The sequence below is a fragment of the Schistocerca gregaria genome, chromosome 5, assembly GCF_023897955.1.
Source record: "Schistocerca gregaria isolate iqSchGreg1 chromosome 5, iqSchGreg1.2, whole genome shotgun sequence".
NCBI classification, from domain to species: Eukaryota; Metazoa; Arthropoda; class Insecta; order Orthoptera; family Acrididae; genus Schistocerca; species Schistocerca gregaria.
This window is the reverse complement of record NC_064924.1, coordinates 388,014,260-388,086,348: the sequence shown is the minus strand read 5'-3', so window position 1 is coordinate 388,086,348 and position 72,089 is coordinate 388,014,260.

The window sequence follows — 72,089 nt, the reverse complement described above, 5'->3', positions numbered from 1 at the left end:
AGCCGACAAATTATTCTCAATTTTCTCTTAATAAGGCCTGCAGCCATCAACATAACTTGTTACAGTTATTAAGATTGTTAAAAGGGTTTTTGGTATTTTTGCATGTAATTGTCCACGTTATTGGTAATTCAGGCCTTCAGCCATTGCGTATTTTCGAAATTGCTTCTGGCCTTCAGACGACGAATAATTTCGAACTTCTTAATCAGGCCTTCAGCTGTTGATTGTGTGTAACATTGCTTGTGGCCTTCGGCCGACAATAACTTGCAATTCTTCTAATAAGGCTTTCAGCCGCCAGTGTAGTAAAATATTTTAAATATTATTATTGAAAGTCTGTCTTTTTTAAATAATAAGGTGTATGTGTTTTCTGCGGAACCAACGGTAACTGATTAGGCCCCATCCACACCTTTCCTGCTTTCCCCAAGTCCCACGTTTCAATGATTTCAGTTGCTTCACTGCACCGATAATGCCTACTTCTAGGTTTCTCATGTTGCAAGCTGCTAGAGCTGTGAATTGTGGAATATTTACTTCGTCTTCTTCGGTGAAGGAATTTCGGAAGGCTGTTTTAGTAACTCTGCTTTAACGGCAGTGTCATCAATAGTATGCTGAAGCGAAAGAAAGTGCAAGAGCAGCTCTTCGTATACACGAAAACTGTTCCCTAACAGAAGACACCTAGACCACAATATCTTTCTGCAATTCATGGACGATTACGAGAAACTGGGAGTTTGCATCCTCAGCAAGTTGGTGGTGGTAGCTTGACGTGAGGACACTAGAAATGGAAGGTGAAGTGATCCGCAGATTCAGCTATGAATGGTCACACATCACGCATACCATAGCCCATGCTATGGGGACAGGTTACAAATCTGTTTGTAGAGTATTTCAGGAGTACAACCTATACCACATACCTTCATCTGATGGTAGAGATTTTAGGACCAGCTGAATACACACGTCGTGTGCAGTTTGCGCAGTGGTTCGCGCACCAAATAGTGAATGATGTTGCTTTCCACACTAATGTTTTATGTACACATGAGGCCTTCTTTCAACGTGATGTTTCAACAGCAGGAACAATGTGGAACCGTGCGAACCTGCATTTTGTTGCTGTTGGATCACACGAACTAAGATTCTCCATAAACATGTGGTTAGGAATTGTGGATAATCACCTTCCTGGACGTGTAACACTGCCACTTTGATTACCTGTAGCATCCTACAGTCCCTGACTGCTGGACCTTCTACCGCTTGCTGTGAGCAAGAGGCCTCTAGTTCCAGCATGGTGGAGCCCCACACACTTCAGCTTTGATGCGTGAGCACAGCTAACTATCGATTTTTGGAACATTTGATAAGGCAGGGAGGACCTGTTGCCCTGCCAGAATGTTCATCCGACTTTCTGGGGGGACATGTCAAGAGTGTCGTCAGCGTTACCCCAATTGCAACTGGAACTGATTCATTATCTGACTCAATAATGCATTCTACCTAACCCTACAGAATCTCCAGAGTTGCATGGGAATTGATACGAAACAAGTCTAATAACAATAAACGGAAGATCTGCACAATTGTAGTAACTCATTATTATAACCTTAGGGATGCGTTCAAGACTATATGCTCCTTAATAACAAAAAAAAGATGCCTTGGTGTGACTTTTCATTCCTTAAAATTTGTCAGTAAAGTCCTGAAACATCCTGTACAGGCGAGAGATTGAGTCCGATATTCGAAGAACAGTCTGGGACTTCACTGTATGCCCCAAAACCAGGAGGAGTCACCGGCACGCCACTTTCCCTCATCTCCGGATAGCATCAGTTGATTTAGCTCCTACATGTCGCTTATTTGGAGTCAGCAGCAACCTCTACATCTGCATCCAATTCACTGTGATGTGTATGCCATAGCACCACTTATTAGGGTTTCTTCCAGCGGCAAGAATGACTAGTTCACTGCCTCTGTGCATGGTGCGATTATGCTAATCTTGTATACTCAGTCAGTACGGGAGTGATTCGTAGGAGGCTGCAGTATATTCCTAGATTCCTCATTTCATACTGGTTCTTGAAACTTTCGCGTCATAATTAACAACCATACGCATGCACCTGCCAGTTCAGCTTTTTCAGCACTTCCATGATGCTCTTTAGCATGTCAAACCAACCTGCGACCATTCGTGGTGCTTTTCTTCTTCATATACGTTCAATATCTCTTGTTAGTCCTATTTACTATTGATTGTACACACTAGAGCAATACTCTATGATGGGCCGCACGTGGATTTTGTAACTAGTCTCCTTTGTAACAATATGCTACCAACAAAGCAAAGCCTGCCACCAGATCTACCTACGACTGAGCCTATTTCATCATTCTATTTCATATCCCCACCAGCTGTTATATTTGGGTACTTCTGTGGGGTGACTGAGTGCCAATTACGTGAAGTCTACAATTTTAAAGTTCTGAACACTGCCAGTCTTATGAAGGTCTGACTGAATATAAGCGCACAGATAATTTTAACACAGTTCTTCATTACATATCGCGTTGGTATCAGCGTGGTCAGCGCAGTGGATTGCTAATAGAAGGGGAACGGGGTAGCATTCCCAGCCAGGTAAATGATTTTCTCTGTTCGGGGACTGGGAGTTGCGTTGTCCTTTCACTGTAGAGATGGCTGTATGGGCACGTCCCGAAATCCACTACAAAACTAAAAAATAAAAAGATGGTAGGATGTTTGACTAGTAACCAAAACGTCCTGTTTCCAGGGTTCGAACCCAGCTGCTTGAACTTTGTATAAAAATCATCAGCAAATAGCGACCGAAGATTTCTGGCATAAGAAATCACTCTCGTTCCTCCAGCGACCTTGTGAATGAGAAGCGGACAGAGGTTCAGGGCATTCTCTTGTCCTTGTAACAGGAAACTATCGCTAAAAGCCGGAAGAATGAGCATTGCCGATATCAATGGGAACCACCGCATTAAAAACAAATAATGTGTATCCACAAAACATGTGTCCTGTAACTGAAAAAGTTTCATGATTATTTCTCCATTGGCGAAAGATTCCGGACTAATCACTCATTCGGATCTCCTTCAGGGAACTGTCAAGAGGGATGTGACCATGAGTAAAAGATTGAGTAACCAATGAAAGGGTAACTTTCTACGAATCGGGGAGAAGAAAGGCAAACGTTTGATGGTCGTAGGGAAGCTAGAAAATCTGGAAAAGAAAATGCACAGACCTAATCTAGATATATTGAGGGGCAGTGAGGTGAAATGGAAAGAAGACAAGGATTTCTGCTGAGTATAGAGTAATAGCAACACCAGCAGAATACGGTATAACAGAAGTAGGATTCGTTATGAAGAGAAAGGTAGGGAGAGAGTGAGGTCCTGTGAACACTTTAGTCATAGGGTTGTTCTCACCAGAATCGACAGCAAACCAACGCCGACAACAATAGCTCATGTATTCATGCCGACGTCGAATGGAGAAGATAAAGAGACAAACAAATTATATGAGGATATTGAACGGCTAATTCAGCACGTTAAGGGAGATGAAAATCTAATAATCACGGGGGGGGGGGGGGGGGGGGGCAGTTGAAATACTGTTGTAGGGGAAGAAGTAGAAGAATGGTTTACGAGAAAATATGGTATTGGTTGTGGCAACGAGAGGGGAGAAAGTTCAATTGAGTGCAGCAATAAATTTCAGCTAATAATAGTGAATACTCCGTTGTAGAGTCACAAGAAGAGGAGATACACAGTACCTCGAAAACTCTGGCCGTTGGTTTCTCAGAAACGATAAATTATCTCGGGATAAGCTGATACAAATATTCGCTTCTTTTGACCATTCTTCCACTGAGCAAGGTTTCTGGAAAATCTGGTTATGGCATTTGCCGTGTTCTTCTCGTAAGTAATAACAGTGTACACAGCAGTCATGGTAGAGATGATTTCCAGTGACTTGAGATTGGCAAAGGGATAGTTAATACTGACTTTTAGAAGCTCACAGTGTTTATTTGGACGCGTAATTGATAGAATTGTGACTGTAAAAGGATAGTGCAGAAATCTGATACCCGATACTAGAAGAGTGGCTTTAGAAACAGTGATTTGAAGAAGAATTTCCTGTAATTGCCTGATAAACTAAAGTGAGATTAGACAAAGATACGGCAATGAATATTCTGCATTTCGAACATTTTATAAAGTAGTATCACACGGAACATTCTCGTGAACTAAACTGACTGCAAGGGAAGACGAGTCGCTCTCCCAGTGATTCTTTCTGCGAACCACGCAGTATGTGAGAGGAACAATAGGAGCTCGCCGCTCCCAAGGCACAAGTTTCCGACCAGACCACCTGTTTTCTGGTCACGTTCAGCGCAGCTACCTCCCTCTCCCTCCACCCACACCCCCAGCCTAATGAAAGCCTTTAAGTCACTTCACTCCGCCGTCGTAAGCAGGAAGGAATTACGGCGAGGAGAACTTTTATTTTGTAGCAACTGCAATACGCAGCTGAAGCTCTGTAGCGAAGTTAGTTTCGGGAACGAAATTTATAAGCAGCAGCTTTGTAGTTGTACTTTTGCTAATTTGGAAGTAACATTTACCAATATGAATGTTGAAGAAATATTGGTGCTGAGGAAAGTATTTCTTCAGTACTCCAATGATGATCACTTTTCAGAAGACATGACGTATTGAACTTTTCATTAATGTAAACAGTTATAGAAGAATAAAATGTTATCTTTAAATATGAAATTACGTTTTTGGCGAATTCGCTGATTATCAGAACTCAGACCTTAGCTGCCATAGGAGACCTTTTTCATTTGACAACATACTACAGTTTTTAAGTGGTCTTGAGTTTTTGAAATGAATACGTAGTTTTTTTATCCTTTTTATGGCTTAAAAGTATCTCACAGCTGAGGCATTGTACAAGAATACTCAAAGTAGCTTCAAACAGAATTTCACAGTATGCAGTCTGGAGCCCATTTGTAGGGCTAAAAATCAAATCACTAACTCTTTTATCACGCATTTCTCCGGAAATACACGTATCCAACAGCTGTGATCTCAAATAGGAGAAAAAATGAACTGTGGTAGATTTACAAGGGCTATTCGGAAAGTAAGGCACGATCGGTCGCGAAATGAAAATCACAGTGAAAATCAAAACTGTTTTACGTACGTTGGAACTTAAATAGTGGCAACACTGCTGTGGAGACACTGTGCAATGGAATCTACTGTTGTCGCTGATAGCACACGTTGTTGACAGACTTACCTTACCTTCGAACAAATGGAGTCGTCCGTCCCATGTCACCTGCGCGCGCACAATCGAGGAAAACACAGTCAGTTTTGAGCTAGCGGTCTAACGAAGCAGGAACAACGGAGTTGGACCAAGATTCACGTGCCAGAGGTCGTACAGCACGACAGTGTCATCAGGGTCTTCAAGAGGCGTGCGGGGAATCGGCATTGCCGTATAGAACAGTGGCACGTTGGGTAAAAGCCTTCAACGAAGGTCGGCAAACTGTGGCAGACGTTCATCGGGCAGGTCGTCCTTGCGTCTCTGAAGAAGAAGTGCATGCTGTTGTCGCGTAAGGGGACAGAGATCGACGCCATACGATTTGTGAGCTCGCCCACGAAACGGGATTAGCGCATACGACTGTGCTTCGAATCCTGGAGGAACGGCTGGGCATGCGAAATTTGCATCCCGATGGGTTGCGCATGACTTAACGGAAATGCAGAAATGAATGCGTTACGACGCTGCTCAGACGCACTTGGAGCGCTATGAGCGCGAAGGAGAGGCTTTCTTATGCCGTATCGTATCACTGGATGAGACATGGGCACATCGTACGAGCCTAAACTGAAACGCCAGTCCAACGAATGGTGTCATTATGGGTCGCCGCGAAAGTCGAAAGTGTGTCAGAGCCCCAGTATAGCGAAATATATGGTGATTCTCGTGTACGACTGTGATGATGTTATCCTAATGCATTACGTTCCTCCACGGCAGATGGTCAATTCACAATATTACTGTTCGTCTTTGGAGCATCACCTGCGACCAGCGAAAGAAGCGGCGACACTTTCTGCGCAACCCACCCATCATTTTGCACGACAATGCGCGGGAGCATACAGCGCAAGCTGTGGCTGCTCTGTTCGGTCGATAGGACTGGGAAGTACTGTACCATCCACCATACTTCCTAGACGTAAGTCCTTGTGACTTTGATTTTATTCCGAAGATGAAGGAAACACTTCGTGGCATTCGCTTCAGAACTGAGAGATTCGATATTCAGTAGACCGCTCCATTGCCATCATCAACAGAACAGGCTCTGCCAACGGCATACTACGCCATCCACATCGCTGGCAACGGGTTCTACACAACGCTGGTGACTACTTCGAAGGACAGCAACAGGTGCTCTTTTGTATCGGTCGTGAATAAATAGTTGCCGCTATTGAAGTTCCAACCTTCGTATTTGCTACAGAAGGCTACCCCTTTCAGCTACTTCTATACATAGTCGTTGCTCCGATTTAGACATCTGTCGTGGCGTTGTGCCAACTTTCCAAACCTCTCGTCACAGAAGGCAGCCTCCTGTGCTTTCCCACAACTTCCTGCGCTGGATTGTAGTTCGGTGTCTGCGACAAAACATTGTCTTCATAGCCAGCGGTTCATTTGAGCAGAGGTGACAATCGGGGGTAGCCAAGTCCGGGCTGTATGGGGAGTGATCAAACACTTCCCACCGAAAACGTTGCAGAACAGTCGTCACTGCTCCTGTGGAGTGCTGCAGAGAACTGTCATGAAGAAGAAAATGCATGACAGTTACGGTATGTTGGGTTGCTTGACATCAGCAAAATTTCTCGGCAGCCACGCTTACTTGGTAGGAGACACTATTTTCCCGTATGTCCATCCTTCTGATTGAAGGTTTAAGGAACTTCAGCCGTTGACTTGTCATAAAATGAACACTTACAGCTGTCCTTACGATTTTATTTGTTATATGGCTACCAGTTTCGGAGCTTCAGTACACCGTCTTCAGGCCAGCTCGTAGATTTGGCCACTGATGAATCGTGTACACGATTGGAGTTAACGCCTCTCAGCGTCAGTTAAGGTCTGAAGCGGGTGTACCGTAGCACCGAAACTGGTAGTCATATAATAAATAACGTCGTAAGGACGGTTGTACGTGTTCCATTTTATCACACACTATTTTCCGGAGATTTTACTTGCTCACCGTGCGCTCAGAACTGAGAAGAGCGACGTGATGCTATCTACAGGCTTGCTACAGACACTGCCTAACACATCTGTACAAAGCTTCATCGAATTTCCAGTGTGCTTTCCATTTCGTGATCGATCGCTCCTTGCTTTCCGTACAGACGTCGTCCTTTAAGCTTCAGAATCACCTTAAGTTGTGCTTTGGTTACATCTCTCAAGTTACTTACTTACTTCAATTAATAACAACCACAACTAAATTACTTAATGCAAAACACATAAACATAAATACAGAATTAATCAGAAAAGTACTACAGAAATAAACGCTCAGGTTCGGTAGTGCAAGCCCCGTGAATAGAACACATAGAGGAAGCGAACTTTGGTTTCGAGAAATGTTTTAAATAAAACTATTACAAAATTTATTGAAAATGGAGACTCATGAAATTAACTCGATACAACACCGCATTTAACAAACGATTCTAGTTCCGAAAGCAACCAGCTACAGGTCACCAATGAACGCCAACACCGGCCACTTGCGATCAGCTTTACACCACAGTTTACAACAAACAGTACGGACAGCAATCACTTTAAAAAAATATGCTAAAGAAAACTACTACCACACACGAAATATTTCAAGAAACCGAAGAGATGATATTAATCCACTCGATTTCTGGACTGTAAGTGACTGTTAACCATCAAATGGATAAATAACTGACATATCTTAAACGTGATAAACCACAAGATTCCGAAAGAACAGAGATTAGCACGAGCTTAAAAAATTACGAACAAACAAATGATTAAACTAGCGGGCGAGTCCGCAATTAAAATAATGGCTCAGATCTAAAATTTTAAATATCCGCTCTAACTGTTAGCCGTTCTGTTCTCAAAGGAATTACTAGTAGATACAGCTGTGAATTAAATGTACCAAAATATGCTTTAAATCAGTAATAGACAAGTAAAGTTGAATCCGGTTTGGCACTGCTACTTTACGATTTCGAAAGAAACAATAACATTTTTAAAAATCAGTAACTCTACACAAGCAGAACAACAAGGTGTCATAACATTACATGGGAGCAAGTTCCCAACAGTTCATTACAATTAAAGCGCAACACTGACGACATTAAGGGAGACCACAATTTTAAACCAATTATCTCGTGGCTAAGGCAAGAAATCATCAAGATTCTCGCCGTTTACAAAACGCAGCGCTGTAGCCTCCACAAACACGAGGGCTGTCCAGAAAGTAAGTTACGATTGATCGCGTAATAAAAATCACAGTGAAAATCAGAAATGTTTCATTTGTAACAGTTAGCTACACCTTTCAGCTACTTCTCTTCGTAGTCGCCGTTCTGACTCATAGACATTCGTCGTAGCGTTGTACCAACTTTCCAATACCCTCACCATAGAAGGCAGCCGCCAGTGCTTTTCGCCAATTCTCTACGCTGGCCTAAAGCTCGTTGTTTGTGCCAAAATGTTGTCTTCATAGCCAGCGGTTCGTTTGAGCAGAGATGAAACTCAGTGGGAGACAATTACGGGCTGTATTGTGGGTAACCAAACATTTCCAATTGAAACGATGCAGGAGCATCTTCATTGCCCCTGCAGAATGAGGCTGAGAATTGTCTTGAAGAAGAAACCGCACGACAGTTGTGTAATGTTGATGCATAGCTTCAGGGGAAAATTCTCACCAGGCCCTCGTACTTGGCGGGAGACACTATTTTCTATAACATCTTTACGCGCTCACTAAGAGCTCAGGAATGAAAAGAGCGACATAATTCTACCTAGAGTCATACTAGAGACAATGCCCAACACATCTATGCAAAGCTTTATCGGATTTTCATAGTCGTTTCCATTTCGCGACCGGTCGTAACTTACTTTCTGGACAGCGCTCGTAGGTTCCATGAGTCAGTTATCCACCCACTGTGAGTGTTCGACAGCAGTGAAGACAGGATTTAGCAGACGTCTCCATTAATCCTAACTGAATCCGCCAAACAGATTCCTTTTACTGTGGACCGTGGACGTCACCGCAAACCTCGGCCTACACCGGCCGGCGCCATCTAAACCTCAATGTTGCATTGGGTATACAGCACACCGTGCCTCAGTACAGGCCCTACACCACAACGAGCCTGGCAGGACTTCATCAACTCCAAACGGAAGCATTCACGCCTGGGTAAATCTTCAGCCAAGACACGAGGCAGAGCACGCCAGCACACTCCCACCGAGCCGGCCCCAGTACCAACTTTAACTATCGATAGCGCAGTTCGTCCGTCTCCTGGCGAGCAGTAATGCCATGCATCCAAGAGGCGGAAGCAAATCTTTGGGATCGACTATCGGCTGGCTCACAAAAAATGATCCATATCTATATTTTAGTGATTCTGTGCAACTTGCAGGGAACATTAATTATTTTAATCAAAAGTGTGTACATTTAAGAGTTCCAAAAAAGTCAAAGTTACTTAATTTACCTTATAACCATCTCATCACTGTCTCCAAAATCTTACAGTATATTCTTACAATATCTGTTTCCAAGCTGACGGAAGAATCAAACAAATGGTTCAAATGGCTCTGAGCGCTATGGGACTTACGTTCTGAGGTCATCAGTCCCCTAGAACTTAGAACTACTTAAACCTAACTAGCCTACGGACATCACATACATCCATGCCCGAGGCAGGATTCGAACTGCAGAACCTTTCTAAGGAGATTTAACTGCTGGTTCAACCATGGCCATCAATGACTCTTTCCCATATTCTTTCAAATCCGTCACGATTGATTTTCAACGCACCCTGGAATTCGTTAATTTTTGTCTCACCTTAGCTAATGCCGTACCCTCTGGCTTCCAATATACCAAAAAAGGCATCACTGAGACGAAGAATGTCTGCAAAAGTACGTAGAGTGAAACAAACCCAGATCTCGAATCATGATTTCAAATCCACAAGCAACAGCAGAGGCTCCTTCGTCCCACTTACCTGCAGCTGTTATCTTCTTGAAAAGCCAAACCAGTTGACTGCGATAAAAACACTCAGTCCGCACAGACCTTGAAGGGCCAAAGCCACCTACCGACCGCCGTGCCTCCCTCAACCCATAGGATTCAATGGATGCAGACATGAAGGGGCATGTCGTCATCACACCGCTCTCCAGGCCGTTGTAATTTTTCGTGACCAGAGCCGCTTCTTCACAATCAAGTAGCTTCTTAAATGGGATCACAGGGGCTATGGTACACCCCATTTGCCAGAGTGCTCGGCAAACCAGGACGTGCTAGCCGAGCACGACAGCGCTTAACTACAGTGATCTGATGAGAAACAATATGACCACTGCGGCAAGGCCGTTGGCGATTACGATACAAGGTTCTTACGATATAGAATGATGAACTCCTCGCTTTTGGCAGATGTTTGTTTATTTTCTGGTCCTGGACAGTGTTTGACAAAAAAGTAGCAAGATCATTCAAAGTGACGAAAAATGTACAGAATTTTATGATCTGTGACAGGACTTGTGATAGCACTGAATTTAGGTTCTGAGTGAAACAGTGAACGAGCGTTGAATAGAAGGCCGGCCGCTGTGGCCAAGCGGTTCTAGGCGCTTCAGTCCGGAACCGCACTGCTGCTACGGTCGTAGGTTCGAATCCTGCCTCGGGCTTGGATGTGTGTGATGTCCTTAGGTTCGATAGGTTTAAGTAGTTTTAAGTCTAGGGGACTGATGACCTCAGATGTTAAGTCCCATAGTGCTTAGAGCCATTTAAACCATTTTTTGCTACAGAAGACATGTTTACCATTCTGAACCACAATGCATTCAAAGTAATCGATACTCTGTCATAACCCTGGGCATGTTCAACAACATTAAACATCTTCCATCGATTTGGAAAGGAGATTTGATATAGTCAGGTACTGAAGAGACTTAAAAAAAATTGCATACATCAGTTACTTCACGCAGAATAACTGACACAAAATTCGATTATTATTTTATTCATGAACGTGTTTGACACAGACGCAGTAAGTCATGTTGTATTAGATTTTACGCTCCCGTAAACAAAGAAGGTTGTTCTAGATGCCGTTTCAGTTGTTGTTACAACACTAAGAAGAAGCAAAAAATCAATAAAATTCCTTTATTCACCTTTTTCGCGTTAGAGCATTATGGCCGCCACTTGTTCCTATTGAAATCTGGCCATTTCATTTTCGTGTGCATGATTTCTTGTTATGATACATGATTCAGTCATAGCTCTACCTAGCTGTATTATGTTCTTCTCCCCCTCGGAACCTCAGGCAGAAATGTTATGCAGCAGAGTCCCACATTGACACTGGTACTACACTGCTTGGATTTCCGTATTTGTCCGCTCAACGGTACAGTGCGCAGAGGACTCGCTTAACTCCCACCAACAGCACTATGCCTCTGCGATGTCGCTATAAACTGTTAAGGCTATTTAAGGTGTTGAGATAACATAAAATTATATACTACATTTGTAATCTTAACCAAGAGTACGTTTCCATAGGAAATAAATAACAACTTTTGTTGCAGCCTTACACCAAACCCAAAAGTCACCTTACTGCGGGACCTGGTAACCGGCAGTATCAGGTTCAAAAATGGCTCTGAGCACTATGGGACTTAACATCTATGGTCATCAGTCCCCTAGAACTTAGAACTACTTAAACCTAACTAACCTAAGGACATCACACAACACCCAGCCATCACGAGGCAGAGAAAATCCCTGATCCCGCCGGGAATCGAACCCGGGAACGCGGGCGTGGGAAACGAGAACGCTACCGCACGACCACGAGATGCGGGCTGCAGTATCAGGTAGCCGCACTTGTACGGTCCATTCAGAGAACGTCCTTCCTTGCCTGAATAGTGACTAACAGTGAGCGCGAATTAACGAATTTTGCTGAGGATAATGACAATCAGCAGCTTTAATCCAAAAATATTGTACAGCATCGAATTTGTCAACCAATGTACGGTACGCTATTAAACTTTAATGTTCCCACTAGTTTCGCTTTTGTTTCCAGCTTATGACGAATAAGCAGTACTTACATTGCGTCCATTGAATGTTCACAACTAGAGACAAAGGATCACCACAACAAAATTTTTCAGTTGCTCCAGAAGTTACTGTGACTGCACTGATAGTACAATTAAAAAGTTTGTATGCGTGATCATCATTCGCAGCAGGCACATAAATATTGATTTTATAAACAAAAAAAGCCTTTTTCTTGCTGCAATGTATTTCATTGGGTTGGTGCATAAGATCGCAGCAATTTTCCATATGTTTAATAAACATAACCGTTAAACATGGCTACGGTCGCAGGTTCGAATCCTGTCTCGGGCATGGATGTGTGTGATGTCCTTAGTTTAGTTAGCTTTAAGTAGTTCTAAGTTCTAGGGGACTGATGACCACAGATTTTAACTCCCATAGTGCTCAGAGCCATTTGAACCATTTTTTGGTTCAACATGGGAGAAACATTAGTCATCGATAATACACTACTGGCCATTAAAAGTGCTACACCAAGAAGAAATGCAGATGATAAACGGGCATTCATTGTACAAATGTATTATACTAGAACTGACATGTGATTACATTTTCACGCAATTTGGGTGCATAGATCCTGAGAAATCAGTACCCAGAACAACCACCTCTAGCCGTAATAACGGCCTTGATACGCCTGGACATTGAGTCAAACAGAGCTTGGATGGGGTGTACAGGTACAGCTGCCCATGCAGCTTCAACACGATACCACAGTTCATCAAGAGAAGTGACTGGCGTATTGTGACGAGCCAGTTGCACGGCCACCATTGAACAGACGTTTTCAAGTGGTCAGAGATCTGGAGAATGTGCTGGCCAGGGCAGCAGTCTAACATTTTCTGTATCCAGAAAGGCCCGTACAGGACCTGCAACATGCGGTCTTGCATTATCCTGCTGAAATGTACGGTTTTGCAGGAATCGAATGAAGGGTAGAGCCACGGGTCGTTACACATCTGAAATGTGAAGTCCACTGTTCAAAGTGCCGTCAATGCGAACAACAGGTGACCGAGACGTGTAACCAATGGCACCCCATACCATCACGCCGGGTGATACGCCAGTATGGCGATGACGAATACACGCTTCCAATGTGTGTTCACTGCGATGTCGCCAAACACGGATGCGACCATCATGATTGTGAAAACAGAACCTAGATTCATCCGCGACAATGACGTTTTGCCCTTCGTTCTCCCAGGTTCGTCGTTGAGTACACCATCGCAGGCGCTCCTGTCTATGATGCAGCGTCAAGGGTAACCGCAGCCATGGTCTCCGATATGATAGTCCATGCTGCTGCAAACGTCATCGAACTGTTTCGTGCAGATGGTTGTTGTCTTGCAAACGTCCCAATCTGTTGACTCAGGGATCGAGACGTCGGGCAATCCGTTACAGTCATGCGGATAAGATGCCTGTCATCTCGACTGCTAGTGATACGAAGCCGTTGGGATCCAGCACGGCGTTCCGTATTACCCTCCTGAACCCTCCGATTCCATATTCTGCTAACAGTCATTGGATCTCGGCCAACGCGAGCAGCAGTGTCGCGATTGGATAAACGGCAATCGCGTTAGGCTACAATCCGTCCTTTATCAAAGTCGGAAACGTGATGGTCCGCATTTCTCCTCCTTACACGAGGCATCACAACAACGTTTCACCAGGCAACGCTGGTCAACTGCTGTTTGTGTATGAGAAATCGGTTGGAAACTTTCCTCACGTCAGCACGTTGTAGGAGTCGCCACCGGCTCCAACCTTGTGTGAATACTCTGAAAAGCTAATCATTTGCATATCTCAGCATCTCATTCCCGTCGGTTAAATTTCGCGTCTCTGGCACGTCATTTTCGTGGTGCAGCAGTTTTAATGGCCAGTAGTGCACATCTTTCTCTTTAGTTAGCTCCTAGTTATTCTTTTAGTTTTCGCGTAAAAAAAATAAAAATCGCGTGTTCTCCGCTATGGCCTGCCGTGGTGGCCGAGCGGTTCTTGGTGCTACACTCTGGAACCGTTCGTACGATACGGTCGCACGTTCGAATCCTGCCTCGGGCATGGATGTGTGTGATGTCCTTAGGTTAGTTACGTTTAAGTAGTTCTAAGTTCTAGGGGACTGATGACGTCAGCAGTTAAGTCCCATAGTGCTCAGAGCCATTTGAACCATTTTTCTCCGCTATGCAGTCTTTCTCTTCGATATTAAGGAAACTATTCGGTAATAAAATATCTTTCCACGTCCTGTAGTCACACATTGCACCTCTATAATGAACTTGTTTTCTTTCCGTTATGCCCTACAGTTGTTGTGATACTTCGAAGTAAAGCACGACACCACGCAAAATTGACAAGTTTGCAGTGAAAAAGTAGTCACTTGCCAGTTTACGTTTTGCGGGTTTTAGGACATACTTTGCCGCATAGGAAATATATTTAAATTATCGAAATTGTTTTTAACAGTGGAGAGAGAGTGATACCTACTTCCAGTCTTCAGAAAATCGTTAGCTATATTGGAGATCCTACGTGACAGGTTGTAAGCTACGCTCAACGCACGCGGCTATTGCCGCCCGCGATGTAGGGTGCATAGCTGCATATTGTTCCTCTTTTTCGTATGTTGCTGCTAATAGAAAAGGAAGCTGGAAATGAAACGAAAACTTTTTTTTCAGTCTATGCGGCCTGGTTCCATGAAACAATGTTACCTATGTTATTTTGTTAACGACGTTACCTACATTATTTTGTTCACAGCGTTACCTATATTACAGTATTTTGTTCTCAACGTTACCTGTATTAATGAATATTTTCTCTCATTCCTGTATAACCTCTTCTCATTATAATTATCGTCGTAGCTAAGCACCCTGCGAACTGTTGACATGTTTTACTACTGTCTGTTTCGAGTGACGCACAAGCAATGTAACTGCTCTCAGTCAAAATGTAACACGGCTCCTGAACTGTACTTGGTATAACTGCAGAAAATCGAACAAGCATACAGTCTATTAACAAATGTCTCTAGAAAAACAGTCGAAATGAACAATATGAAAATAAGCAGCGGTGCAGATGTGCACGGAGGAGGCAACGGTACTTCCGCTTTTAACATATTGTACAGAAAAGCGTTTGAAATGAAAGAAATGTAAAATAAAATAAAACTTGTTATTAGTACATTCTTCTAAAGAGAAGTGTAGAAGTGTACGAAATTAAAATTAAACTGTTGTTTTACGATCTAATGACTGGAGTTGGGGTTCATATCACAGTTTTCGGTTTCTTTATACCTTTTTCGTGTTTTCTCATTGTTCTAAGACAGTATGCATGATGTCATATAGTATCTTCCCTCTCAACAGATGTATCATATTTCTACATTGTTTGAAACGTAGCAGACCTCTCAGTTTTTTTTTTTTTTTTTTTTTTTTTTTTTTTTTTTTTTTTTTTTTACTCGGCAGAACCAACTACTTTGTTATTACCACTTTTCCATTTGAGCATTCTCTTCTATAACTTATAGTTGTGTGATGACTATTCATTTCAGCAGACGCTAAGAATACGCAGAAACAGTAACTCACGATGACTATAACGTGCCTGTATAACACCGAGGCACGTGCGTCAATCGTGTAATGTCGAATATTGACGGGCGCCTTTGGTCCCACCTGTAGGTTCAGTTCCACTGTCTGCTGTCGGCAGTTGTAAAATGTACAAGTTAAAGTTAATTTGACAACTAAGAAAACTAAAGCAAACTCTATAGAAATGCGGGATGAGATACTGAAGAAGTAAACAGAGAAATAATAGCAGAGCGACTGGTACTGCACTGGGCGCCGTAGGTACCCAAGGGGTGGACGATCCGGACATACGCCCTCCGGTGCTTCGCCACGAGAAAGGTCTTTCTGCTTACGTCTATGCTCTGTGATTACGGGACACCTGATCTACTAATGGCAGCCGTTACTCCATCTGTCCTGCAGACCACGAGGCTATGACGACGCATCGCTACAGAGGCTATCCGAACCCCGTCGACAACATAAATTGTCACGCGGGCTATTAAGTCGACCCGAATCATTAGTGAACCTGTTTGGGAGGTTATATAGGAAACCTCCCATGAAGATTGAGACACTCCAAGACACTCTTGCCTCAGTTATCCATCCCTGAGTCATGCTGTTCAGATATATACAGAATACTGCTAGAAACGACTTCATCTTTCTTCATTAGTTGTGTGGGAGAACGAACATTTTAATGGCATTCGCCACAAACTTGAGTCATGAACACTTTTACTGTTGCCCACGAACTTATTGAAGATTGGTTGTACCTTAGAATAGGAACTCGCTAACTTGACGATCTGCACACTAATCAGTCAAGGCGTATCATTTGGACAAGCTACCAATTTTGGACTAGTGAATCGTATCGCACTTTCGCGGGATCTGCTGAAACTAAATACTAACTATTTCGTTTCAATGAGTTTTGTGCGCCGAAATTTCGGTATAAACAATCCTTATGTTTCGATCAGTGTGTTGTTCCGAAACAACGTAGCGATCGTGGTTTTTTGTCTTGTAAGTCTACTTTTTCAGGAGCTATATTGTAAAGATTTGCCATTGGGTCCTAGAAACATTTATTCACTACATTATGCATCAAGAAAGTAAAGGATTGCATGCCATCAGCGGAGCCGCAAATTTATTTATAATGTTTCGAGTTTTTAATTCATTATTCCCACAGTAATTCGTAGCAGGTATGCCTTTGAGAATTTACAAATTCCTACGCTAAACTACCATACAATAACACAAGTTCAATACGTTTTGTTTTGTTTGTGTCTTGTTTACTTTGAACACCAATTCCTATAATTTTCATTCCTTTGTTATTAGTGTGACTTACTGTATAGGCGCTTCTATAAATGCCATTCTTATTGTGCTGTGTAATACACTATGTAGTTCGTGTTTTATATGATTTACTGTACATCTGTTTCTGCTAATGTCATTCTTAGTGTTCATTGTAATATACTATGCAGTAGCGTATGATACCAACAAGCTAAATTATTCGGTGTTGAAAGATCATAGGTGTGAATGGGGAAATTAATTTTAGTTTGATCTGAGTATGTGTGGACCCTGATGCCAAGTCATCTATGCCATTCCCTTCATACATGTTAATTACAGTAGTAATTAGTAAGCGTGAGTAATATTGTAATAACTAGTATTCTCATTATTACTATTGTTATTAATATTACTATTATTATTATTATATGCGTCCTCAAATAAATATCCCAGCCCTCTGGTACATCTTAGTGAGTGTGAAATGGCTTGCACATAAGTCTGGTTGCGTATTTTCATGTTGTTTACCTTAGCATCAGATTGAACATCACCAAATGCACTGTACTTATCAGTCTGAAAGTTAGTGTCTGAAAACAATTAGTAATATTCATTCCCAGTTAAAATTTAGTTGTTGAACTTGTGCTACAGATGAATCTTAGCACAACCTAATCGGCAACCATTTCATTTGCAGCAGGAAGGTGATCTTACGTGGCACCTTTTCCCAAAGCAATTTCATAATATTATCTCCTGATCCCCTTAAGTCAAACTTTTTTTTTTTAGTTATCTGTCTTATGACTGGCTTCATCCACAAATGCCTGTCCTGTGCTAACCTCTTCAAGTCAAAGAAGCACTTGGATCCTAAATCCTAGTTATTATTTGTTGGATGCACTCAAATCTCTTTTTCCCCTACAGTTCTTACCCTCTGCAGCTTTCTCTAGTACCACAGAGGTATTTCCTTATGTCTTATCAGTCCATCTGATTTTCAATATTTTTTTTGTAGCACCACATCTCAAACGCCTCGATTCCCCTCTGTATAGGTTACTCCATTGTCAGTAGTTCAGTGCCATAGAGTGCTGTGTTCCGAACGTACATTCTAAGAAATTCCTCCTTGTTCAGTCCTTCATGCGTAATTTGGCTTCAAAGGCAGCAGAATTCCTGAATTACGTCTGTTTCATGATTCCCAGTTTTGACGTTTATTTTTTCGCTGTTGTACACTCCTGGAAATTGAAATAAGAACACCGTGAATTCATTGTCCCAGGAAGGGGAAACTTTATTGACACATTCCTGGGGTCAGATACATCACATGATCACACTGACAGAACCACAGGCACATAGGCACAGGCAACAGAGCATGCACAATGTCGGCACTAGTACAGTGTATATCCACCTTTCGCAGCAATGCAGGCTGCTATTCTCCCATGGAGACGATCGTAGAGATGCTGGATGTAGTCTTGTGGAACGGCTTGCCATGCCATTTCCACCTGGCGCCTCAGTTGGACCAGCGTTTGTGCTGGATGTGCAGACCGCGTGAGACGACGCTTCATCCAGACCCAAACATGCTCAATGGTGGACAGATCCGGAGATCTTGCTGGCCAGGATAGTTGACTTACACCTTCTAGAGCACGTTGGGTGGCACGGAATACATGCGGACGTGCATTGTCCTGTTGGAACAGCAAGTTCCCTTGCCGGTCTAGGAATGGTAGAACGATGGGTTCGATGACGGTTTGGATGTACCGTGCACTATTCAGTGTCCCCTCGACGATCACCAGAGGTGTACGACCTGTGTAGGAGATCGCTCCCCACACCATGATGCCGGGTGTTGGCCCTGTGTGCCTCGGTCGTATGCAGTCCTGATTGTGGCGCTCACCTGCACGGCGCCAAACACGCATACGACCATCATTGGCACCAAGGCAGAAGCGACTCTCATCGCTGAAGACGACACGTCTCCATTCGTCCCTCCATTCACGCCTGTCGCGACACCACTGGAGGCGGGCTGCACGATGTTGGGGCGTGAGCGGAAGACGGCCTAACGGTATGCGGGACCGTAGTCCAGCTTCATGGAGACGGTTGCGAATGGTCCTCGCCGATACCCCAGGAGCAACAGTGTCCCTAATTTTCTGGGAAGTGGCGGTGCGGTCCCCTACGGCACTGCGTAGGATCCTACGGTCTTGGCGTGCATCCGTGCGTCGCTGCGGTCCGGTCCCAGGTCGACGGGCACGTGCACCTTCCGCCGACCACTGGCGACAACATCGATGTACTGTGGAGACCTCACGCCCCACGTGTTGAGCAATTCGGCGGTACGTCCACCCGGCCTCCCGCATGCCCACTATACGCCCTCGCTCAAAGTCCGTCAACTGCACATACGGTTCACGTCCACGCTGTCGCGGCATGCCACCAGTGTTAAAGAGTGCGATGGAGCTCCGTATGCCACGGCAAACTGGCTGACACTGACGGCGGCGGTGCACAAATGCTGCGCAGCTAGCGCCATTCGACGGCCAACACCGCGGTTCCTGGTGTGTCCGCTGTGCCGTGCGTGTGATCATTGCTTGTACAGCCCTCTCGCAGTGTCCGGAGCAAGTATGGTGGGTCTGACACACCGGTGTCAATGTGTTCTTTTTTCCACTTCCAGGAGTGTATATGCTGATCATTACCTTTCTCTTTTTCTTGTTTACTCTCAATCCATATTCTGTACTCATTAGACTATTCATTCCCTCGAACATATGCTGCAATTCTTCTGCACATTAACTGACAATAGCAAAGCCATCGTCGAATCTTAATATCGATGTCCTTTCACCCTGAATTTCTATATCACATTTGACCTATTCTTTTATTTCCATAATTGATTTTTAGATATATAGACTGAACAGTAGGGGCGGAAGACTACATCCCTCTCCTACATCCTTTTTAGCTGAGCGCTTCCTTCTTTGTCTTCCAGTCTTATTGTTCGTTCTTGTTGTTTGTATATATTTGTGTTACGCTTCTTTCCCTCTAGCTTACTCCAATTTTTCTGAACTTCGAACATCTTGCACCACTTTACATTGTCGTCGCTTTTTCTAGGTCGATGAATGCTGGGAGCGTGTCTTGAGTTTTCTTCGACTGTGCTTCCATTATGAAGCGCTATGGGAGAACTGCGTCTCTGGTGCCTTTACCTTTCCTAAAGCCAAATTCATCGTCATCTAACTGATTCTCAACTTTCTTTTCCATTCTTATATACAGGGTGATTCAAAAAGAATACCACAACTTTAGGAATTTAAAACTCTGCAATGACAAAAGGCAGAGCTAAGCACTATCTGTCGGCGAATTAAGGGAGCTATAAAGTTTCATTTAGTTGGACATTTGTTCGCTTGAGGCGCTGTTGACTAGGCGTCAGCGTCAGTTGATGCTAAGATGGCGACCGCTCAACAGAAAGCATTTTGTGTTATTGAGTACGGCAGAAGTGAATCGACGACAGTTGTTCAGCGTGCATTTCGAACGAAGTATGGTGTTAAACCTCCTGATAGGTGGTGTATTAAACGTTGGTATAAACAGTTTACAGAGAATGGGTGTTTGTGCAAAGGGAAAAGTTCTGGACGGCCGAGAACGAGTGATGAAAATGTAGCACGCATCCAGCAAGCATTTGTTCGCAGCCCAGGAAAATCGACTCGCAGAGCTAGCAGAGAGCTGCAAATTCCACAATCAACTGTATGGAGAGTCCTACGAAAAAGGTTAGTTATGAAACCTTATCGTCTGAAATTGGTTCAAGCACTGTCTGCAGCTGATAAGATTAAAAGAATCGATTTCTGTGATTTTATCCTTGCTCAAATGGAAACAGATGAATCTTTCGTTTCAAAGATTGTGTTTAGTGATGAAGCAACTTTCCACACTAACGTGAAAGTCAACCATCACAATGTCTGTATATGGGGCACTGAGAATCCGCGGGAAACAACTCAGTATGAACGTGACTCGCCTAAGGTGAACGTTTTCTGTGCCATTTCAGCCAATAAAGTTTTTGGTCCCTTTTTCTTCGAAGGTGCTACTGTAACTGGACTACAGTATCTGGTGATGTTAGAGAATTGGCTGTTCCCTTAGCTCGAACAAGTAGCACAACAATTCATATTTCAGCAGGATGGAGCGCCACCACATTGGCACTTATCTGTCCGTAACTACCTGAACGTCAACTACCCGAGGCGATGTATCGGCCGCCAGGCAGCCCGTGACAGAGCACTTCATCACTGGCCTCGAAGAAGCTCTAATCTTACCCCTGCGATTTTTTATTATGAGGGTATGTTAAGGATAAGGTGTTTCGGCCACCTCTCCCAGCCACCATTGATGATTTGAAACGAAAAATAACAGCAGCTATCCAAAACTGTTACGCCTGATATGCTACAGAGAGTGTGGAACGAGTTGGAGTATCGGGTTGATATCGCTCGAGTGTCTGGAGGGGGCCATATTGAACATCTCTGAACTTGTTTTTGAGTGAAAACAAACCTTTTTAAATACTCTTTGTAATGATGTATAACAGAAGGTTATATTATGTTTCTTTCATTAAATACACGTTTTTAAAGTTGTGGTATTCTTTTTGAATCACCCTCTACATTACTCTTGTCAACAGCTTAGATGTATGAGCTGTTACATTGACTGTGGCATAGTTTTCGCAGTTATCTGCACTTGCTATCTTCGGAATTGTGTGGGAGATATTTTCCCGAAAGTCCGATGGTACTTCATCAGTCTCATAGATTCTACACGCTAATATGAATGGTCGTTTGGTTGCCACTTCATCCAGTGATTTTGGAATTTCCCAAGGAATGCTATCTACAGCTCCTGTCTTACTAGATCTCGAGTCTTCCAGAGCCGTTTTAAATTCTGACTCTAATACTGGATGCCCTATGCCATACCTACCTACTCCAACTTCTTCTTCTAGCACGTAGTCACTCGAGTTCTCCCCCTCATAGAGGCCTTTAATGTATTCTTTCTACCCTCTATTTTGCATTTAAAAATGGAATTCCCATTCAAAATGACTCTGAGCACTATGGGACGTAACAGCTGAGGACATCAGTCCCCTAGAACTTAGAACTACTTAAACCTAACCAACCTAATGACATCACACACATCCATGCCCGAGGCAGGATTCGAACCTGCGACCATAGCGGTCGCGCGGTTCCAGACTGAAGCGCTTATAACCGCTCGGCCAGGAATCCTCATTGCACTCGTAGTTTTACCATACTTGATTCTAATTTCACCGAAGTTTGTTTTGACTTTTCGAAATGAAGAATCAGTCCTGTCATCGATCATTTCTTTTTAGTTATCTTCATAACCTTCCTGCAACCATTTCGCCTTGGCTGCCCTGCATTTGCTATCATATGTCATTCCTAAGGGATTTATATTGCTGTATTCCTGTCTGAACATACTGTATTTTTACTCCGTTCTTTCGTCGGTTAATTGCGTCTTCTCTTCCCTGCTTTTATTATTGCGAGATCTTGTTATTTTTCTGCGTAGCTAAAACCTTCCAAACTGCCTGGTCTGAGATATGAGTTTACTTAAAGGAACAGAATCATAAATGTGTTAGAACCGAAGGCTGACTCTCAGTGCAGGCAGCTGAGAACGGAATTTGCTTCGCCCATTCCCGCATTCCAGGCGGTACACAGGTTCACCTAGCTGCTAAAACAAAACAGCGTTTTCGAATAATCCCTTTAGAAAGATGAAAATCTCAGGTGTAGCCTTTCGGAGGCACTGCAGTGTCAGAAACGCTATATGCTTCGGCAGCCACACTATGGAAAAACATTCTGTGTAGACCTTTGTAACAGGCTTCCTCATTGGTTCATAGCGTTATTTTCTGCAGAGCACATGCTTTTTCATGCGTGAGTAAGTGTAAGCCTTCCTATTTGTCAGCTTCAGAATCATACCATGGATTGAGAGAGATTTCCTGACCTCCTACCGACGCCCCATCATTATTGGTTAATTATAATGAAATCTGCAGGGACAGGTGTTCCTTTAATCTTATTACAAAATTAATACTGATTGGAAGTCGCAATGTCTGATACCATACGCCTGCAAGATTCCTCATCTGGCAGAAACAGCCCAATTTCAGTGTGTTAAGATAGTGGACACTTGGCACTGGGAAATCAAAGAATAAAGACTTACTTCTAGACAAGCATAGCTGTTGTATAGAAGGATGTCTTCACTTTAGCTCTGAGTGCGGAGTTCCATTTGAATTCGGAAATCTCCAGCTGTTACTGCCATCGCCTTCTGTATTCACGCAGCATGAATGTGGTAAGACGGGGCTAGCACTGCAATCACCAATTCCGTAGCGGTGCGATGTTAGTCAATTCCCATCAGTAGCGAGTTGCAAAGATTTAATGTTCCAAAGCCAGCCAGTTGCTTTCATCATGTACTCGGCAATCTTATTGGTGTTCGTACTTATTTTTCGATGTTCTTTCTTTAAGCATTATCTACTCTTCCACTCCTGCATCATTCTCACTTCTTGCTCATCAACCTGTGCCAGGGTTACATTTATCACTTAGAATCCTTTGTACATTTACTAAATACTGATTCATTTCAGATGTCAATGTTTTTTAATAGTAAGCCGGACTGTTATAGTGACTAAGTTTTTTCTGTTACATGTAGGTGAAACCTAATCCGATTAATATACCTCAGGTGGTGTAGTACCCATATTTTCATACTTGACTGGGCCACCCCTACTAATTGTTATTCAATAATTTGTACAACAATATCGTTTCCATAAAATCTGGATGATGTTATGGGGTGCTTCCCTTCTCTGTAGGCCACCAGACTACACCATCTCAGGAGTATGTTAAACAGCACACCCAACACCCCACAATATGCTGACATATTAGTGTAAAGAGGGCGGCGAATTTACACACTTTATACGTTGATTTTCTCTACATCACATGTGAAGTGTTACGGATACATTCGCCAACCAATCAGAAATGGAAACTACAAGATTAGTCGACCCGGACATTAATTACATGGGCTCATTGAATTTGACGATTGAGCAGCAGACGTAACAACACCCTTGGTTTCTCAACTCGATGCTCACGAGAAAGAAAAATGTATTAAATCAGACTAAGATCAGGTCTCATGAATACTAATACAATGAGAAAATTGGTAAATTACTTACCTCCCAAACTATGATTCCTGCCCCCTGTCCTGAAGAGAACAATGTACAGACATACAGGGAGGCGCAAATAAAAGTAACGTAGCTGAGGAAAGGATATCCGGCACTAACCTGAATATAGAAGATGTTAAAAGTGACCATCATTCATCTCTTGGCACTTCTGGGCCCTGATCAGCAGGTTGCTGAAGGCGGATCGAAGCTGGAGTGAATTGCTGCAGTCTCATCCGAAATGTTCTGCTGCAGTTCTTGAAGACTATGAGGGTTGTTGCGATACACCTTAGACTTGAGGGCTCACCAGGCAAAGTAATCACACACTGACAGATCAGGTGACCTGAGTGGCCTCGACCAGACCACTGTTAACAAGACTGTCAGGCGTGAAGATTTTGTATACGTGCTCCAAGGTTCGACCGCCTGGTTGTGCAGTTGCTCTATTTTGATGGGACCAATAATGCGGCGTGCAGACACTGCACACCAAGCCCCAACCTTCTGAGCACGCAATTGTGTTTCATTGAAGCTATGTGGATTCTCCGCTACCCAGGAACTGTGATTCTTTGAGCTGACATAACCACTCAGGTGAAACCAGACTTCATCAAAGAACACATCCATTTCCAAGCCGTTAATTACTATCTCAATAAACAGGCACTCACATAACAAGAGGCGCTGAGGAACACCTGCTGGCTTTAGTGCACGAACAACAGACAATCCATATTGATGCATGTACAGGTCCAGGTGGAGTATTACTGCGCCTGATAGACGTGATTGCCAGTCTCTTGCGACTGGCGTCAGGTTGTATGTTGTATGTTAACTGGGGACCTAGAAACGACGGAGAGGTTCCGTCCCGGCCGCAGCCGCAGTGGTTCACAACTTCACGACGACTACCGCAGTCCACTTCACCCCTCCGCCTCCCCACACCGAACCCAGGGTTATTGTGCGGTTCGGCCCCGGGTGGGAACCCCCCCCCCCCCCTTCCTCCCCGCGAACATCTCACACCAGATGAGTGTAACCCCTATGTTTGCATGGTAGAGTAATGGTGGTGTACGCGTACGTGGAGAACTTGTTTGTGCAGCAATCGCCGACATAGTGTCGCTGAGGCGGAATGAGGGGAACCAGCCCGCATTCGCCGAGGCAGATGGAAACCGCCTAAAAACCATCCACATACTGGCCAGCTCACCGGACCTATACACAAGTCCGCCGGGCGGATTCGTGCCGGGGACCAGGCGCTCCTTCCCGCTCCAGAAAGCCGTGCATTAGACTGCTCGGCTAACCAGGTGGGCGGCGTCAGGTTGGTTTGGTAGAACTCTGAAGCATTTTCTGGTGAACTGCAGCCACATTTTCTGGTGTGCGGGCACGTTTTAGAATGCAATTTGACTTGTTCAAAACACATCCTGTCTAGTGCCATTTTCAGACGAAGCGTCCCATAGAACTCTTTGCTGGCATCTTGACACTATAAACTTCTCAGCGAACAACTGACCACACTGTTTCCACGATTTTCTGTCACATAACTTTCGACAACGAACATCCGCTGCCCCACCGTGAGAAGCATCGTCTCATTTGCACTGCTCCACTCTCACAATTCGAAATTTCAGAGAAAATATTCAGCATTTAGACTGGGATAAGGCGTACAAGGAACCCGATGCTAATTTAATATATAACTTATTACATGATACACTTGTAAGAGAATTTGAAAACTGTTTCCCCAAGAAAGTAGTTAAATCTAATTATAAGAAACCATGCAAAAACGTTGGCTTACTAAAGGAATAAAAATATCTTGTAACCACAAACGGGAACTGTATCTAACAACAGAAACAGCCAATTATTATAAAAACTACTGTGCTGCGTTAAGAAAGGTTATTAAAAAGTCCAGAAGCATGTACATAATGTCTAAGATTAATACCTCTGATAACAAAATCAAAACTATTTGGAATATTATTACAAGGGAGACAGGACAACCAAGAGTACAGGATGACGGCATCACCATCAAAGGGCATGGAAACTTGATAAACAACAAGCCGGAAGTCGAAAACATTTTGAGTAATCATTCTTTAAATGTTGTAGAGAAAATAGGATCTAAATGTTCATTAGAAGAAGCAAGGCAGTTAATGGAAGAGGCCTTACCCACACCATTTGATACAATTGAAATTCCACCCACCTCTCCTTCTGAAATTAGGGAGATAATAAACTCTCTCAAGAATAAAAGCTCACATGGAATTGATGGCATTTGCAGCAGGATAATAAAATCTTGTTCCCAAGAAATAGTGGGATTCTTAGCCACATATGTAATAGCTCTCTGAAGCAGGGTATTTTCCCAGATAGACTGAAGTATACCATTGTTAAACCACCGCATAAAAAAGGGGATACGTCTGATGTCAACAACTACCGCCCAATCTCTCTTCTGACTGCCTTATCCAAAACTCTTGAAAAAGTAATGTATTGTAGAGTAGCTTCACACCTTTGTAAAAATAAAGTTTTAACAAAATGTCAGTTTGGTCTCCAGAAGGGGTTTTCAACGGAAAATGCTATATATACTTTCACTAATGAAATATTAAATGCTCTGAGTAACCGGACGTCACCGATTGAGATTTTTTGTGATCTATCAAAGGCTTTTGGTTGTGTAAATCATGGAATACTTCTAGATAAGCTCAGGTACTGTGGTATGAATGGGACAATGCTCAAATGGTTTAAATCATACCTAACTGGAAGAGTGCAGAAAGGTGAAATAAACAATTCACATAATATGCAAAAAAACTGGAGATTTCTCAAAATGGGGAACAATCTGCTGTTCTTAATATATATTAATGACTTGCCATTCTATATTCACGAAGATGCAAAGCTGGTACTTTTTGCCGATGATACAAGTGTAGCTATCACACCCGACAGACAAGAGTTAACTGGTGAAACTGTAAATGACGTTTTTCAGAAGATCATTAAGTGGTTCTCTGCAAATGGGCTCTCATTTAACTTTGACTGTTGGGTTGGCAGAAGAGCCAATACCGTGTTACTAGAGGAGGCCGAAATGCACTCGTTTTAGCTCACGCAGGCTCGCGTGAGGAGGGAAGAACTATACTGACCTGAGGTCTGGAACATGCCAAGGAATTAGAATTCAGAAAGCGGACGTAATTAGTTTAATACTTAACTTTAATCCATTAATGATGAAAATCGCTCTTTACGGTACATGATTCACAATATTATCTGTTCAGAATACATTCGTAGTAATTGAATATGGCGCCTTTCTAGGTCGTAGCAAATTACGTAGCTGAAGACTGTGTTAAACTGTCGTCTCTGCCAATGAGAGCGTATGTAGACAGTGAACCATCGCTAGCAAAGTCGGCTGTACAACTGGGGCGAGTGCTAGGGAGTCTAGACTAGACCTGCCGTGTGCCGGCGCTCGGTCTGCAATCACTGATAGTGGCAACACGCGAGTCCGACGTATACTACCGGACCGCAGCCGATTTAAAAGCTACCACCTAGCAAGTGTGGTGTCTGGCGGTGACACCACATTGACAAAACACAGTATATACAGTTCCACACAGTAAATGGAATGTCCACATTAATAAATATAGACTTCGATCAGAAATCGGTAGCTAAGGTAGAATATTCAAAATTTCTAGGTGTATGCATTGACGAGCGGTTGAACTGTAAAAAACACACTGAGGACCTGCTGAAACGTTTGAGTTCAGCTACTTATGCTGTTAGGGTCATTACGAACTTTGGCGATATATATCTGAGTAAATTAGCTTACCACGCCTATTTTCATTCTCTGCTTTCGTATGGCATCATATTCTGGGGTAACTCATCATTGAGTAAAAGAGTGTTCATTGCACAAAAGCGTGTAACCAGAATAATTGCTGGAGCTCATCCAAGATCATCCTGCAGACACTTATTTAAAGAGTTAGAGATCTTCACTGTAGCCTCACAATATATATATTCACTTATGAAATTTGTTATTAACAATCCGAAAGAATTCAAAAGTAATAGCAGTGCACATGGCTACAACATTAGGAGAAAGGATGATCTTCACTACTGAAGGTTAAATCTTACTTTGGTTCAGAAGGGGGTAAATTATGCTGCCACAAAAGTATTTGGTCACTTACCTAATAGCATCAAAAGTCTGACAGATAGCCATATAGCATTTAAAAGGAAATTAAAAGAATTTCTTAATAGCAACTCCTTCTACTAATTAGATGAATTTTTGGATATCGTAAGTGGGTAATTTCCCAACCCTCACAAAAAAATTAAAAATGTTGAGTGTCATGTAATATTTTGTCTAATGTAATATCTTGTATAGACACCTTTTATTAAACTGACACGTTCCACATCATTACGAAGTGTCGTATTCATGATCTATGGAAAAAGTACTAATCTAATCTAATCTACTGACACACCCCACACTACGCTCTGAAGCGATGTGGATCACGTGACGGGCGCACACGTTGTGTGCGTGTGGTATACGCATACATTCACGTCCAACCGTATGCACTCGCCCCGGTCACTTCTATTTACCCCACCTTGTAGTATTAACAGGATGTCATAAATACAATCATCCAACAACAACTACACCGTAAAATATTTAAAAAATTGAGGATTTATTAAATTCGTGTTTGCCATTTCATTTGTCTTTGCAAAACGGAACTTCAAAGTATTAGATTTTGTATTAAAAATTAGTGCCTGTTGTTGAAATGGTGCAGCAAGACTCATATACTTTTCAGACTAACTGTCTTATGTAATTATGTGTTTATAAAATCTGATTTTATGCAACAGTATTTATATTGCGCGTAATGAAGTCATAAAAATGTCTCGTATGTTGCGTTATGTTACATAAATTTATATGGTGAAATGGGCTTTGCTTGAGGCCGATAACAAAATAAAATAAAAATTTGGTGTTGTTTAACTCTCACCGTCAGCCCCGAACTAAAGTAGTTGCCCATATCAGCCGGGTAATGGCTTCTGCACCCTGAGAAAGGATGGCGTGAGAATTTTAAATCACTGTAACCCAATATTCTCTTCTGCAGAACCACTCAGCCGTGTAAACGAAGGCAGCCAGCTCTACCGAAAAAAATAAACGCTGTTATTTATTGCAAATAGCAGCAGTAAAAATTGATGCCCGCTTTGTCACGGAGTGCACCCTCCGACTGCAATGGGAAGTCGAACTTGTAAAATGGTCAGAGAGGCCGAAGCTTGAGTGTGTGTGTGTGTGTGTGTGTGTGTGTGTGTGTGTGTGAAGCGGAGAGAGAAACGGAGAGGCGGGGGGAGGAGTGGTAGCTGGAAGCTGTGTGTGCATTTGCCAGGAAGACAAAGAGAAGCACGGAATTCGAGTACGAGAAAAACAGAAGCAGTTTTAGCTTGTGGTTACGTACTGCAGCGTGAAAACATTTTGCATTCCCATGATACCACAGGAGTACTTTCGGAGACATCCATATTGCCACGGGAAACGTCATAGCTGCTGCTACCCACAAAAATGCTACGAATGCGTCAAAGGAAAGGCAACACCGCGCGAGGAGGAAAAATAATCGTCATAGCTAAGTGTTGTGGGTTCACTTTTTCATGCAGTTTTTCGTGATCAAATATTCAGAGTAACTGCTTAAGGAAATTTTAAATTCCTCTGACACAACAATGATGTTGCTAGCAATTTTAACACTGTACCGCTAACGAATTACTGTAAGGTACACTTCATTTAGACTAACTGTTGCAGAAAGAAATGCACGTGAAAAACACATGTCGTGGGACGTAAACACTATTATTTCGTAGTTTAGGAAAAACAAAAGAGAAAAATTATACACATGAGCTTAGGAGGCGGATTTTGATTATTTATTTAGTCGCGCTTTGCATGACATAAAGCTGTAAAATTTCTTCCTGTTGATCATATTTACTGGCATCTGTTGCTGAATATCAGATTCTGATTGTATTCGAATCTGTTTTCTAAACACAATTCAAGCGAGTAGTAGTGCAATCTACTAAGAGGAATCATATATTACTGTACGGTACCTCATCTCATACACCTCAGAGCTCTCCCGGCATATCAGGGAGTTTCCTTTTTCCTCAGAGTCCATTTCACACTGTAAATGACGGAAAACGTAAGGAAAATAATATTTTCCTGTTATTAGAAATAGCGAAATTTCTGTTCATTAATTTTGTCTTTCTCATTTTAATCGTGAATGGTATTAACGTGGTATATACGATTTATGGCTTCATCTACATCTACATCTACGTGATTGCTCTGCTATTCACAATAAAGTGCCTGGCAGAGGGTTCAATGAACCACCATCAAGCTGGCTCTCTACCGTTCCACTCTAGAACGGCACGCGGGAAAAACAAGCACTTAAATTTTTCTGTGCGAGATCTGATATCTCTTATTTTATCGTGTTGATTATTTCTCCCCATGTAGATCGGTACCTACAGAATGTTGTCGCAATCGGAGGAGGATACTGGTGATTGAAATTTCATGAGAAGATCCCGCCGCAACGAGAAACGGCTTTGTTTTAATGATTGCCACTCCAATTCACGTATCATATCTGTGACACTATCTCCCCTATTTCGTGATAATACAGCTCGTTAGCTCCCCTTCTTTGTACTTTTTCGACGTCATCCGTCAGTCCCACCTGATGCAGATCCCACACCGCGCAGCCATACTCCAGAATAGGGCGGACAAGCGTGGTGTAAGCAGTCTCATCGCAGTCTTTGGTTTGCTCTGCCCACAATATTATCTATGTGATCGTTCCAATTTAGGTTATTTGTAATTGTAATCCCTAAAACCCTCCAGGATAGCCGAGAGCGCGAACGCACTGCTTCCTGGACTCGGGAAGGCGAGCCGGCTCTGGATCGAATCCGCCCGGCGGATTAACGACGAGGGCCGGTCTGCCGGCCAGCCTGGATGCGGTTTTCCACATCCCGCTAGGTGAATACCGGGCTGGTCCCCACGTTCCCCCTCAGTTACACGACTCGCACTATTCCATGACTTACACTGGACACAGACAGCTGGGGTACACTAATTCCATCCCGGTTGGGGGGGGGGGGGGGGGTGGCGGCAGGAAGGGCATCCAGTCACCCCTTTATCCTACCCTTGCCAAATTCCGTTCCTAACAATGCCGACCGTGCGTCAGTGCGGGACATGGTACCAGTGAAAGAAAGAAAGTAATTGTAATCCCTAAGTATTTACAGGGTGTCCAGAAAAAGACTCCGTGATTTCAAAATTAAATATCTCGAAAACAAACCTCGATAGATGGATGCAGTAAACGGTATGTTTATTGTGAAAGCTGTAAGAAGTTTATACAGCAGTTTGAAATAATAGTTACAAAACCTGATAACAGATGGCGCTGTACGCTGTACAGCTCGTATCAGCATACATAAGTGAAATAATCGTATGAAAACAATCTTTGCAAACAATCACATCACAATGTTTTCAAAATGTTCACCATTGGCACTACAGAGGTGGCGCAAACGAAGAATGAAATTCGCCATCACATTTCGTAGTGTCTCAACCGAAATGGATTCACATACCACAGAGATCGCCGATTCAAGCTCTTCCAGCGTGGCTGGATGCTTCGGGTAGACCATGTTTTTCACTGTGCCCCACAAAAGAAAGTCACAGGGAGTCAAATCCGGCGAATATGGAGGCCAGTCCATGCCTGCACCAGTAAATTTGGGATATTCCAAAGCAATGACTGGATTCCCGAAGTATTCCTCAAGAAAGCAAAACACTTGTTCGGTCCGATGTGGTCGAGCTCCATCTTGCATAAACCATTCAGTACCTGGTCGATCCTATAACGCTTGCTGTGTGGTGACAAATTGTTCCAAAATTGCAGCGTAACGTGCACGAGTGACCGTTTCTCGAATGAAAGAAGGGCCAATAATGCCTCTGCTGCATACTGCAGCCCACACAGTAATATTAGGAGAATACAGGGGTTTCGCTTCACACCAACATGGCTTTTTCGGAACCCCAAAATCGCCAATTCTGCTTATTCACGTACCCATTCAGGTGCAAGTGTGCTTCATCTGTAAATCAGATGCAGCCAACATCAAATCCTTCACTATTAACCATTGTGAGCATCTGATTAGCAAAGGAAACTCTTTGTTGCACAGCTCGTACGGGTATGGCCGCGTGCGTTTGAATTTTGAATGGAAACATGTGTAGGCTCTTTCTCAGTATTTTCTGCGTGCTGGAACACTTCAAACCAGTCTCAGATGCAATTCTACGGACGGATGACATTGGATTTCGCTGAATAATTCCAGAAACTGTGGCGATATTTTCAGGCGTAACTGCGGTTTGTTGCGGCCAACATGCCCCACTAGATCATCAGGTACGCTGCCTGTTCGTTGAAATTTTGCGAAGAGCGTACGATTGGTTTTCGCATCGGTTCCTTTTGGAACATTAAATCGTGCTTAAAAACTTCGCCTTGTTGCCGTAGGACTCTCTTCTAACCTGTGGTACTCTAGCACCAGAAAAACGCGTTGTTCAATGGAGTACATGGTTTTAATCTCTTCCTTCGGTACGCTAACCTCGTTTCACGTTTCAATAGTGGAACTGATCGCTCTGGGCTTCGGATCACTATTTATACTAGGTATTACGTATGGCGATTACAGCGCCATCTGTTATCAGCTTTTGTAACTATTATTTCAAACTGCTGTATAAACTTCTTACACTTTTCACAATAAACATACCGTTTAGTGCATTCCCCTATCGAGCTTTGTTTTCGAGATATTTAATTTTGAAATAAGGGAGTCCTTTTCTGGACACCCTGTAGTTGAATTTACAGCCTTCAGATTTGTGTGACTTATCGCGTAATCGAAATTTAGCTGAATTATTTTAGTACTAATGTGACTAACTTCACACTTTTCCTTATTCAGGATAAATTACCACTTTTCTCACCATACAGATATCTTATCTAAATCATTTTGCAAGTCGTTTTAATCATCTGATGACTTTACAAGACAGTAAATGACAGCATCATCTGCAAACAATCTAAGACGGCTACTCAAATTGTGTCTTATGTCGTTAATATAGATCAGGAACAATAGAGGACCTATAACACTTCCTTGGGGAACGCCGGATATTACTTCTGTTTTACTCGATGACTTTCCGTCTGCAACTACGAACTGTGACCTTTCTGACAGGAAATCACGAATCCAGTCGTACAACTGAGGCGATACTCCGTAGGCACGCAGTTAGGTTAGAACACGCTTGTTATTTAGTATTTAGTATTGGCCGTAAGACACATACTACAGTATGAGGGGTGTTCAATAAATAATGCAACACTTATTTTCTGAAAGCAGGTTGATATTATTCAGGATTCCGATATACCATATTAATCACCATTCTTTTAGTTACACGGCCTTAGGCCTTCTTATTGTGGGAAGGGGGGAGGGAGGGGAGGCTTAAGCCCGTATGGTATAACTATACTGGTTGACCTTGGAGCCAACGTCTTGTTGCATCAAGAACTTCCCCATCATCCGTGTACTGCTTCTCGTGGAGCGCATGCTTCATTGGGCCAAACAGATGGCAGTCGGAAGGTGCGAGATCAGAGCTGTAGAATGGCAAGGAACAGTCCAATTAAATTTTGTGAGTTCCTCTTTGGAGGGCATACTTGCGATGTCGCAAAGAAGGAGAAGCTCTTTTCACTTTTGTGGTGACAAACGCGCTAAAGACATTTTTACGATTTCCTGAGGGTAGCACAATACACTTCCAAATTTATCGTTGCGCCACGCGGGAGGACATCAAGCAGAATAACCTCTTCAGAGTCCCAGCAGACCATCGCCATTACTTTACCGGTTGACTGTGCGGCTTTGAACGTTTTCTTCAGAGAAGAGGTGGTGTGGCGCCACTCTATGGACTGCCGTTTTGTTGCAGGTTCGAAATGATTAACCCAAGTTTCAACGCCTGTGACGAGGTTCAGCAAAAAATTGTACGATCAGCCACGTAACAAGCAAATAATTGTGTGGAGATAGTTCTTCGTTGCTCTTTGTGGTCTTCTGTTACGCAATGAGGAACCCGGAGGTCACAAACCTTTCAGTATCCCAACTGGTAAGCCGTCCGGGGTGGCCGAGCGGTTCTAGGCGCTACAGTCTGGAACGCGCGACCGCTACGGTCGCAGGTTCGAATCCTGCCTCGGGCAGTTAGGTTTAAGTAGTTCTAAGTTCTAGGGGACAGATGACCTCATAAGTTAAGTCCCATAGCGCTCAGAGCCATTTTTGAAGCAATTGATAGACGAGTGTGTCAGCAGTTGTGATTCGTCCATCTCCTCGAATGAGAGTGTCCGCACTTTCGAACATTGCAGGAGTCACAGCGATGTGCTGCCGGCCGGCACGCGGAAGACCGGACATGTTTGCGCGACCCTGTTTCAGCGATGACAAGAGGCTTGCTTTTATTGTCTGCCAGGTCTCCGTAGATATTCTGCAAGCACTTATGAATACCTGCGACGCTCTGGTTTTCCGCCGAAAAGAAATCAGTGACAGCTCTCTGCTTGGAACGCACTTCCGTTACAGTTGACATTTTTAAAGCTACGTATAGATGTGGGATTTTAGAATCTATGCCTCCCTTGTGTGGTGAGTATCTTTCAGGTTCCTATGGTCATCTAACGACGCAATGATTTTTTTTTTATTCCGCGTATTGAGCTTTATGTGTGTAATTCATGTAGCTTGCTTGATGTATTAATAAATTGTTCCAATCATAAACCGCCCTGAAATTACTCTGCTAACAGGTTAAGGGCCCAGAATTATAAATCGGCGTAATATTCTAAAAAAAAATTACGAGATCACCGGCTCAGGAAAATTAGCAACAGCGCTGGGTAATTTGGAACGACGTAATCGCTAAAATCATGGTGCCAGTAAATACCAACTAAATGCCCACGATCGAAAAACTGATGGGAAGACAAAACTACAGTTCCTGGCAGTTCGCTATGCGAACATATTTAAAACACGAATAATTGTAGGGATGCGTCAGTGCAGGCCGTTGTGGCCGAGCGGTTCTAGGCGCTTCAGTCCGGAACCGCACTGCTGCTACGGTCGCAGGTCCGAATCCTGCCTCGTAAATGGATGTGCGTTAGGTTCGTTAGGTTTAAGTGGTTTTAAGTCTAGGGGACTGGACTGATGAGCTCAGGTGTTAAGTCCCATAGTACCCAGAGCCATTTGAAGGATGCAACTAAAGTTCGTACAGCAAGAGCCAAAATTATACTCTCCGTCTATCCGTCGATATATGTTCACTTGCAAGATACATCTGCAGCAAAAAGAAGCGTGGGACAAGCTAAAGCAAGTCTACGAAGATTCTGGTCTCTTCGGAAGGATTGGGTTGTTAAAAACATTACTATCAACCAGGCTGGAGAATTGTTCGTCAGTAGAAGAATATATGTCAATGATAATTTTCACGTCACAAAAATTAAATGGCTTGAATTTTGAAGTTGAAGAAGAATGGATTGGCTGTATTCTGCTTGCAGGATTACTAGACGAATATAAGCCTATGGTTATGAACTTACACAATTCAAACTTGCCGATCACAGTAGACACCATAAAAAAATAAATCATTGCAAAAAATAAACGATGGAGCTTGTAATAAACAATCGATTAGTGATGCTGCTATGCGAGTTAACGAGAAAAAGAGCGATGTAATATTCAAAAAGGTCCCAGGTGCTGTAACTGCAACAAGTACGGGCATCTGGTTAAAAACTGTCGCAGTAAGAAGAAAAACGACGAAAAAACGTCGGCCAAGGCAGCCGGCTATCAGACGTTTCTCACAATAGCAGCTGCAGGTAAAGATACACACACAGAATGGTGCGTAGACTCAAGCGCATCAGCGCACATGTCTAAAAATCCTTGTAATGAAAGTAGTGTTGAGGCATTGACAGGTTCGCAAGTGTTAATAGAAAATAATGAAAAACTTACCCGTAAAAGTTATAGGATCTTCATTTGTAGATGTTCTCACTGGTAACAAGAAAGCTAGAATCAAAGACAGGATATTCTGTATGTGCCTAAGTTAAGCACAAGTCTACTGTCTGTTAGTGAAATAATCGAAAAAGGTCATTGGATTTTATTTGACAAACAAGGTTGTCGTATTTACGACGCATGCAAAAATATGGTTGCTGGTGCGTCATTAGCAAACGGAATGTACCGACTAGACCAACCATATGATCGAAATTTTGAAGCAAAATCCGTATTGCAGGCAAATAGTGCAGACTTGTGGCATAAAAGACTAGGACATCTGCATTCTGAAGCTGTGGATGCACTTTTAATGGTCTGGTTAGTGGAATTTCATATAATGAAACAATAAATACTCTCTGAGCAATTTGCGTAAAGGGAAAACAAACATGACTTCCTTTTCCACGATCTAGCTCAAGAGCGACAGAAATTCTCAAGGTAGTTCACTCACATTTGCGTGCGCCGATTCAAACTACACTCCTGGAAATTGAAATAAGAACACCGTGAATTCATTGTCCCAGGAAGGGGAAACTTTATTGACACATTCCTGGGGTCAGATACATCACATGATCACACTGACAGAACCACAGGCACATAGACACAGGCAACAGAGCATGCACAATGTCGGCACTAGTACAGTGTATATCCACCTTTGACAGCAATGCAGGCTGCTATTCTCCCATGGAGACGATCGTAGAGATGCTGGATCTAGTCATGTGGAACGGCTTGCCATGCCATTTCCACCTGGCGCCTCAGTTGGACCAGCGTTCGTGCTGGACGTGCAGACCGCGTGAGACGACGCTTCATCCAGTCCCAAACATGATCAATGGGGGACAGATCCGGAGATCTTGCTGGCCAGGGTAGTTGACTTACACCTTCTAGAGCACGTTGGGTGGCACGGGATACATGCGGACGTGCATTGTCCTGTTGGAACAGCAAGTTCCCTTGCCAGTCTAGGAATGGTAGAACGATGGGTTCGATGACGGTTTGGATGTACCGTGCACTATTCAGTGTCCCCTCGACGATCACCAGAGGTGTACGGCCAGTGTAGGAGATCGTTCCCCACACCATGATGCCGGGTGTTGGCCCTGTGTGCCTCGGTCGTATGCAGTCCTGATTGTGGCGCTCACCTGCACGGCGCCAAACACGCATACGACCATCATTGGCACCAAGGCAGAAGCGACTCTCATCGCTGAAGACGACACGTCTCCATTCGTCCCTCCATTCACGCCTGTCGCGACACCACTGGAGGCGGGCTGCACGATGTTGGGGCGTGAGCGGAAGACGGCCTAACGGTGTGCGGGACCGTAGCCCAGCTTCATGGAGACGGTTGCGAATGGTCCTCGCCGATACCCCAGGAGCAACAGTGTCCCTAATTTGCTGGGAAGTGGCGGTGCGGTCCCCTACGGCACTGCGTAGGATCCTACGGTCTTGGCATGCATCCGTGCGTCGCTGCGGTCCGGTCCCAGGTCGACGGGCACGTGCACCTTCCGCCGACCACTGGCGACAACATCGATGTACTGTGGAGACCTCACGCCCCACGTGTTGAGCAATTCGGCGGTACGTCCACCCGGCCTCCCGCATGTCCACTATACGCACTCGCTCAAAGTCCGTCAACTGCACATACGGTTCACGTCCACGCTGTCGCGGCGTGCTACCAGTGTTAAAGACTGCGATGGAACTCCGTATGCCACGGCAAACTGGCTGACACTGACGGCGGCGGTGCACAAATGCTGCGCAGCTAGCGCCATTCGACGGCCAACACCGCGGTTCCTGGTGTGTCCGCTGTGTCGTGCGTGTGATCATTGCTTGTACAGCCCTCCCGCAGTGTCCGGAGCAAGTATGGTGGGTCTGACACACCGGTGTCAATGTGTTCTTTTTTCCATTTCCGGGAGTGTAGATCAATTGGAGGAGCCAAATACTTCCTTACTCTAATTGATGATTATCCAGGAAAGTATTTGTATATTTCCTCAGAAATAAGCATCAAGTAGTACAACTGATACGAGACTTCAAAAATCTAGTAGAAAGGCAAACTGGAAAAAGGATCTGCACCCTAAGCACTGATAATGGCACAGTATATGTGAATGATGATCTAATAACATTTTTCAGAAAGTAAGGAATCCGACATCAGACCACAGCACCATATACACCATAACAAAACGGAGTGACTGAGCGTTACAACCGTACGATAGTAGAATAAGATGCCTGCTCTTTGAGGCAAATTCGCCAAATAAATTCTGGGCAGTTTATTTAATTAACAGGTCCCCGACTAATGCACTAAAGATCAAGACCCCAGAGGAAGCTTGAACAAACAAGAAGCAGAATCTTAAGCATCTTAGAATATTTGGAAGTAAGGCAAATGCTCACATTCCAAGAACCAACAGGTGAAAATAGGACAAAAAAAGTGTTGAGTGTATTTTGGTAGGATACTGCGAAGTTTCAAAAGTATACAGACTTTTTGAACCTGACTGTCAGAGAATCATAAAAACGAGATATGTGATTTTTGATGAAGATACTTCGAAATAGTGTAAAGAGGGGACTGAGTCAAAGGAACCAAGTCGACTGTTTCTCCCACTGACAGAGAAGAAGCAAGATGAAGTAACTACAGCTGAATTAGAAGAAATTGAACCTGAAACTGAAAGTGTAACATCAAGTAACAGTTCAATGAATACTAGCAGTAATGACGAAACAAGTCCAGACGATCCAATTAATGATAATGAGCAACTGCAGCAAATACGAAGGTCATCGAGAATTCCAAAGTCAAAGAAACTACATGACTTTGTAACTTATCAGTCTAAACAGTCAAGTGGCTCTGATCCTTTGACATTAGAAGAAGGGATGATGTCAGACAACGCTGAAAACTGGCTGAAGGCTATACAATTCGAGTTACAATCTCACAAACAGAACCACACGTGGGAGTCTGCTGATTTTCCTTCAGATAAGCAGCCATTAAAAGCAAAATGGGTATTTAAAGGAAAGAAAGATTTGAAAGGTCTCATTGTACGCTATAAAGCACGGCTAATGATAACAGGTTGTGCTCAGAAGCAAAGGCCTGAACTATGATGAAACATATACGCCAATCATAAGATATAACTTACTAAGGTATTTATTTGCTATGGCTGCTAAATATGATCTTGACATTGATCACTTAGATGTCACAGCTTTCTTACTAGGTGACTTACATGAAGAGATTTATGTGAAAGTACCACAAGTACATCCAGTTACAAAGACAGTGAAAGAGACTGGTGTAAAAAGACTGAAAAAGGCAGCATATGGATTGAAGCAAGGTGGTCGCTGCTGGAACTTGAAATTAGATGGTACACTATTGAATCATAACTTCAATAGGTCAACAGCTGGTCCTTGTGTCTATTATAAAAATCTAGGTTCAGACATTTTAATAGTTGCGTTTTATGTGGACGATATGCCCAGTTTTAGTAACAATTCACAAGAGAGATGCTTTTAAAAACAAGCTCAGAGAAAAATTTAAGCTGAAAGATCTTGGTGAAGTTACAAACTGTTGAGGCATCCGAATTACTAGGAACCGCAAAGATGGATGGATCACACACACTAAGTGGAACAAATTCTCAACAGATTTAATATGAAAGAGTGTAACTCAATATGTACACTCCTAGACAGTAAACAGATGCTCACTCACGATATGCGTCCGAAAACAGAGCAAGACCAAGAAGCTATGAAGAACATACCCTATCGTGAAGCAATAGGTAGTTTCAGGCGTACCGCACTGGCAAGCTGTCACCAGAATCTTAAGACATCTAAAAGGTACTAAGGATATGAAACCTTTGTTTTCTAAATCAGAGGACTGCCACACAGTAGCTTACTGTGATGCTGATCGGGCTGGAGGTTCTGAAGATAGAAAGTCAACAACTGAATAGTTCTTAAATTTCAAGGAGTAGTGATGTCTTGGCAGTGTAAGAAACAGCCAACAGTGGCCTTATCTACAACTGAGGCAGAATATATGGCTGTGACCTCAGCATGTCAGGAGGCTCTACGGCTTCAAAGGCTACGCAATGAAATATCACCAAACCCTGAAAAAGACCCTGTCAAATTATTATGTGACAACAAGACAGCAATTGACCTGTCTAAGACTAGTGGTTATAAGTGTCGAACCAAACATACAGATACAAGACACCACTTCATAACGGAAAAAATAGAGTCAGCACAAATTACTGTGGAGCACAAAGAAAGTCAGCGCAAATTACTGTGGAGCACATACCTTCAGACCAAATGCTTGCAGATATGATGACAACATCTCTGACGAACGCACGCCATAATCTGCTACTGCAAGATTTTGGACTGAGAAAGTAGTTTTTTGTTGTGTGTGTGTGTGTGTGTGTGTGTGTGTGTGTGTGTGTGTTTTGCAGGCATAATTCTAGTGGGGGTGTGGGGTTTTAGAATCTATGTCTCCCTGGTGTGTGAGTATCTTTTGTTGCTATGGGCATCTACGGATGCAATGTTTTTTTTTTTTTATTCCGTGTACTGAGCCTTATGTGTGTAATTCATGTAGCTTATTAATAAACTGTTCCAATCAGAAACCGCCCGTAAATTACTCTCCTAACAATAGAGCCGCCACCTAACGGATAATCATGAAACCACAGCAGCTGAAGCGGGAATATTCCACAATGTCCCACAACAAATTCCTCATTTTTTAATCCGAAATTACTCGAGAAAAAAATGTGTTACATTATTTAATAACGCCCCTCGCAAACTCAAAGCCAGATACTTAGCAGTCATAGTAGGAAACTCATTGATGATATCTCTTCACAAGCGAGGAGAAACATATGAAGTAAATAATAGTCACAAACGTATTATCAAGTGTTTTCCAAGAAATTCTTGATGAGGTAAAAGTGGTGTTATCCGTTTTAATAACCCAACGTATTAGCAGATTCACAGTCCATTACTCAACGAGTGACAAACATATTTGCTTTTTTGCACTAAACAGTCGAATATTTCTTAAACTCCTTTCATTAGTTCATAGACATCATTTAGGTCGCTGGTTCACAAACGATGAAATCTTAAACCGACGACGTAGCAAATTCAATTATCATGAGATTCATGTTGACAACATGCAATTGTTTTTACGGTGAACGCAAAGCAGAAAAACTGGCATGTTTGTATGGTGGGAAGGGCGTATTTCTTGCTCGAACAGTCCACGGGTGTGCTGCCGGTCCGTAGTGTCCAACGGGCACAACATTTCGGCGATCAGACGTGTCAATGTGGGAAGACTTATATTGGACAGACAGTGCGCACTATCGAAGATCGTTGCCGAGAACATCAGAGGCACACTCGACTTGGGTACCCCAACAAGTCGGCGGTCGCACAGCACTGTTTGTCCGAAAATCGCGAAATGGACTACCAACATACCAGGGTCTTGGCACAGACATCAAAATACTGGGACAGCGTCGTTAGAGAGGCTTTCGAAACTCGTACCAGGGACGGACACATTAACCGAGATTGCGCCTACAACCTAAACAGAGCATATGAACAAGCATTGAGTCTAATTAAAAAGACGCTCAGCAAAGGAAACGAACTGGCGACTAGGGAGGACGAGGCAATTACACCGACGCCACCACAAACGCCCACGCCAGCGTTTCAGCGACGGCTGCCGCGCTGGCGCGTACCGCGAATAGAACGCCTCGGGAGGGGAGGGGCTTTAAGACAGCCGCCCGCCCTCAGGAGTCCAGTTCGTCAGCGCACCTGACGACAGCGACATGTCTGATCGCCGAAATATTGTGCCCGTTGGACACTATGGACCGGCAGTACACCCGTGGACTGTTCGAGCAAAAAATTATTCGTTTTCAGAAAAGGTTTTACTGTTGCCTGTATACATTATACACGGTCCAGTCACATTTAAGTGAACTTTGTTTGACTTCAGTATCCAATAACCACTCACAGACGACAGGTTGGGGTACCAGGAGTTGAGGGTATATTAGGCGTGCCTGAGAGACACAGAAAAACAATGCAGTTGTTGTCATATTGTGGAAACAGTGATTTACCTCATGTCCAAAAGGGCATGATCATTGGCTTACGGGCCAAGGGTGAATGCATTTCTGAAACGGCTCTGCTAAATGTTAGTGTGCCACTGTGGCCAAACTATATCGCGCATGGCAAAATCGCGTGACCCAAAACCGGCAGCGGGGCAAATGTGGTGCACCACAGGCCATAAATAACAAAGCCGGCCGTTGTGGCCGAGTGATTCTAGGCGCTTCAGTCTGGAACCGCGCGACCGCTACAGTCACAGGTTCGAATCCTGCCTCGGGCATGGATGTGTGGGATGTCCTAAGGTTAGTTAGTCCCATATTGCTGAGAGCCATTTGAACCATAAATTACAAGGGTGATGGATGGCTGCGGTGATGTGTACGGATCGGACGAACAGGCAAGGAACGGACCGCCCAGATGAACCAAGGGATTACCAACAGTATCTCCTCAAAGACAGTTCAGCGAACGTTGCTGTGTAAGGGCCTCCGCAGCAAGCGCCTGATTCGTGCACCCATGCTGACTGGTTGACATCGAAGGCAAGGGCCGGAAATTGCAAGCCAATTCCGCAATTGGACCTCCACTGAATGGCGACAGGTGGCCTTTTCAGATGATAGGTGGTCGTTGACGTGTACGGCGTGAAACGTTTGAAGGCAAACACCCTGCAACAAGTGTCGAAAGGGTCCAGGTAGGAAGACAGAGGTTATGGTCTGAGAAATGTTTTCGTGGCACTCCCTGGATGACTTCGTCGTTCTGGAAGGCACAGTGGACCAACAAAAGTATGCATCTATTCACTGAGGCCATGTCCACCCTGTATGTCGTTTAGTTTTCCTCAGCACGATGGCATCTACCAGCAGGAGACTGCAACATATCACACACAGTACGTGCGTGCTTTGAACAGCGCCAGGATGAATTTGCTGTACTCCCCTGGCCAGTCGAGAATCTGTGGACCATCTCGCTCGAGCTACTCGCGCTGTGGATCCTCAACCGACAGATCTAGCGCAGCTGGACACGGCACTGGAGTCAACATGGCTCCCCACCTCTGTCGGTATCTTCCAGAACATTAATGACCCTCTTCCTGCACATCTTACAATGGTCTGCGCTGCAAAAGTTGTTATTCAGGCTTTTTTCAGGTTATCGCAGTAATGTGACTGGACAGTGTAGTTTCCAATACCTCCTCAACTGCAGGCCCATATGGCCGAGCGGTTCTAGGCGCTTCAGTCCTGAACCGCGGTGCTGCTACGGTCGCAGGTTGGAATCCTACCTCTGGTATGGATGTGTGTGATGTCCTCAGGTTAGTTAGGTTTAAGTAGTTCTAAGTCTAGGGGACTGATGACCTCAGATGTTAAATCTCATAGTGCTTAGAGCCATTGGAACCATTTTTGAACCTCCTCAACTGTTCGGTGTAGTTTCAGTTTTAATTCTTCAGTCAAGGTATTACGGAATGGTTCGTATGCATCGGGCATTAAAAAGAAATTGTAAATATTCATATTTGTAAAATGTGAAGCATGTTAAATAAATGTACTTATTGTAAAATAAGAAATCTTGAATAAGATGATCTTAAAATCTCTAAGTTTAATTTCTGATCTAGTGCACATTCAAATAAAAAATAAAGGCAAGTGGAAGACAGTTATATTCATAGACACGATGATGGCTGTTTTACGAAGTACAGAAACAAGTAACACGCTACAGACGAAACGATAAAATATTCGAGGTAAGTGTACAGCACCAGTTTTAGAATGTGAACTTACAAGTTATGGCATAGGTATTAATGACGTAAAATGTTAAATGTGAATTATAACTGAAAGAAGTATTTTGAGATAGATGCTTATCATAAAGTTGTGAGCTGGCTATAATTTCCCACCTTACAAGCACCCATCCACATACTTTAATGTGATCAGCAGACACAATTAGGTATCATTTGATAGGTTGTACATCGTACATATGAATGCATAAAGGAGATTGACATTGTCATGTACGCCTTGTAAATAATTGGTAACGCTTATTGCATGAAAGGTGACGGAGAGTCTTTATTATCAGAACGGCATAATGAATGATTGCCTAAACTAGTAGAGGTTGGAACGCCAGTGGAGATGAAACGGCAGACGGATCTCAAGCCCTGGATGGAAGGCCGACACAGGTGTGTTGGTCCTGCTTAAACACAGGAAGTAGTTAGATGGACGTCATGACACCTGAGCGAGAAGACACAGTACAAGGGCGACAGGCAGCCATCGGCCGCTATTGTATTAGGGCCTGAAGGATAACCGGATAATACTCCAGACTCTGCACATTTTGGACTCAGGTGAGCTGAAATAAGAAGCGGCACCTTGGAAACCACGTAGGCTACGGTATTTCCAAGGAATTTTACTCAGAATCATACCATTGTACGAGTATAGGTTTTTCCTCGCAAACTTTCCGCACTGGACGACAAAAGACTAAAATATGGTTGGTCGGCGTTCGGAATAATCTAGAGAGGAAGGATATTCCGTGGTTTCGGGAATATGATTCGTTTTCGGAATTACGATGGTGGGGAGTTGAGCCTTGCTGGGAGACCAGCGGTAGAGAGACGAAGTCCTCCGTTGTGAGCGCCCGTGTGTGGCGGTCGCTCGGGATCACCTTTGTTGGTACAGACGGACTTGCTGTCTTTGCTCTCAGGGAGAGTATAGGTAGAACAGTTAGGCACTGTACTATTGCGAACTTATACAGTTCTGGATTTCACCTCCGGGTTGGAAACCGTCGCTGAGTACGCAGCAGTCAGTAATTGAGAGCACTTCCTCTGCCTATACTTACGTTGAGACGTTATCTGAACTCCGTCCTTCTGGCTGAGAGTTCGCGTTTCTCGTCTGTAGAATACAGAGAGGAGAAGACAGTATTAGAGTATATTAGTCAGAGGACCGCCTTCTGCCGTTCTAGTGTCTGAAAGAGTTTATTTGTGGCTGGAGTTCTTCCACCGTCGCAGACGAGTACGAGAACCATTACTTCGGCGCACCAGAAGCAGTACATACGGTGATACCGCAAATTGCTTCGGCTTATTAGGGCTATAAAACTATACAACTGTGTTCATGTTAGTTTATTTCCACTGAGGTTCCACACCACCGTAGATCATCTTTGAAAGTAGTGTCTTCTAATGTTTGGTATGTAGATGGTGTCAGTCATTTCGCGTTGTTATTAGACAGCGCAGTCACAATAAGGGACCGAGTTGGACAATTGATTAGAAATTGAACTTACGAATTGTAATCTAAAGGTTTTTTTTTAAATCCACAATAAACATATAAGCAGGAACAACGTTTACCATTTAGTAGGATTAGTTGCCTTCCGTATTCATTAATGTTTAGATTGTAATTCATATAATTAAGAGATCCTAAGATCTGCTTCAGGGGATAGCCAGGCGTTGCCAAATCTATATGTAGCGTTTATTATTTTCCGTTGCGCACATTCATTTTACACCAGCCTGGAGTAGCATCTTAGATACGGCTTACTCTGCCAGGATCCTACTTAGTCTTCTGATACTAGTCATAAAGTGGTTTGAAACCTCGGAAATTTTCAAGAAAGTTTTTTCCCATTTAATGTTTAGGTGTTATTGATAGTGATCGCCAGCTTGCGTGTATAATTTGCAGTGGCAAAGTCAGGCGATAACATTAAAAATACTATTTGTGTATTTATTGTAATTCTTTTCTGAGGCGTTGCGCTTCAGCCCACTGGCTGCAATTTATTGTTTTATATTATGTAATGTGTCAGTGTGTTTTGTTGTATTGTAACGACACTACTCATTCACGACGTTGCTATTAGTTTAGCTTCTTTATTGTAGATATTTATCTTACGTGCCGTTACATAATAAATGTGGCTATTGTAAATTGAGTATATTCTAAGAGAGAACTGTAATCAGGGATCAGTCCACGTTAAAGGGCGAAAGCGCACTTAGTAGCACAACAGAGCACTAGTTGTAACAATATAGAAATGGCATATACACGGGGTAGTCAAGAAAGCCTATGGGATGAGAAAGAGTTAGCTATATTAGCAGCACAAGGCACTGGGGAGGAGAATACCGATCCAAGTCAATTTTTTGAGGATGATAGACACAGTCAAGCCCGTGGTGGGCAATCGGATGGTGAATATGAGGAACAGGGACACACTGAGGCAATCGTAAAGATACGGGAATGTAATGTAGGGAGTCCAAGTGAACGCATAACAACTAAGAATAGTGGTAGATCGCCGTTAGTGGCATAGTCACGAGGCAGCATATCAGGGGCACGTGGTGATAAAGTTCGTGAATACCAAGAAATGGAAAGGGAAAATGGAAGATCACCTAAGAGTCCAGGAAGAGAAAGTCACAAAAGGAGAGAAGATTTAGATAACACAGGTGTGTTGGACGTCCTTGCATACCTAAAGGAAATGGAAAGCCAAATAAAACAGGGGAATGATGAAGTACCCTCTGAAATGGGAAGCAAAATTCAGAAGGTCAGCTCAGAAATGGGAAGTAAAATTCAAAACTTTAGTGCTGAAATGCAGATCAGGTCTGAATTGGGAGTGCAAATAAAAAAGGGGCATGATGAAGTACGCTCTGAAATGGGAAGTAAAATTTATAACGTTAGTGTCGAAATCCAGTCAATAAAACATGAGACGAAGGAAGTGAAAAATGATGTGGTCACGCTTTGACTAAAACTAGAACGAGAGATTGCCCAGGTGAGAAGGACCGCGAACGAGGCACGATTACTAGCGAGGGGTACAAAGCGGATTGCTATTGAAACATTAGAGAAGAAAGAAAACACTACAAAGATAGGTAGAGGCGCAATAAATAAGTTGCAGAGGCGCGTGAAAAAAGTAGAAATAACGCAGCTGCAAAAGACAGAAATTTCACCAAATAAGGCATTGGCCGCGGAGTTCTCCCAATTTAAACAGAACATAGAAAGTGAAATTAAGCAATTATCTCAGGAATACATGCAACAACCAAGGCAAAAATCACCTCTCAGTAAAGAAATAGTAGGCAATTTGGAAACAGCAGAAACCGAAAGAGTCAGTTCAAACTCTTCACGATCATGTCCAAGCCTAGACGATATTAGAATGTGCTCGAATGTAAGAGTTGCTCGTCAACTACAGACTGAAATCGTATCTGCAGAGCAACGAAATATCGCTAGAGGTATGGGCCCCGCGTCTACACAGGGCACAACTGGGTCGCGAATTACGAATATGGAGAACAGCAATGAAATATTTCATATGCACAATTGTAATCCGATAATGCGCACCACGGAACATTCTTCTAGTAAAGAAAACGGGACATAGAATAGAAGAGGGGATGCCCAAGGTAACGGTAGGCACGTAACGTTAGGCCAAGTAAAACTTTCGTTTTTAAGCATTTTATCTCTGTACGAAAATTTCAGCACTACAAAGCCGAGGGTAATGTTTTACACCCGAAGACTTTCATTGGACAATTTGATTTATCATTACCTCCTCATTGGCCTCTGATGTACAGACTGGACTTCGTATGTTCAAATATCGAGGGAACAACGGCCGAATGCATGCGGAACATTGCCAAAACGTGTACGTCATACGAAGAGTTTCGTGACGCATTTTTAAACAAATACTCATCCAAGGAGACAGGACAGGATCAAACAGGAAAAAATTGTGAGTAGAGACTTGGAGAGTTCAGGGTTCCGTAGTCCGGTGAAGGTTTTCGAAAACTTGACCAAGAAGAATCAGTACTTGGACGACCGATGCACACCGGCTGTGATCATGAGATTGTGTTACATGAAGTTGCCAATTTCCTACCAGCAAACGCTCGTCGCCGATGTGGAAGTGATGCAGAAGGGTTCAAAGGTATTCTAAGAGAGTTGGAGTGCGCTTTCAACGAGCAGCAGGCACAAGAAAAACGTAGACAGAGAGACGTGCATGGCGAAAGAAGGGAGAACAGCAGAGGAAATAATAGAGGCCATAATTGGCAAAACAATGTAACTCGTCCGCCTCACCAAAATATGGACCTGAGAGATCGTAGTGAGAATAATGGACAGTTGGGGAAGTATGACAGAGAAAATAGGCAACAAAATGACCGGAGATGGGAACCACAAAATAATGGCGCATCATGGGGGCGCCAATAGAGAAACTCGTCAACGGTCGGACCATGGATGGGGTGGAACGAATAGCAACAGGAATCTGGAACAATCAGGTGAAATTAGACCACCCAACCCTGGGGGAGTACGGTAGAATAACGTAGAATAAGGAGCAAGAAGTAAAGTGCGTTGGTAGAGTGACAGTAAAGTATATTGTATATAGTTAGCAATTAAGTATTACACTGAAGGGATCTGTAGATTTATCAAATTTTATATATATTATCATGTTAAAAGAGATACTACAGTACATAAAAGAGCAGGATGTCGCGGGTAAGAAAATTAAGGTATGTTTCTTGGTAGGTTATGTGCATAGCAAGCTAAGCGTGCAATTTTAGGTGTTTAGAGTTGAAGATGTGCTATCTGTCCACGAAGGAATAAAGTAAAATTGAGAGACGTGTGGTATTTGCAAAAAAGTTTTAAAAATGTGAGAATACATAAAAGAAATTGTTAATCAATTGATATGGAACGTATTAGGAGAGAACGTCAGTAAAAAATTTTAGAAATGAGTGTCTATTTTACATGTTTAACAATAGGATCATAAGTGAGTGACTTGCTAATAGGTTTGCGGTGACACGCAGGTGTGTCGTCCAAGTATGATTTTTCTCCATTCAGAGAAACGGGAGTTCAATAGGTGGCCAGCTCCTCGTGTCTATGTGAGAGCGCACCGTTATTTTTATGGAAAACTGACAGAATAATTGTGTACATGGTGGCCAGTTCTGCGGAATTCCGTATGAGCGCACTGAAATATTATTTGAGTGTTAGAGGGACATGAAATGGAAGTGTGATAAGGGGATATAGACTCGTAATATGTAATAAAGGAAAAATACGAAGCTATACGTTCAAAGCACAGAACACAAGGGTAATATATAAGAATATGGCAGTCGTGCTGATGAGCAGTCATTTTATACAATGTACTAAAATTTTTATATTTTCAGGTACTACTAATAGTATAAAATGTAACTTTATTAAGATGAAAGAGACCACCAGAGAAAGGTAACAGCAACATATCCGAAAAAGGGGGAAAGAGAAGACAAGGTATTACTGAGTAAAACTATGAGAAAAGGTAAGTGAAAGCGTGATTAAAATAAAAGATCAGTAATTGCACTAAACTTGCTATGTAGTATGATTGTCCACAGGAAGCACGCCAGATGCATGGAATGAAGAAGAGGCCCACCTAATCATTCATTTGTGTAACTATGTGTGTCCGCACATGCACTTTATTGTTCACGACGACAGCCACGATGGAACCAAGAGCCATGAGGTCGGCCGATCTTGTGATATCCACGACAGTTTAGTAATTATACTAGTATAAACATCCTACTGGCCAGTAGTTTAACACGTAGTTAACAAGTAGTTTAACAAATAGTTTAACAAGTAGCATTTACAACTATTAACGTTGGGATTTGGTGAGGATTAATTTTATTATTGTTTGAACAACTAATAAATACGTATTTTTATAGGTATACAGGTGCCGACAGATATTTAATAATTCATTCACATAGGTAGAGGTGTATTACTTTATAATTCACATTAACTTTGTACATTAAGTCTTTATTATTATAATAATAGTATATACGTGAGCGGCTTGGGTGACTGTAGAACTCAAACAATAATAAATGTAAAGATAAATTACCTCACCAGTGAATGCACCTTAAACTGTTACATTTCATAACTGTCAATAAATTGTATTATGTATTGTATAGTATTTGTTGTAAATCCAAAACTAATTGTGGGCATTATTGAGCACAGGATGCACAAAAATACTTTTGGAGACACACTGGATGCAACAACACGGTGTGCGGATGGGACGGTCCAGATGCTAGGGGCGCCATGAGTCATGTCGTGGCAGATATGGGTGGACACGGACGTGGGCTATTCATCAGCTGCCTGAAGAGCTCGGCCGGGTTGCAGACAATGGTACCAGGTAAAGCAGCCAGCGCAACAGAGTGGTGTTTAAACGGCCACTAATGACTTGTCTCCACTGTTTTACTACACGATGGAGACAAGATAAACCAATCGCACACATAATACAGTCAGTTTAGCCTACAGCGGAACTGCTAATAGCTGTACGGAAATATGAACTATATTTACTTTTCTTCTGTGGCCCTCCACCAGACAGAGGCTGATAACATCGTAAACTGGGGCAGTCAGTCACCTGGCATTGACTTCTGAGGAATCTGAGTCACACAAAACGACTGAAGTTCCATGTATAGTGTCACCAAACAGATAACTTACCTGTCCACAATTACCGATATCCTTATCCAAAATACAATAGTTACCTCGAGAGAAAGAAGCGACATGAAGAATAGAGGAGTAGGAACACATATTAAAAGAAGAAACACAAAGAACTGAAGAGCAGATACAATTACACTTCTCTTAGCCAACACAGCAGGCCGGAGTGGCCGAGCGGTTCTAGGCGCTACAGTCTGGATCCGTGTGACAGCTACGGTCGCAGGTTCGAATCCTGCCTCGGGCATGGATGTGTGTGATGTCCTTAGGTTAGTTAGGTTTGAGTAGTTCTAAGTTCTAGGGGACTGATGACCTCAGATGTTAAGTCCCACAGTGCTCAGAGTCATTTGAACCATTTAGCCAAAAGAGAAGAATTCTAGATGACCTATACGATCCTACCTGACTGTACCTCCCTCACACTGTGAGCAAATTCGACGAAAACTTCACTGTTTAAAAACGTACACCCACTTACCTAGCTGTATAATCTGAGGATCAGTCCCCATCATCAATTCTGCGATAGACTAGTAACTCGACGGGGTCAGTAATCAGCTGAGCGTCCAAGGACTGACTTGTAAAGGCAATTTGTCCGACTTCAAATAATATTCGCGTCCTAAACTTCAAAAAAAAACTGTAGCTTCCATCCACGTACACAAATGAAGACGAAAGTGTGTGTGAATTCCGAATCAGTGTGTGACTCTTAATAAAATAAGGTGCATAATGTAGTGAAACCTGAACAGTTACACCCACAAACTAACAGTTTCCGGTATCTATCATTGTGTAAACATTTTGTACATATTTTTCAGGGTAGTCTTAAGAAAATATTTGTGTATATATTCACATAAATTATTGTTTGACATGCTATTTGATAATGATGCGATATCCTTCACTGTTTTCTAGTCTTGGTCAATCAGCTTGTGAATTTTTTTTTTTTTTTAATGTAAGCCAAGAGCAAAAATATGACCCAGTGAAATTACATAGAATGTTTCACAGAATGTTATATAATTGTGTAATAGCCAGTAGATAACCTCTTGAATAATTGACCTAACTGCTTGTTTTGCGTATTAATGGATAAATGAAGCAAATGCAATTTATTGGATGGATAGGATACTTAACATCAATATTTCTTGCCTCAAAGTATGTCTTAGGGATGGATGAATGACAGAGAGCGTGGGCCTTAATTCTAAAGAAAGATGGAACTGACATTTTTGAAAGAGAATAAATTTTTTGTAGTGGTGGTTAAATTTCTTTTGATATTCTATATTCCAGTTGTCACATCTCGGAACAGTGTTCCAAACATAAGAGGTAGACAGATTATAATAAATATGTAACGAGCAAATTTATGGCAGTAAACCCATGAATTAATGCAGAATGGCTGTAGAACAACATATCATGATTCAAGTATTCCTCTGTCCTCATATTCTTAATAATTCACTTGTAGCCGGCCGCGGTGGTCTCGCGGTTCTAGGCGCGAAGTCCGGAACCGTGCGACTGCTACGGTCGCAAGTTCGAATCCTGCCTCGGGCATGGATGTGTGTGATGTCCTTAGGTTAGTAGGTTTAAGTAGTTCTAAGTTCTAGGGGACTAATGACCACAGCAGTTGAGTCCCATAGTGCTCAGAGCCATTTGAACCAATTCACTTGTAAACACAATTGGTGGTTACATGATTTTGTACTGGATGAAATAATACTATAAGAATTACCCCATCCTAGTACAAAATAGTTCCTTAGATGGGGGTATTGTAAGGTGGCTATAATTTCCCGCCTTACAAGCACCCATCCACATACTTTAATGTGATCAACAGTCACAATTAGGTATCATTGTACATCGTATGTGTGAATAGATAAAGGAGACTGACTTTGTCATGTACGCCTTGTAAATAATTGTTATTGGTTATTGCATGAAAGGTAACGGAGTGTGTTTATTATCAGAATGGCGTAATGAATGATTGCCTATACTAGTAGAGGTTGGAACGCCAGTGGAAATAAAACGGCAGGCGGTACTCAAGCCCTGGATGGAAGGCCCACACAGGTGTGTTGGTCCTGCTTAAACACAGGAAGTAGCTAGACAGACGTCATGACACCTGAGCGTGAAGACACAATACAGGGGCGACCGGCCGATATCGGCCGCTAATGTTCTATGGCCAGAAGGATAACCGGATAATGCTCTAAACTCTGCAAATTTTGGACGTAGGTGCGAGGAACGAAGAAGCAGCACCTCGGAAACCACATAGGCTGGGTTATTTCCAAGGATGTTTACTCAGAAGCTCACCATTGTACGAGTGGAGGTTTTTCAAAAAAATCAAATGGCTGTAGGCACTGTGGGACTTAACATTTGATGTCATCAGTCCCCTAGACTTAGAACTACTTAAACTTAACTAAGCTAAGGACATCACACACATCCATGCCCAAGGCAGGATTCGAACTTGCGACCGTGGCAGCAGCGCGGTTCCTGGCTGAAGTGCCTAGAACCGCTCGGTAACAACGGCCGGCTGTAGGTTTTTCCTCGCTAACTTTCACACACATCTATGCCCAAGGCAGGATTCAAACCTGCGACTGTAGCAGCAGCGCGGTTCCTGACTGAAGTGCCTAGAACCGCTCGGTAACAACGGCCGGCTGTAGGTTTTTCCTCGCAAACATTCCGCGCTGGACGACTAAAGATTAAACTATGGTTGGTCGGCGTTCGAAATAATCTGTAGAGAGGGAGAATATTCGTGATTTCAGGAATATAATTTGTTTTCGAAATTACGAAGGTGGGGAGCTGAGCGGTGGAGAGACGAGGTCTTGCGTTGTGAGCACCCGTGTGTGACGGTCGTTCGATATGAGCTTTGTTGATACAGACGGACTTGCTGTCTTTGTTCCCAGGAGAGGGTATAGGTAGAACAGTTAGGCACTATACTGTTGCGAACCTATACAATTCTGGACTACACCTCCGGGTTGGAAGTCGTCGCTGAGTACGCAGCCGTCAGTAACTAAGAGCACTTCCTCTGCCTATACTTACGTTACGACGTTATCTGAACTCCGTCTTTGTGGCTGCGAGTTCGCGTTTCTCGTCTGTAGAATACAGAGAGGAGAAGACAGTATTAGAATAATTAGTCAGAGGACCGGCTTCTGCCGTCCTAGTGTTTGAAAGAGTTTATTTGTGGCTGGAGTTCTTCCATCGTCGCAGACGAGTACGAGAACCATCACTTCGACGCAACGTAAGCGGTACATACGGTGATATCGCAAATTGCTTCGGCTTATTAGAGCTATAAAAGCTAAACAGCTGTGATCATGTTAGTTTATTTCCACTGAGGTTCCACACCACCGTGGATCATCTTTGAAAGTAGTGTCTTCTAGTGTTTGGTATGTAGATTATGTCAGTCATTTCGCGTGGTTGATATCAGACTGCGCAGTTATATTAAGGGGAAGAGTTGGGCAACTGATTAGTAATTTTACTTAGGAAATGTAAACTTTGTAATCGAAAGTTTTTTTTAATCTACAATAAATATACAAGCAGGAACAACGTTTACCATTTAGTACGATTAGTTGCCTTCATTATTCCTTTATGTTTAGATTGCAGTTTATAGAATTAAGAGATCCTGGAATCTGCTTCAGAGGGTAGGCATAAACGGCCAAATCTTCATTTAACGTTTATTACTTTCCGTTGCGCACATTCAATTTACACCCGCCTGGAGTAGTGTCTTGGAAAGTATTCATTTCAAAGCTGTATCTCTACAAATAGAAACATCTGTCGATTAGTATTTTAAGTCATAAAGTCATATAGAAATTGTCTAAATGTGAAGCACTGACTAAAGTTACAATGCCTTTGAAGTAGCTCCCATATTACTTGCCAAATCTAGAAGTTCTGTACTGCCAGTGTACTGAAACATTTCAGAGCAACATTTTCCACTCTAAATAAACCAGAATATATTACATTACGTGATACTCAAAGTGTAAACAAGCCACTTCGGTGTATTTTTTAGAGAAGCTACTTTCACAAAATATATCTCCTTTATAGGGACTTCATGATACGGTTGCCATAAAAACGGCTTTAGGCGTACATGTCTGGCCTTTTAAGATCGTATGCAGACTGTCCGGATTTTGTTAGAAACATTCAGTGAGAATGCACAACTAAGGGCCGTTCCAAGCTAATGACATAAGCGCGAGGATCAAGTGTAAGGAGTAATGTGGAGATAGGAGATATAACGTAAGGATGTGTAGAAATATGAATCCCCCCCCCCACACACACACACACACCACACACACACATACACACATACACACGAACGCGAGCGCGCTTGTGTGCGCACATTGTTACAAGAGCGCTACGCTTAGAGCGAGAGAGGCAAAGTAGAATGTGGCAATCAACCGATGCCAATCAGCCCCGCCCAACCCCGCTCGCTTGTCGCTCCTGCCTGTGTTGTCACGCAAGTGCGAAAGAGAGTTAGTCTGCACTGCACCTTCGACACTCCACTGTTATTTCTTTACAAGTCTATTTGAAATGACAAATGTTATTGAATGTCTTTTCGTTTTCCATCCTAGAACAATAAATAATTGTTAATTTTGTTAAATGAAGAAATTTTGGTTTATTTTGACTAAATATTATCTTAGGAAAAAACCTGAGTAATTAAGATGACTGAATACATGCGTGTTGTCATAATTGTCGAATTATAAAGCTGTTTATCTTTTTTTTTACCACGTTTAAGGTTGATCCCGCAAAACTAATGACTTTTGATTACTAATAAACGATTGAAAATACTCACCTGATTTTATTTAAAATAGTTAAACTGGCTTTTAGGCCAAAATGTCTGGCTGAAAATAACGCACAGTACGGCTTTTCTATTTTTAAATTGCAGCCCTTTTCACGACGGACGGTTCTGTAAATCATGTAAAGTCTTCGAATTAATTCTATATCAGCTGTCGCTACCTTTCCACTTATGCAAAACAACGCCAAAAAAGAGATGTTGTTTAGTAAAACGTTCTGCAGGCTCATACGGCTCAGCGGGAAATTTCGTTACACATACTGAATTGTTAGACACTAAGATAGTTTTGGAGATCAAGAAGATTCCCCAATTAATTGTCTGTTAACGAAAGATTCTCATAATCGTTGGATTTTTTTATGTTGTATATTGCTGAATAATACGCAGTAATATTATACAGCAAAAAGTCCACCTGTTAAATGTTCACTAACTGTGTACAGTTAATGTTTTGTTACATACTAAAGCGAAAAAGGCTACATTGTCATTCCGCTCTCTCGAATCTTATCGATGGTCTTATTGTGAATTGGCGAATTCAGAGAATTTGAAAGCGAAATAACGGTTGTGGTAACAAACTTCTGTAGGGCCTGACGATGACAAAGTTCGCAGAGAAAAAATATCTGTACTACACATTGACAGTCTCGTCACATACCAAGAAAATGTTGTTATGATAGTAATCAGCTACTATATGACCTCTGTATGTCTTCACACTATTTTTCTTTTTTTCGGTCACCACATACATAACTTCGAAGTAAAGTGCTGGTTACATGGTCCGTATACCAACTCAATAAATAAATAAGCAAATACTTCTAAAGTTCGTCATTAGGAATAATATCTCTCGATTAGCTAAACATCTTTGTGACAGAATGTAAACCCTTCTCTGCGATTGGTTCATCCAAGCAGAATGTGGCACTTTTAAACATTCGGTCCACAATTTAAGCGATTTTCTTCATACACAGAAAAGAAGTTCATAAACACTGTGGTATATAACAAAGAAACCCACGCCGTGTGGTGGTGAATATTTGTGCTTTGGTACAATCGTACACTGAAGAGCCAAAGAAACTGGTACACCTGCCTAATATCGTGTAGGGCCCTCCCAAGCACGCAGAAGTGCCGCAACGTTGCGTGCCGTGGACTCGACAAATGTCTTAAGTAGTGCTGGAGGGAATTCACACCATGAATCCTGCAGTTCTGTTCATAAATCCGTGAAAGTACGACGGGGTAGAGATCTCTTCTGAACTGCACGTTGCAAGGCATCCCAGATATGATCAAAATGTTCGTGTCTGGGGAGTTTGGTGGTCAGAAGAGTGTTCTTGGAGCCACATTGTAGCAACTGTGGACGTGTGGGTTGTCGCACTGCCCTTCTGGAATTGCCCAAGTCCGTCGGAATGCAGAATGGTCATGAATGGATACAGGTGCGCAGACGTGTCACCTTCAGAGTCGTTTCTAGGTGTATCAGGGGCCCATATCACTCCAACTGGACCTGCCCCGTACCATCACAGAGACTCCACTAGGTTGAAGAGTACCCTGCTGATATGCAGGGTCCATGGATTCATGAGGTTGTCCCCATGCCCTCACACGTCCATCCGCTCGATGCAATTTGAAACGAGACTCGTCCGATCAGGCAACATGTTTTCAGTCATCAACAGTCCAATCTTGGTGTTGACAGGCCCAGGCGAGGCGTAAGACTTCGTATAGTGCAGCAATCAAGGGTACACGAGTGGGCTTTCGGCTCCGAATGCCCATGTCAATGATTGTTGAATGGTTCACACGCTGACACTTCTTGATGGCCCACCATTGAAATTTGCGGAAGGGTTGCTCTTTTGTCAAGTTGAACGATTCTCTTCAATCGTCGTTGGTCCCGTTCTTGCAGGATCTTTTTTGGGCCGCAGCGATGTCGGAGATTTGATGTTTTACCGGATTCCTGATTCACGGTACACTCTTAAAGTGATATTACGAGAAAATCCCCACTTCATCACTACCTCGGATATGCTGTGTCCCATCGCTTGTGCGCTGACTACAACACCACGTTCAAACTCACTTAAATCTCGGTAACATGCCATTCTAGCAGAAGTAATAGATCTAACAACTGGGCCAGCCATTTGTCTTAAAAGGCGCTGCCGACCGCAGTGACGTATTCTGCCTGTTCACATATCATTGTATTTGAATACGCATGCTTATACCAGTTTTTTGTCACTTTAGTGTATTTCGGTGCATCTGCCAAACTTTATATAAAAACTTGAGGGGCCCTTAATGTAACTCTTGTCCGCGTGCTACAATAATCCTTACCTCCAAAGTGATGTCTTAATCAGGGCATCCATACTTAAAAGTAACTCAACAAGTAATTCTCATTGTTCCAAATTAGTGGAATTAGCGCAACTTTCCAATCAGCAGAAACTAGCGGCAGACTAGATAATTTTCTGAAACTTCCTCAATTACTGACAGCAAGACAAAAACAGCAATTTAATACTGAACCGCAATTACAGTCTGGCTGTCGATTAGGCAATTAAAACTGTAATAAAAATTAAAATCAACAGTTATTGTTGTTGTTTTTGGGAAAGGAGACCAGACAGCGAGGTCATCGGTCTCATCGGATTAGAGAAGAATGGGGGAAGGAAGTCGGCCGTGCCCTTTCAGAGGAACCACCCCGGCATTGGCCTGGAGTGATTTAGGGAAATCGCGGAAAACCTAAATTAGGATGGCCGGACGCGGGATTGAACCGTCGTCCTCCCGAATGAAAATCAACAGTTAGTCATGACTCCATTAATAGTTCACGTGGTAGCACCACTTCATTACTCACAAACTGAATATATTCAGTCAAACCAAGTGCGCCGATTAGCATCCAGATTGGGGACATTACCTATCGCAATGAAGGAGCGATTCGCTGGGATATACAGTCCACAAGACGACAGAACTTTTCGGAAAACGTATCACTCCTTAACGTTCAACAACTGCCAAATTACTCCATAGCGTTCAAAAATTGTCAACAATTACAGGATATTCTACTAAACAGGAGCCAATGACAGTCCACTCATTTCGACAGAAACTCGTACGTGCTTAATGGAACAGTGTCAGAAGACCGCATGGGCCAGAAAGTATATTCACAAAAATTTCAGAGTGATCATCCAACCACTTTTATCAAATTATTTAGCAACGAGATGGCATAGTGTCTTTCAGCGGGTAGCTCCATTCAAATAAACAGATGAACAAGTCGTTGTAGTGTTTTAGTCTTGCAGTTGATAGCATGTGTATCAAAGATGCGATTTCAGCCCTTATAAGTACACCACATAGAAATATATAAGCAAGATCCTTGAACATTCCCTGTCAGCCAGAAAGGTATATCACAGCTGTGATTCAGAGCATACTTGAATATCGCATAGCTCCGACCCTCTCTGGACGGAAACATCGAACACAGCAAATACTGTGTATGCAACACCGTCCATTAGCAACCTGTGGTTTGGAAGAACAGGTCTGTGGTGAGACACTTGTTCGCATTCAGAAGGACGTCGGTTCAAATTTCCGACTGGACATTCAAATTTGGGATTACTGTGGTCTTCACAAAAGGGAAACACCAGCATGGTTCCATTAAAAGAGCACGGCGGATTTCCTGCCGCAGTCCGAATTTTTACTTCCTTCCTTCCTTCTTTTAGAACAGTAGTAGGCCACGGTGTTTGGTGTCAAAGATCACTTGTCTCACGTATAAGAAAACAGAAAACATAGAGAGAAACATCAAATCAGATATAATATGGTCCATCTCCATAGGTGACTGGTCAGCCTAGTGTGGCGTTCGCTGTTATTCAGTGGTTTGGTATTTAACTAATTTATAAATGGAAATGATAATCTTATTTTATTACATTGAGTAATTATTAAATAATTTTTCTCCCGGCTAAAGATTTCATCAAGTTGCTAAAGAACTCCAAATTAACGCCCTATTAAAGTGTTGTCTGTAAGTTGTGTAAGTGTCACTAAATCACAGTTCATATAACGGATTTATACAACTATGAATTAAGATGGAAACAGTTATCTTCAGCAAAATGATCATTAAAACCACTGAATATCAGCCGCACACAACACAGACGTATGTTACCTGAAACAATATTCTTTGCAACTCGTGCGTAATTAATTTCGGCTCCATACATCAGCTAGAAAAGTTTGTTATAACGATCGTGCTATGAGCACTGTTTTTAAAGAACCAATCTGATTCGAATCATTTTCATTAAAATGAGTTCGGGACCACCGGTGCACATTTATTTTTACACATTTGTGTTACGTTCAGCATTTATGTCTGCAGAGTTGCGTAATTTGAATTTGCCGGTGTGATAATTGTTAAGATGGCGGCAGACAATTGATAGAGACTTTCCATTGTTAGAGCAAATAAGTAAATATTTAAAATGTTTATTAAACGCTATAAACTATACTTTCATATTGTACAGTATTTAGACCTCATCAAGCAAACATCTGATTTGTTTCTAAGAAAAACACAGACAAAAACGCGACACAAATCGCTATCATAAATGGCTGCGCTCGTTGCAGCGGAAAGAAATAACTAACACAGATAATGCTTACTGAGAGAGGAATTAAAGTTACAAATAATTATTCACTCATATTTATAATAATAATGAACTCTATTTTCAAGTAATAATTAACAAATAATTACAATTTCTTAACAGACCTCAGTTTGATATGCGTCCGCAACTTACAAGAACCAACTAACAAAAGGTAAAAACAAACTAAGAAGACAAACGCAGATCATAAATGGAATTTACAATTATCATTGTCTTTGTATGATGCACATCGATATGTCTAATTACATCATAGAATATTATATAAATAATTAATATTTATTTGTTTTCACTGTTTTTTCATACGTCGAATACATAATGTTTATAACTGTTAGAGACATAATTTACTCTTGTCGCACTGTAGCCAAAAATTTATCACGTGGATGTTACACTAGGTGACTGCCATGTGGAGGACAAAGAGTTCGATTCACGGTACAGCCAGGGATTTTTCCTTGATGTGAGGACTCGAACGGGGTGCACTCATCCTCAGGAGTCCAATTGAGGAGCTACTTGACCAAGCAGTAACCACTCCCGGTCACGAAAACTGGCAACACTGGGTGACCACACGCCCCTCCAAAACGCATCGAGTGACACCATTGTCAGCGGATGACATGGTACGGTCTGTACCGATGGGTCTTCGACGGATTGTGGACGGATTTTATTTACAACGTGATTTAATAATATATAGTTCCCTACATAAAACTAAAGAATGGGGATCATTAGATTAAAATTAACCTAAAGTTTCCCCCCTCTTTCATGAAGAAGATATAATCTTGTGAAATGGGATGAATCTTTTTGAAATTCATTGTACAACGTTGGAAGTCCTTACTTACAAATTAGTGAGAACAAAGTGAAACAGCCAGGGCACATCCCAATGTCCTATACTGACGCTCACAGACGTTTACAACCTCGAGGAATCGTTCCCCAGTGAACCAATTTAGATGGGCTACTTATTGACCCTTACCACCCAAAACATCGCTACAATCTGAATTTTAAGGGACTCAATAACTGACCCTAACAACAACATCGAGTTGATGACCCTGGCAGCTGGTGGACTGTGGGTAGGATTCATGGGCGTAGCCAACAAGGGACAGAAAGGCAGCTGACCCCTCCCCCTATAAAAAATAAACTTCACAAATCAAACTCACCACACAGATAGACGAATCAGTTTAGTGCCTGTCTGAAGAGATTTGTAAGCATGTACCAGACAGCAAGAACACCCAGAACCATTTGTCATGATGTCTCAAACTAAAATGAATTACCCTCTCCACCCAGCAGAGATTCTGGAAACGCTCTTGTTAGGTATGGAGAGAGTAGAAGAAGGAGATGGCAACAGAGATGATGGCGAGAGGAGACAGAGAGGAGGTGGAGGAGGAGGAAGAGGTGGACAGAGAAAGAGGGTGGAGGAGGAGGAGGGACAGGGAAAGAGGAATGAGGAGGAGACGGGTAGAGACATGTGGAAGAAGGACATGGGCAGGGAGAGAGAGAGACAGAGAGAGAGAGAGAAAGAGGAGCAGATGAACAGAGAGGGAAGAAGGACTGGCAGCTAGAGGAGTAAGAGATGAAGAGAGAGGCAGTGGTAGTTATGTATGGAGATGGGTAGGAGGAGATGGTCAGAAAGAGGGGGAGGAAGAGATCGACATTTTATGACAATATTTAATATTTCATTCCAGTTTTGGTAGATCTAGATATGCTGCGCAGCAGCATAAGTTTCATATATCTGCTAAAAGTCCCCTGAGACATGAAGAAAGTAGTAGAACAACAGGGGTGCCACCCCACTTTCCATTGTTGCCAGATTTATTCAAGATGGTGGATCCAAGATGGCGGCGATAGATATAGCTACATCGCAATGAGATCATGGTGAGAAGTCAAAATTTTGGCAGGAAGATAGGTCAATTGGGCTACCTCCACTAACCTAATGCCTCCCCTTTCCCCGCCCCTCCCCTCTCCCAGAAAGTGGTGGGAAGTTCAAATTCGATCATGACAATGCAACACACCACAGCTACCTCCACTACCCTTAGAAAATAGTGGGAAAATAGGTCACTTGGGCTACCTAAAGTAACCTAAGTCATCCGACCATTCCCCCTCCAGACCGCCATCTTGGATTATGTCATGGAAGGGACAACAGCACCCTCTGGGGCGGTACTGTGTACTAGGTCAGTTGGACTCCAGACCTCATGGTGGACACATTGAATGGCTATACTGCCTGTAATTTTTTAAATAAAGACTGAAAATAACGTCTTATGTCCAGCACAGGCTGAGTCCTTTTCCTGCCAATTGCTAGGAAGAGGTGGCAGTCGGATGACTTAGGTTAGTGGATATAGCCCAAGTGATCTATTTTTCCGCCATTTTCTTAGGTTTGTGGAAGGAACCCAATTGACCTATCTTTCTGCCAAAATTTTAACATCCCACCATGAAATCATTTCGACATTGCCATATCTATCGCCGCCATCTTCGATCCGCCATCTTGAATACATTTAGCAACAATGGAAAGTGGGGTGGCGCCCCAGTTGTTCCACTACTGAAGAAATATTGTACGTTTTGTACACACAAGCCAGTTATCGCCCGAAAACGGTTGTCTCCTACAAATATGAAGACAACATTTGTCGAAATTAATCACGACTACAATCAATTCCGAAATAAATATTTTTAATAAATTTTGGAATTTGTAGCACATTTTAAAAACCATGGTCTTTATTCTGAGTTACTTTTTTACTCTGAGTTGTTTCTCAATCGATTTTTAAGAAAGAACTTAGTAAAAAGTCGAAACTTTTATGTGCTACAGCCTTAAACCAAACTTTACTGGTCGACCAACTATCTTTTTGTTACTTATCATAGTCATTATGATGATTCTAAATTAACTGACCAATTGCACAGAATTGTTAATTTATAATTGTAAAATGGATTTACTAGCGGATGGTACCCTAAGTTCGACGAAGTCACTACAGTTCATGTTGAAATTACTGGCTGCATGTCGTGAGTCTTAATCATGTTTGCATTATAGCCTTGTGCAACCAAGAGGAGTTCAAATTCTCTTTTCAGCTTGCCTGCGCCTATCTCCGCCATAATCATTAAAGGAGCTCAACCTGCCGCAACGGAGAGTGCTTGTGTACTGAAGAACTGTGGCTAAAGTGGGCCAACTTCGGTTTCCGCAGGCTGGCAAGATTCGCAAGACCCGTTCAGCCTGCTGCACTAGACAACAGGTTGCGCTATCAATCCAGCTTGACCACTGAATGGTCAGGTATAAGTCTGCGTAGGTGGTTTGACTGCAGCTCAGTTACCTTAACGGTGGGAGCAACAAAATTATCATACAAAATGAGAAATTAAGAACTGAGGAATACAAGCCAGTCACGAAAAAGAGCTCAACTCAAGTGTGGTAAAAATTTTCGTGTGTTTATGAGACAGCTTCAGATGAATCGGTATGAGTGTTGCTATGCATATGGTGTAAAAAGTTACTTAACACTCATTCCGGAACCTCGAGTACATTACAAAATATTTGTAAATTTTAGCAACAGTTTCCTCTCTCCATATTTTTTCTTTTCTTTTTTTTAAGAGGACGAAGACTGAGTGGCTGATAAGCGTGTGGAAACGTGTGGTAAGGATTAACGCCATTTAGCTGTATGCAAGCTTTCTAAATTTAGGGCTAACTTCGATTGAAACAGGAAAAATATACGGGTCAGTGGGTATTAAAAACAATATTTTGGTGGTATGCAACCTAGTGCTACAAAAGCTTAGTATGAAGGAAGAGATTCATCTTTCGGACTCGTACTTTTTAGATTAACATAATATGAAAAAAATTGAGTTTGCTAAAATTTATTTTGGGAATTTAAAATGAATTATTTAGGCCACTTACAAAGAAGTCAGCGAACCCGCAACACACCCTGGAAAAAGTAATTAAAACTGTTATACCTGGGTTCATATTTGGTTCAAATGGCTCTAAGCACTATGGGACATAACATCTGAGGTCATCCGTCCCCTAGACTTCTTAGAACTACTTAAACCTAACTAACCTAAGGACATCACACACATCTATGCCAGAGGCAGGATTCGAACCTGCGACCGTAAAAGCAGTGCGGTTCCGGACTGAAGCGCCTAGAACCGTTCGGCCACAGCTGCCGGATGGTTCATATCTGGCGGAGACACACTAAGGCTACAGAAACTGTACTTCCAAAACCTTACTTGGCGCTGGACAATAATAGACATCTTCAGGTTCTTATGTGCAAAAGGATCTCGACTTTCAGAGATGGTTCTGCCAACTTATAGAAAACATGTATTAGAGGTGACCAGGTGTTGGTTCGAATTGAGATTAGCCAGTACTTGTCGAAAGATGGCGAAGTTGCGGAAAAAGACGTTCATATCGAAATACATAAATAAGCCCGAAATACCGCCGAAAAGGAAAAAAAAGACAAATAAAATACACAATTTTCTGGGCTACAGTGAGCCAGAATATATATATATATATATATTGGACCTCGTCATACGATACTCGTCTATAAATCATACGAATCCTACCCATAACACTACAGTGTAAGCAAAGAGAATTAACTGCCACGTAGCGTAGCACCGCAGGAAGACGGGCAGGCAGGCAGGCAAGGAATATTCCTTCAGCCCGGTTGGATTCGGCATAATTTGGTTTGGATGGGAATAAAGCGGCGTGCCCGTTCGGCTGACAACGTGCGGCGGGTTGCCTGCCTGACTAACAGGCAAGCATGTCCGGTTAAAAGGGAATGTGCACACCTTTGGTGCAACCAGACTTAAATTTTACATTTCATACAGAGTTACCTCCATTTTTAAAGCATCAACCAGAAACACATTTATTGACATATTCAGGTACCTGCCAGTCATGTTTGTATTGTGGGCGTGATTAAATGCGTGTTAAATAGCCAGCACTCATCTAAGGAGTACTGTTTTTATTAAGAATTCTGTCACTTTCCCGTGAGATTTTATTATATTAGACAGTTGCTTCTAAATACAACAGAATTCATGAAAAAGTCACTAAGACAATAACTTTTGGCTGGGGCAGTTTTTTCCTAATAAAGAATTACGAACTGGTTTCAGGCCTCAAGTTTTGACCACCGGTTTATGGAGGTTTTCCCTGGCTGTAAGGAAAATGCCGTAATGGGAAATTTCCTACTACGCGCTCCCAAGTGCGAATCCCCTGATTCAAACATATGTTCACTTATATCCTTTTGCAACTATCCGGGTTCCATGTGGGATAAGATGTCAAACAGCCAATCCTTTCCACAAAGGCAAGGTATGAGAAGTCCAAAAAGCTTCAGTAATACGCTAACCACATTATCTACAGCGTGCACGGGTGAAGATCCCGTTCACAGGGTCGTATATCGTGGGTAAGGTGGTCGGTAGCTGACATGTGAGATTTCCTGGCAGTCTGTATTCTGAGCCATAGAGCAACCCATCTGTGCCTGCTCATCTACACATTACTATATGTTTCATCGTGGTTGTTAGATTCTGTGTATCTCCAAGTCCACTACTCCGTTTTGGGAGTCTAAAGTACTGATGCTCATTGTCTCTAAGCAAGAAGTATTTGAAGCAGCCGAGTTTCTGCGATTTGTGTTACTGTAGGTGATGTGAAGGTCGATGGGAGCAAGTCATGACCTCACAAAAATGCAGGATGCTTTTCGAACGGTACCCCTGGGCTTTGCAGTGGCCGTCCGCTGTGGCCAAACGGTTGTAGGCGCTTCAGTTCGGAGCCGTGCTGCTGCTACTGTCGCAGGTTCGAATCCTGCCTCGGGCATGGATATGTGTGATGTCCTTAGGTTAGTTAGGTTTAAGTAGTTCTAAGTCTAGGGGACTCATGACCTCAGATTTTTAGTCCCGTAGTGCTTACAGCCATTTGAACCATTTGATTTGCAGTGGGATGATAAAGGCTATCACGAATGGGGTGATTGTAGGAATCTGGAACATTCTATAATAATTAGTACTGGAATACTTTAGTAAATAACTTTTATTTAACTTTGTCCTGCTACTGCACTCCAGGAACATAACTAATAAGAACTATCTTTCTTGAATACAAATGACTCATTAACAAGAATTAACTGGATTATACAACAACCAAGATAACACAAATATGATATTCGTGCGTAATAAATGCTCGAACTAGAGGCTGCGAACCTAGCAAGCTGAAAGCTGTTCTAATCTGACTTCGCTCACGACCTGTAGCTGACTCGAGTTCAGAGAGATTGCAAGTGCTGAGATTGCAAGTGCTATCGATTATCGCAATCTCTAGTGTGATGTCTAACGTTGACACTACAGTAGGTTTGGCAAGCTTCATATAGTAATGTGTAGTGCAGGCACACAAGGCTTGCTCTATGGCTCAGAATACAGACTGCCAGGAAATCTCACATGACAGCTTCCGACCACCTTACCTACGATACACGACCCTGTCAACTCGAGTTTGGCAATAAATGTGAATAACGATAAACCTAGGGAAACTAAGCTCACAGCAGTCTCTCCTCAAGCCTGAGTGCCTCAAATTCAGATCCTGCTATTAACACCGCCAACTCGGGTGCTGACCTAATTGACCCATGAATCTCAAATCGAAATTGTTATTAGCACTTGTAAGCTATCACAGTTTAAGTAATTTTAGGCAAACGGACTGTTCAGTTAATAGCAGAGCTCACATCCATTGGTCGTATTTGCTTCCAACAAAAACTTTGTGTACTTAAGGGGCTAGGACGTCAAACGGGCCGACTTGGAGAGGGAGAGGCACCACAGGACATTTCAATTTCCACTGTCTATACTTTTACAAATAAATTCATAAAACTTTGTCAGTATGGCCAGGAAGGAATCAGAATTTACATTCATACCAGTGGAAGTTCTAAAACATAACGAACTAATTTTTTTACGTGTGAAATTTCATCATTTTTTTCATTTACTAATGGCAGCATTTGTTACTATAGGTACACATTTCTTCATAAGTAAGAGAGGTTCTTCGATGAATTTTGCACAGCATACAAACCATACTTATAGGTGGGATGAAACTCTAGAATTTTCCAAATCTATTAAAAACTGTGGTAAAAATTGAGGTAATTAACTATAAAATTTATGTTTTTTTTAACATGAAGTTTAAAATATAACAGTTCATTCGTTTATTCATAAATTAAATAAATTCTAGAGTTTCATACACCTGTGAGTGTGGTATGTATGCTGTGCAAAATTCATCGAAGAATCTCTCTAACTTATGAAGAAAAGTGTACCTATACCAACAAATGCAGACATTAGTAAGTGAAAAAATGATGACATTTCGCACGTAAAAAAAATTATTTTGTTATGTTTTGGAACTTCCACTGCAGTGAGTGTGAATCCTGAATCCTTCCTGGTGATGCTGACAAAATGTTTTATGAATTTATTTGTAAAAGTATAGACACTGGAAATTAAAATGTCCTGAGATGCCGCTCCTGCTCCAAGTTGGCCCGTTTGACGTCCTACCCCCCTTAACTGATATGACCACGGTTAAAGTCATTGTTATAGTATACGTAACTAACCGACAAAGTTTTGAATGATAACACCTCTAGTTCCATGACACACTGGAATTTATTATTAAATGTAATTCGCTATGGTTTCTAACCCTTTGTCGGATACTGTTGCAATCACACTCCTTCTTTACACACACAAGTCCATTATTATTGATAATTTCTCCATTTAGGCTCTAACGAAATATATATTCTGCGTAAATAGATCGCGGTATCATTTCGTCTCTCCTCTGTTGTGCCGTATATAGTTTTATGATAACATCGCGTCCTTACTCTGGCTCCAGACTCGACAGGCTCCACACTATTGACTCAACTATCATCTGCACTATCCATGCTACAGTTCAAATAGAACCATCACCAGGAAAAATTGTACACACAGTATACTTACGCAGTCATGTCATTGTGTCCCATAACATTCAATCCAGGCAGTAGTAGGCTTTGGCTAACCAGATAGAGCACGGAGAAGCTAATTTCTCCCGAAGCTTATTGGGAAGTGACGTCAAAGAGCCGTACACTTGTACTGCACGTTTGTCGGTTGCTATCCAGTTTCGTGGTCGCATGGAGTTTTACGGAATTAAGGTATGCGACTGGTGGAGGGGGGCAGGTTAGCGGGCGGAGGGGCGGGGGAACATAGCATACTCGATTTTCGATAGTGATGAGCTGGGGTCTCTTTAACGATACGACACTGTGATCGCGTTGATTCGACACCAGCATATGCGGATCGTTTTTGTAATTTAATCCCATTTGTAATTTAATTGTAATTTAATTGTAATTGTAATTAATTGTAATTTGTAATTTAATCCCATCGTAGTGTGAAGGTAATGTTACGCCTGGTATACTTGCTGCGTTGTGCCCTGAGAATGTAAGTTACTGGTCGCTGTTCAAATGGTTCAAATGGCTCTGAGCACTATGCGACTTAACTTCTGAGGTCATCAGTTGCCTAGAACTTAGAACTAATTAAACCTAACTAACCTAAGGACATCACACACATCCATGCTCGAGGCAGGATTCGCATATGTGACCGGAGCGGTCGCTCGGCTCCAGACTGTAGCGCCTAGAACCGCACGGCCACTCCGGCCGGCCTGGTCGCAGTTTTTAACAATTATGGTAAGAGAAACTTAGTGGATTCCCCTTGCATCAGTCTGTCACCACAACCAATATTTCATATTATAGCGAAGAAATGGAAACCTATTTACGATTACGCACAAATTGATAATTCATAGCCTTCGTTTTTTAATAAGAGAGAAGTGTACACTTCGCAACAAATTGCTTTGTTTCTTTTTCCGCCAAATCAATTACACTCGTTCCATTTCGACGTCAATTCAGAAAGAAAAACATGTAGTTAATATGACGACAAATCATAAAGCCTTCTGGTGTATTCCAGTTAATCACACTGCGTCTGTTGATTCATTCGTGATACAATATCCATTCTATATGTCTTCCAGCTATATTTACAGAATATTAAGTTCTCTCCATACCTGAGTAATGAAATGCAGTATTAGTACACATACTCCAGAAACAGCGTGGCCTTGCGGTTCTAGGCGCTGCAGTTTGGAACCGAGCGACCGCTACGGTCGCAGGTTCTGATCCTGCCTCGGGCACGTTAGTTAGGTTTAATTAGTTCTAAGTTCTAGGCGATTAATGACCATTGAAGTTAAGTCGCATAGTGCTCAGAGCCATTTGAACCATTTGAACCAGAAACAGCACATGTAGAATCCAAAGACGAGTGTAATTACTTCGACAGAAAAGAAACAAGGCAATTTGTTGAAAGGTATACACTTCAGCCTGTTTAAAAGAACGGAAATTGTCGCACAACTCTAGTACTTCATGTATACGCTGCTATACAAAATTTAAGGACGAGTTAGATAAAATAATGTAACCTGTTAACAACTCGATAGAAATGAATGAAAGTGCGGGAGCATGTTGCCAAATGTCTGTGTCGTCCACAGAAATCTGGATGTCACGTTGCTTGAGATCAGAGTGACTATAGCGCCAAGTGGAGCTGGCCCCACAACACGAGGCAGTTCATGGAATGGAAAAAGGCAGTATGTCAAGAATCGAGCAGGTGCGGTGAACTTTGGTAGGATTCTTCATTACAACATGGCCCAGAGACGACATTTGGATAACTTCATACAAGAAAGAATGACAGGCAAACTGGAAGAAGGACGAGTCTGGCTCAGGAGTCCGGTATTCCTCAATGCATTGTTTCATGTGCATGGGAAGCGTATCGAACCAAAGGCACTGCCGTCTAAAAGAGAGCAGGTGGTCGACCACCGTCAAATACAGCAGCAGATGATCGCTACATTGTGCAGCTGGCAAGAAGAACCCGCGTCAGACAGCGGCTGCATCTGAAAGGACTGCAAGGCACGCAATCTCTAGCTCACAGTGGCATGGCAGCTACACCGGATAGTCGCTATTCCCGACAATCAGTGCATTACATTCCGTTGAAACAGCACATCTATAGCACCGTTTGCGATGGTGTCTAGAGCATAGGGGCCGGACCATCGCGGAGTGGTGTCGTGTGATCATGTCGGATGAGAGCAGATTCAGTCTGAGTAGCAACCCTGAATGTCCTCCACTTTGGCGAGATATGGGAACATGTAACGCACCCAGGAACATCGTGAAACATGAACGTTTTGGTGGTCCAGGTGTTAAGGTGTGTGAAGACACAACGTTGCATAGGCGTTCTGACTTCCAAATCTTTGAACGCGGTACACCCAAGGGTCACCGTTATTGCGAGACTGTACTCCTTCCCCATTTGCTTGTTTTCGGAGGAGCCTTCGGCCCTGACTTCATTGTTGTAGATGACAATGAGACACCGCATCGAACAGCGCACGTGGAGGAGCTCTTGGAACGAGAGGCTGTCGGCGAAGCCGGCAGCTCTGGCCGACTGGTTCTAGGAGCTTCAGTCCGGAACCGCACTGCTGCTATGGTTGCAGGTTCGAATCCCGCCTCAGGCATGGATGTGTGTGATGCCCTTAGGTTAGTTAGGTTTAAGTGGTTCTAAGTCTAGGGGACTGATGACTTCATATCTTAAGTCCCATAGCGCTTAGAGCCATTTGAACCATAGTGCTAAGTGCTATCGGCGAATGTGACCATCCAGTAGCTACCACCCGCGCTGGTGAGGGAATGGAAAGTCCTACTACAAGAACTCCTTACCAACCTTATGGCCAGAATGGAATCGCGTTACAGAGCATGCACTGCCGTCCATGGTGGTCAGAAACATATTCAGCCTTCTGTAATGTCCAGGAGACCATCATAAACTGCAGGGACTTCAGTGTCATTTCTGTTCATCTCACTGCCCATTTCTTTCTGTGACCTTCTGCACTGTACTGCAGCAGTTCTTTCTATGTGCAGTCGAAGTTTCATGTAGCTATGTTACATGACAGCGGCACACTACTATATTTGTTAGTGAGTATATCAATCTACTACCATCACACATTTGGTGAATTATTACTACTATTAATAAAATATTGATAACAATATTAAATTCTCCATGACTTCGGAAACTGTATAGACTCCTAAAATTTAAGATCAGTTTTGCAATCAGTACAAAACTGAAACTTCCACACAGATTAAAACTGTGTGCTGGACCGAGACTCGAACTCGCGTTCGAGTTCGAGTCTCTGTCCGGCACACAGTTTTAATCTGCCAGGAAGTTTCATATCAGCGCACACTCCGCTGCAGAGTGAAAACCTCATTTTGGAAACATCCCACAGGCTGTGGCTAAGCCATGTCTCCGCAATATCCTTTCTTTCAGGAGTACTAGTTCTGCAAGGTTCGCAGGAGAGCTTCTGTGAAGTTTGGAAGGTAGGAGGCAAGGTACTGGCAGAAGTGAAGCTGTGTGGACGGCGCGTGAGTCGTGATTGGGTAGCTCAGGTGGTCAGTCTGCCGCCGGCAGTGCTGCGAGGCGGTCACGCGCCAGAGCGCTGCGGGCGAGGCGCGCAGGCTGTGTTTGTGTTTACTTCGGCCGCTGTAAGTGCCGTTTTCCCTTCTAGACCACCATGGCGCATAACTATCGGAAGAAGACATTACGTTTCAACTTTTGTTCCGACTTCGCCCGACCCAAGACACTGGAGGTACAACGATTGATTCGCAATGAAGTTAAAATACCGCCAACGGATCTAATTGGTATCCACTTGTCCATAGTTAGCAGTACCGTCTACGTCAAAATGATCAACGATGCGGCGTGCAACAAGATGTTTCAAGAGGCAAAACGTGGACTGCGCTTCTGTCATTCCGACGACAACGTCGGACCCGTTACCGTCGATCACGCAGGTCTCAGCACACGGACGATAAGGATCTTCGAACTGCCATTCGAACTACCTGCAGACGTCGTCATCGAGGCGCTCCGTCCCTATGGCAACGTTCTGGAACATGTTGCCGAACAATGGGTACAATTTCAAACCTATCCCGTTTTAAACGGTGTTGGACAGGTCCGCATCGAGTTGCAGAAACACGTGCGTTCCTATCTACGTATCGGAGGCTGTCGTGCCATTATAATGTACGACGGCCAACCTCGGACCTGTTCCGGTTGCGGGAAAGAAGGTCACCTACGGTCTGAATGCATTCAACGACGTGTCGCGCAGCTCCCGTTGTCGGAAGCGTCCGTCACACCTACGATGACCGCCCTACCGGTCACTTACGCAGCGGCTCTTGCCATGTCTACAGTTTCGTCCAGTCCGTCGGCCGGTCCTTCCGATCGGCACGTCTCACCGTCCCAGTCACCTATGGACGGTGCGGACGTCCCACCTGACAACCTTGCCGCCGAACAGGCTCCCGCATCGGACGGTGAGGAGACCAGTACTTTCTCACAACACCTGTTTGACAATTTCATTGTACTCCCAGACGCCTTCCATCCAGGTCGACTCTCCTCCTTGCCGTCGTCCGACACTGAGGAACACGTGCGCAAACAACGCTCGCCACGTAGGCGCAGACGCCGTCGCCGTTCACCCACGGGCTCTCAAAGCGTCGCCACCAGCGACGACGAAGTCGACACCCAACCAGCCGACATTTCCAAGCAGAGGTCGGCGGACAACTTTCTCGATGAACAAAATGTTTCGCAGGACGGGACCACCATGGAGGTCGCCACGCACGATGTA